The sequence below is a fragment of the Antechinus flavipes genome, chromosome 3, assembly GCF_016432865.1.
Source record: "Antechinus flavipes isolate AdamAnt ecotype Samford, QLD, Australia chromosome 3, AdamAnt_v2, whole genome shotgun sequence".
Classification (NCBI taxonomy): Eukaryota; Metazoa; Chordata; class Mammalia; order Dasyuromorphia; family Dasyuridae; genus Antechinus; species Antechinus flavipes.
Genome location: NC_067400.1, coordinates 281,635,864 through 281,694,122, shown reverse-complemented (window position 1 = coordinate 281,694,122; position 58,259 = coordinate 281,635,864). Strand labels below are relative to the sequence as shown.

At 35.1% G+C, this 58,259-nt stretch overlaps 1 protein-coding gene and 1 long non-coding RNA gene across 3 annotated transcripts; one reads left to right on the top strand and one right to left on the bottom strand.

Moving 5' to 3' along the window:
- Positions 1-7,547: 7,547 nt before the first annotated feature.
- On the bottom strand, positions 7,548-39,915 carry ACOT9 (acyl-CoA thioesterase 9). The gene is made up of 16 exons (XM_051985108.1): positions 39,792-39,915; positions 34,972-35,069; positions 33,149-33,172; positions 31,835-31,880; positions 27,979-28,149; positions 27,844-27,881; positions 24,609-24,692; positions 22,583-22,686; positions 19,828-19,901; positions 18,014-18,081; positions 16,636-16,747; positions 11,073-11,163; positions 10,824-10,909; positions 9,998-10,085; positions 9,616-9,766; positions 7,548-8,573 (listed from the first exon to the last, which is right to left on the bottom strand). Exons 1-16 carry the CDS (start codon positions 39,809-39,811, stop codon positions 8,491-8,493), a joined length of 1,338 nt encoding a protein of 445 aa, XP_051841068.1. The 5' UTR covers positions 39,812-39,915; the 3' UTR covers positions 7,548-8,490.
- A 127-nt stretch (positions 39,916-40,042) lies between these two features.
- On the top strand, positions 40,043-47,958 carry LOC127553966 (uncharacterized). 2 transcript variants are annotated; one of them, XR_007951857.1, is made up of 4 exons: positions 40,043-40,205; positions 42,425-42,553; positions 45,038-45,203; positions 46,958-47,958. It is a non-coding gene; the product is annotated as an uncharacterized LOC127553966 (long non-coding RNA). The 2 variants fall into 2 exon arrangements; XR_007951856.1 differs by having other exon boundaries at positions 45,038-47,958.
- The last annotated feature ends 10,301 nt before the right edge of the window (positions 47,959-58,259 follow it).

The window sequence follows — 58,259 nt, the reverse complement described above, 5'->3', positions numbered from 1 at the left end:
ATATACACCTCAAAAAGTTACTGATGTACATAATAGCCCTTAAATATCTACTCATCCATCATCATTTAATATATTTCATACCCATTAGTTCTTACAGTTCATATATCTACTCTCAGGGTCACAAATTTTTTAAATTGTGTCCTTTGAGTCCCCTTTCACTAGCCTGAAAACATTTCTTCATACTTTTAATATCATCAAACCAATAAATATTTATTAAAGCACTATATGTTAGCCACTGTGCCAAGTGGTAGGAATACAAAGATAAAACCATTAAGTTTCTGCCATCAAAGAGCTTACATTCTAATGAAAATATATATATTTGTATATAGAAATATGTTTTGGGAGATCAAATGTATTAATGGCTGAATCAGAGGAATGAGGAAAGACTTCATATGCAAATTGGCCTTTGAAGGGATTTCAGATGGCAGAGATGAAGAAGAAATTCATCCCAGGCTTGGGAGATAGTCATTACAAAATGAAGGAGATGGAATGGTGTGTGAGGAAGTCAGTAGGTCAGTGGAGTCAGATCCCGCAATATGTGAACTGTAGTAAGATTTGGAGAGATGGAGATGGAGTAAACATGGCAAAGAAAAGTCAGGAAATTGCACAACCTCTTCCTCAGTTTCTCTTGGAAATAATGTTAAATCAAACTTCTAAAGGGATTTTGGAGTGACAGATAGAATGAAAGTTTTTCACCTTAAGATAAAGGTCTGTATATAAAAGGGGAGCACAAACTAATGCAGACAGTGTCTGGGCAAGCCAGAAAATGCTCTTAAGCCATAGCACAGATCAGCTATTGTGGCTGCTTGGTCCTAGCTTAGGAGGCTAAAGGGCAGCAGGCCTGCTGTGAGGGCTTCAGAAAGCAAATTGCTAGTCCAGGAACCATAGCACATCAGGAGCAGTTGTGTGACAGGAATTCTTATATACTATTTAGCATATGCAAATGGACTATTCAGGTGAGAAGTATAATTCTCCATTGTGTCATATACACCTCAAAAAGTTACTGATGTACATAATAGCCCTTAAATATCTACTCATCATCATTTGATATATTTCATACCCATTAGTTCTTACAGTTCATATATCTACTCTCAGGGTCACAAATTTTTTAATTTGTGTCCTTTGAGTCCCCTTTCACTAGCCTGAAAACATTTCTTCATAGGAGCACCTAGGCTGGGTTATCCCAGCACAAGAAGCTTGGGATAGTTTCAATCCTATTTAAAATACTAGAAAGCATAGGAGTAAGTGGAATTTTCCATAAAATGATTATCTTAACTGAAACCTTCAGCAAGCATTATATATGATAGGGATGAACTAGAAATTTATCCAGTAAGAATGGGTAGGAGGCCTATTATCAAGTATTGTAGTAGAAATGTTAGCTTTAGTAGTAGTAAGAAAAAGAAGTTGAAGGAATTAGAATAGGGAATGAGAAAATAAAATTTACTTTTGCAGATATGGTATCCAGTAGGTAAAAACTTACTGGAAATAGCTAGCAAAGTTACAGAATATTTTTTTAAAAGGCCATATAAATTCATCAGTATGTCTTTGTATTACTAACAAAGTCCAGCAACAAGGGATAAGAGAAATTCCATCTAACATAACTATAGACAATATGAATGAATTTGGGAGTTTACATGCCAAGACAAACATAGGATGAATACAATTGCAAAACACTATTGAGCTAAACAATTGAAAAAATATCAATTGCTTAAAGGTAGGCCCAGCTAATAAAAAAAATGACAATACCTAAATTAATTTACTTACCAGTGCCATATCCAAACTACCAAAAAATTATTTGATAGAGCTAGAAAAAAATCTGGAAGAAAAAAAGGTCAAGATGATCAAGAAAATTTATGGAAAGAAAATGCCAAGAGAGGTGGCCTAGCCCTACCACATCTAAAACTATATTTATAAAGTGGCTGTCATCAAAACTATTTGGTACTGGCTAAGAAATAGAGTGGTGGATCAGTGGAATAGATTAGCTACAAAGGACACAATAGTCAATGACTATAGTAATCTGTTTGATAAACCCTAAGATTCCAGCTTCTGGGATAAGAATTTAATATTTGACAAAAACTGCTGGGAAAATTGGAAAACCAAACTATGGCAGAAACTAGTAAGTGACCATTTCACATCATATATAAAAACCAAGGGCAAAATGGGCATAATATTTAGACACAAAATATCAGCAAATTAGAAGAATAAGGAATAGCTTGCCTGTCAGATCTGTGGAGAAGATTTTATGTCCCAACAGCAGATAAAAAACATTATAAAATGCAAAATGGATAATTGACTAAAAGGTTTCGTACAAACAAAACTAATGGAAACTAAGCTTAGAAGGAAAGCGGAAAGCTCAAAAACAATTTTTATAGTCGTGTTTCTAATAAAGGCTCATTTCTAAAATAAAAGAACTAAGTCAAATTTATAAGAATCCAAATCATTCCCCAGTTGATAAATGGTCAAAGGATATGAACAGGTAATATTCAGGTGAAGAAATTAAAGCTATCTATAGTCATATAAAAATGTTTTGAATCATTTTTGATTAGATAAATGCTAATTAAGACAACTGAGGTATCACCTTACATCTCTCTGATTGGCCAAGATCACAGAAAAAGATAAATGTTGAAGGGAATGGGGAAAACTGGGACACTAATGCACCAATCCAACTATTATGGAGAGCAACTTGAAACTATGCCCAAAGGGCTATCAAACTGGGCATATACTTTGATCCAACAGTATCACTACTGGGTCTATAACTCAGAGATCATTAAAAAAATGAAAAGAACACACATGTGCAAAAATGTGTAGCAGCTCTTTTGTGGTGGCAAAGAATTGGAAAACAAGTGAATGCCCATCAACTAGAGAAAGGCCAAGTTGTGATATGTGAAAGTAATGGAATATTCTATATTCTAAGAACAATGAAATATTATTGTTCTATAAGAAATGATGAGTTGGCTGATTCCAGAAAAACCAAGAAAGACATGAACATGAAGCGAGAAGAACTAAGAAAACAGTGTACTCAGCAACCACAAGATTATGTGATCATCAGCTATGATACACTTAGCTCTTCTCAGCAATTCAGTGTGGAAAATGCCATCCACATCCAGAGAAAGAACTATGGAGACTGAATGTGGATTAAAGCATACGATTTTCACCTTTTTCCCCCTTTCTTGTGGTTTTTCCTTTTTTGATTTTTCTTTCCCAACATGACTCATATGGAAAACTAAAAAATGAATGTACATGTATAATCTAATAACATTTTTTTGTGTGTGGAGGGAGGGGATTCAATAGTATTTTATTTTTCCAGTTACATGTAAAGATACTTTTCAACATTCATTTTTGTAGGATTTTGAATTCCAAATTTTTTTCCCTTTCCTCCTCCCTTCCCAAGACACCAAGCAATTTGATATAGGTCTTACATGTACAATAATTTTAAACATATTTCCATATTAGTCATTAAAAAAAATTTTTTTTAAGACTTACATGAACTGATACAGATTGAAGTGAGCAGAACCAGGAGAACATTAGGTACAATAATAGCAACACTGTGTGATGATCAACTATGATAGACTTGGCTCTTTTAAGCAAAACACAGATCAAAAATAATTCCAAAAGACTCATGATGGAAAATGATATCCATACCTGGAGAAAAAAGCATGGAGTCTGAATGCAGATTAAAGTATTACTAATTTGACTTTTTTTTTTGGGGGGGGGGTGGAGGGGGGGGGTGTTTTTTTTGTTTTTTCTTTCTCATGGCCGAATATAGATCAGGACGACTGGAGAGGGCTCTGGATGCAGTGGGAAACCTTGGTCTTTTAAAGCTAAGATCTTCAACAGATCTCAGTTTGACTAAGGCCACACCCATTTAGGCTAGGTGGCAGTTGAGGCCAAAAAACTCTTTTAACAAGTCAAAATAAATAAATAAATAAATCAGGGAGAGGAATACTCTTAGGGTTTTTGGCCAAAGCAGAAATGATTACTTTTACATTCATTTGAGTCAATCAGGATCCAAAAGATGATCAAATGGGGCTTGGCCTGGGGCCTATTAGGAGGGTTCAGTGGTCCAAAAGAAAAAAACTTTTAAGAGCATGTGTAGGTAAAGGTAAGAGTCCCTATGTGGACAGAGAAAGGGAAAAGAAGGAAGGAAGAAAGGGAGGGAGGGAAGGAAGAGAAAGGAAAGAAAAGGAAAGGAAGGAAGGGAGGGGAAGGAAGAAGGGGAAAAGGAAAGAAAAGAAAAGGAAGGGAGGGGAAGGAGGGAAGGAAGGAAGGAACAACTATTATCCTCATTTGAAAGATGAGGAAATTACCTGAGGTTAAGTGACTTGCTTAGCATAACACTGCTGGTAAGAATCCAAGGTCCGATTTGAATTCAAGTATCCTTTTATCCTGCCTATCTAGAAGACAAATCATTTAAATTCCTTAAACCCCAATTTTTCTCATCTGTAAAATAAGTGGATTGGATTAGATGTAACCTTCAAATTTTAAACATGATCCTCTGATCTTAAGTACATTTATAATTATCTATAAAACTGTCTTGAACTCAAATTTGAAAAATAGGAGGCTTATGAATATATTTCATAAATTTCAACAAAAGTGCCTGACATTATGATAACCAATAGGGCTTGAAGATAATCGTGAAAGTCTGTCTTCACAAAGTTTACTTTCTAATGGGAAAGACAATATGTTCATTACAAAGGTATGTGCAGAATGTACAAAATATATACATATGAAAAATGTCTTTTCATGTCATGAATGGATACCTTATAACTAGGAATTGAAGGAGAAGGAATATTTTTCGATAGGCCCATTAATCCCCATTCGGTTATAGTAATAGATATGGCCATTCCTTGGATTACAGCAATCCCCAAAGCACACTTAGTATCACCCAAAGGCCACTTCATTTTTCAGCGACTAATAACATAGTTTGTAGATTTGCCAGATCTATTACTATTACATACACAGAAGTCAATTTACTGGCCTTTGTGTATTTTGTTCTACAAGAAAGTAGCAGGGGCAAGAAAAGAGAAGCAAAACTCAAACCACTCAATTTCAATCAGAGAACCTGAACTATTATCTGTTAAACATCCTTCCATCTTGTCTACAAGTATTTCATGAAAAACATCTTGCAATGTCTTACTAAAATTCATATGACATGCCCCAAGTCTTAAGGCTGCTTCAAGCTTCTTTTGGGACACTAGGACTTTCAAAAACCTGAGCTCCAATTTAGAGATGACAGCTGAGGATTCAGTGCAAAACAAAGGCCCAGAAAGGTCTTGTCACACAGCTAGAGAGAACAAAGACTAGAACTGTAATTTGTTGTGGCAACAGGGATTCTGTAGCTGACTAGGAATACCCCTGAGAACTACTACTGGTTGCCTGGCTTCATGGCCAGAGACCTGTAAGAATACAGGGAGTATTATTTGTATGCTCAATTGCTTTCATTCAGATGACATTTAGTTCCAAGAACCTTCAAATCAAGATCATCTCAATTTATCTTAGTGACTACTTTTTTCATCCACTTTATTTTCCACCTCTTCTTCCTTATCATTTCCCCTCCATCACCACTACCACCACTCCCCAACACATCTATCAAAGCTTTTTTGAAAGGAAAAGAACAGGTCTGAAGGGGTTGGGAAGAAAGAGGCACATTTGTGTTTTCTTCATAAAACTATAAATTGGTCCTGCCATTTGAAACTATGAGAATGGGCAAGGAATAAACATTAATATAGCATAGAGTATGTGTCAGGAACTAATGCTTTTTGCAAATAACTCTGTGTTTCAAAAGTTACTAAACTGACCCAGCTAGATTACTACTAAAAAAATCAAGGAAAGAGAAAGGCCCATATGTGTAAAAGATATTTATAGCAGTTCTTTAAGTGGTAGCCAAAAATTAGAAATTAAGCATTTGTATTATCAAAAAATAGCTAAACAAACTGTGATATGAATTCCATTATGATGCAGTTAATGGCAGTGCAGAGAATTGTGAGAATTGGGGTGGGAATTCCCTCAATACACAGGTCTAATATGAAAGAATTCACGAATCTAAAAAGTCTGAATGGCAAAAGAGAGGTTTATTGTTGGCTGAGAAGCCAGCATTGCTAGAAAGACAGACTTCTTAGTGGCAAGAGGGTATCTTCACAGTGGGCAAAAGTCCTGGCAGACAGCTGTTGCCAAGGAGAGAGGTTCCTTGGCAAGGCCTAATCCTGCTTCAGACTTCTGCAAAGATTTGGGGTTCAGAGTTGTCTTTTTATTGGCAGTCTAGAGGTAAGGCTTTCATTGAATGAGATTCCTTCAGTGTTGTCACTGTCCCCAATCCTCGATTTCCAGTTGAAAAGAAAATACTTGGGAGTTTCAAGCCACTCAATAACTGGGAGTTCAAGCTACTAGGAGTGGTCCTGGGCTAATCTTAATGAAGCCACTCAACTGCCTGAAGGATGAATTTCATGGGGATGTCAGGAGAGTTTCAGAGCTCACCCCCATGACTTCCCCCCAGTCAAGGGGGAAAGTTTCAGGGTTCACCCCTATCAATTATACTAAAAATTATGAAATTGGAAACCTCTATGAACTGTTACAGACTTATCAGATGGAGAACAATTTATACAAGAGCATAGAGACTTGGGAATTTTGATCAACCTAATTTAGGTTAGACCTGATTATGAATCTGAAGACAAGAAACTTGTGTAAGCCTCAAAATCTAAGCTACGACAGTAATAATTGAATGGCTAATATCCATAAGAAGACAAATAGTTATTTGACCAAAGCAAGTTATAGCTAGAGAGTGTGTGTACCCAGAACAGAGTCAGTAAGCAAAAAAGCAGTGCAATTACTCCTTTATCCCCAAAGGAGATAAAGAAAAGTATAGATTGATTTCTGAATTTCAGAAAAGTGGAAAGAGGGAGGAAAAGTCTGGGAAATTCATTGTGAATGATAAATTGTGAAGAAGAATATAGAGCAGATTGGAAGATTCAAGAGCCAAGAAAGGAAAGGTATTGGGGACTGAAGGAGGCAGAGCAAAGACTAGAAACAGCCTTAGATAGTATTCTGTGATTTGGTTTGGATGGATACCTTTCTTATTTCTCATTTACCACCCCCACACTCCCCTTAGAATCTATTATGATCAGACTACTATACATGTTAAAAAAAAAAAAAAAAAAGAAAGCTTTTTGCATTCATTAACTTAATCCAAGTTATGAAAATGTCCACTAGGTGCCTAGAAGGTTGGGTTGGGAGGGAGGAAATTCTTGGAAGCAAAGTGGTTTGCCCAAGGCTGAATATGTCCTTAGAATCAAAGGCAGGATTTGAATACATGTCCTCTGAATCCAAAGGATATACATATCCTACAAATTGTAGGATAGACAAGTCAGACTTAGCAGCAAGGCAGTAGAAATTGGTAGAAAGAACCCAGAGGCTGAATTGGGAGACACTTGATTCTAGTCCCAAATCTTCCACATTCCAGCTACATCTAAAATCTGTTCTTGCCCCAAAAATTAACAAATACTTATTAAGTCCCATGTACTAGGAATAAAAGAGGCAGAAGTGAGACGGTCTCTGTCCTCAAAGAGTTTATATCTTAATAAGAAAACAATATGACTTTTCAAAGTAAATACAAAATATATACAAAATAAATACAGTGTTTGATATGAGCATGGAAATAATAATTGGGAAAATCCAGAAACTTCTTGAAGATGACAACTGAACAGAGTCTTGTAGGGAGATAAGAGTTACAAAAAGGTGGAAATTGGGAGAGAGAGTCTTTCAATTTCCTACAATATTCAAGAATACTAACAAGAAGCTACCACTTAGAACATTCCCTAATTCCAATCTTATCCATTCATCTTATATGTTAGAAAGCTAAGGGGAAGATAATAATAAAAATTAACATTTACATAGCACTTTAAAGATTTGCAAAGTCCTTTAAATATATTATTTGATTCTAACAACAACCCAGAGTCTTAACCCCCATGTTACAGAGAAGGAAACTGAGCCACAGAGAGATTAAGTGACTAGTCCAGAATCATACAGTTGCTAAATGTCAGAGCTAGGACTTGAACTCAAGGTATTCCAGTATTGCCAAGCTGCCTGGGATGGGAAGAACAAAAAAAGAAAAAAAACACCAACAGAATTCTAGATAAAAAACAGGGACAATGCAACAAAGGTTTAACAAATGGTAAAATGATTAGACTGAATTTTTAATGTTGATATGTAATACATGTGCAACAAAATAATGTGTCACAAATATTTAGAAAAAATCATCTTGTTCTGCTTCTTTGGCAGAGAAGAAAACAGAAGCAATATAGTACTGAATTAGGTTATGAACATAATTTAGATTAAGAAGGGGTTTTTTAAATCAAAAACCTCTTTTCTGGCAGTTCTTACAGATGATCCTTCTCCAGGAAGACAAGAATGCTTTTTTAGTCACATAACTCTTTTCCTACCCTCCTTAAATGCTCTCTCATCCTTAATTTCCAAAAGGTTGCATTTTTTAGGGTGTCATTGGATAATACTTTTTCCCACAGTTTTTTGATGCATTGTAGACATGAAATGTCGCTGACCATCTAAATATAACATGGAATCTGAAACAAAAGAAAGATTGTTACTTGAGAAATTTACCACATCTCAGCAAATCAGGACACGAGCAGATAATGGAAAACAAGTAAGCAAATGACAGTGATACCACCAAAATCTTCTAAGAGGCTTCTCTGACAATCACTTGTTAGATGGAAGACTACTCAGAATATCCCTTAGCTCCAATCTGTCATCCATCTCATAAGTTAGAAAATGAAGGGGAAGATAAACTTGTTCTATTCCCCTGTTCCAATGTAAGCTCTTTGATCATTTACTAGATAGAAGATTAGGAGATTCTAAAAAGTGGTATGAGAAGATTCCCATTCTTCAATTCTCAGGCTAGAGGTATTGACTGTGGAGCAGTCCCTGGTTGCTACCACCAATAAACTAATAGTAAGAATAAGTATCTCCCATGGGTCCTCACAGACTGCAAAGACTATTCAAAAGCTGTAAGCAATATTTCTCCCTCCTTTTGGTTGCAGAACTGAGAAACTATACATTTAAAAAGTGAAAAACTACATCTAACATTAGATTTACTTATTCATTTATTTCAGATAACTACTTTTATTTTACTGTCTTCTGTGTTAGAAAAAAATGACTCACCTGGGAAATGTGGAAAGAAAGGAAAACAAAGATGACATAAAAACAAAAATGAAAAACAATAACAGAAAAGGACACATGCTAATGCAAATGGTTTACATTTTGGGAGCTGACAAGCAGGAATCCTAAGAATTTATTATCCAAATAATATGTCCAGAAATCAGAATGGAGAGAGCTATGTGAGTGAGTGAGTGAAGGACTCTGTGTGTATGGTGGTGGTGTGTGTTGTGTATGTGTTTAAACATAATAAGACTTAACCTATATCAGATTGTTTGCTGCCTTGGTAGGGAGAAAGAAAAACCTGAAACACAATGTCTTGCAAAAATGGATGTTGAAAATTATCTTAACATGTATTTGGAAAATAAAATATTATTGAAAATAAATATAACAAGGACATAAAATTCTAACAATGTTTTCCCCATCCTTAAAAACATCACCATTGTTGCTTACCTCCATAAGTTTTGGGAATCACCAATGGCACATCTTTTTCCACAAAAAATGTGAAATGGAAAATATTAGTAGTCTTGTGTTCTTTAGTACCAGGTAAAGATACTTCACTATGTACTCTAACTTGAATGTGGTTCTTTTCCGTAAAACAAACCTAAGGGAGTATTTTTAAAAAGAAAGAATAACTTAGTCAACCACATTACTAAGAATGGGGGGGAAAAAAAAGGCAGTTATAAAAGGGGAAAAAACCCTAAGATAAAGAAATTTTTTTTGTCCTTCCTTTCCTATTCCATTAGCAATTTCTCCTTCCTCAAATTATTTTTACTATTTCTAAATATATAGGTATAGATAGAAAATATTATTTAATTTCTCATTTCACACCTACCTGGGAAGAAAGGAATAGCAGTGATCCAATTTCAACAGGGCTCTGAAACATAATATCATCTACAGCAACTAGAAAAGGTCTGGTACCACTATTGATGGAAAAAAGAATTGTGTTTCAAAGATCTACACAGAATAAAGATGAGTACAATTTCTCTTTGACCCTAATATCCCAATGTCTTGATTGTGATGACCTTTCCTGGCCCATTATTTTAGGAAAATTCTAGTAAATGCTTCATTCCTTTCCTTACGGTCTGATCATCTTCCTGATAATCTCACCAACTAATCTGCTTCCTAAATGTACTCCTTCCAAGTTAAACTCCCTTACTCTCCAAATCTGCAATTATGATCAAAATCAACTCTTCCTTTGCTCCATTCCCACTCACCATCCTCATAGCTTTGAGGACCAAAGTGCCCCACTTAGAGCCACAATTTTCCCATGTGTGCTGATTTCCCTATTAGAATATAAGTTTTATTAAAATAAAGGCTATCTTTGTTTTTGTATTTCTATTTCCAGAGCTTAGCTTTAAGTACTTTAATAAGTACTTTTCCCATACATTCTTCTTTATACCAAGTAGACTCAATATTAAAAAAGAATTAATTTTAAGAAGAAGAATTATCATCATGTTGGAAAGGCAAGGAGAGTCACTTGACTCCAGATCCATCTCAAAAATCAACTTCTTTTCTACAGGTCTAAAAAATGAGAACAGAGATACTTTTCTTAAATAAAACTCAATTCAAGCATGTAACCTTTCTTTATTTAGGGGAAAAACACATTTAGACCTCACCCAATATTTAGAAGTACTATCAATATATACATCACAACTTACGCAAAATTACAAGCAGTAGCCCAACCAAGTTCAAATGCTTTTCTCATAAGGAAACCTCCAAAGATTCTATTGAAAATGTTCCGTTCCTGTGTTAAAAAAACACAAATTTATATGTAACAACACAAATCAAAGAAAGAAGGAAGACTCTCAGAATTCACAGATACATGTGAATCACTCATCAGCAGGCATTCTATTGATTGACTATTTTTCTTCCTAATATACAAGCATAGATCAAAACAATTACAATACCTCAGGATGGCATATATGTAGGCTCTTCAATTTTGTATCTTCCATCCATACTGAATCAGGAGGTAAAATTCGACTTTGAAAACTTATACTCCTGTGCAAATTAAGATTTGTTCAATTATTTCAATATAAGAATTTTATTTTTTCTGTTTTTTTATTAAAGCTTTTTATTTTTCAAAACATATGCATAGATAATTTTTCAACATTAATCCTTGCAAAACTTTTTGTTCCAATTCCTACCCCCCTTCTTCCACCTCTTCCCCTAAATGGCAAGTAGTCCAATACTTATTAAACATGGTGGCAGAATGTTTAAATATGTATGCATATATTGGATTTAATAATCATCTTGCTACACAAGAAAAATCAAACTAGAAAAAAATGAGAAAGAAAATAAGATGCAAACAAACAACAATAAAAAGAGTGAAAATGCTATGTTGTGAACCACACTCAGTTCACACAGTCCTCTCGCTGGGTGTAGATGGCTCTCTTCATCACAAGACCATTGAACTTGTCTACATCATCTTATTGTTGAAGAGAGCCATGTCCATCATCATATAATTTTGTTATTGCCATATAGAATGATCTCCTGGTCATGCTCATTTCACTTAGCATCAGTTCATGTAAGTCTCTCCAGATACCATTGAAATTATCCTGCTGATCATTTCTTATAGAACAATAATATTCCATAACATTCACATATCATAAATTATTCAGCCATTCTCCAATTGATGGACATCCATTCAGTTTCCAGTTTCTTGCCACTACAAAAAGGGCTGCCACAAACATTTTTGCACACGTGGGTCCCTTTCCCTCCTTTAAGATCTCTATGGGATATAATCCCAACAGAAACACTGCTGGATCAAAGGGTATACACATTTGATAACTCTTTGGGCATAGTTCCAAATTGCTCTTCAGAATGGCTGGATCCATTCACAGTTCCATCAACAATGTATTAGTATCCCAGTTTTCTCACAGACCCTCCAACATTCATCATTATCTTTTCCTGATATCTAAGCCAATCTGACAGGCATGTAGTGGTATCTCAGAGTTGTCTTAATTTGCATTTTTCTGATCAATAGTGATTTAGAACACTTTTCATATGCTAGAAATGATTTCAATTTCTTCATCTGAAAATTGTCTGTTCAAATCTTTTGACCATTTATCAATTGAAAAATGGTTTTAATTCCAAAAATTACAGTCAATTCTCTATATATTTTAGAAATGAGGCCTTTATTAGAATCCTTGAATGCAAAAATGTTTTCCCAGTTTATTGCTTTCCTTCTAATCTTGTCTGCATTAGTTTTGTTTGTACAAAACCTTTTTAACTTAATATAATCAAAATGATCTATTTTGTGATCAATAATGATCTCCAGTTCTTCTTCAGCCACAAATTCTTTTCTCTTCCACAGATTTGAGAGGTAACTATCCTATGTTCTTCCAATTTGTTTATAATGACATTTTTTATGTCTAGATCATGAACCCATTATGACCTTATCTTGGTATATGGTGTTAGGTGTGGATCAATGCCTAGTTTTTGCCATACTAATTTCCAGTTTTCCCAGCAATTTTTGTCAAATAGTGAGTTCTTATTCCAAAAGCTGGGGCCTTTGCGTTTGTCAAACAATAGATTACCATATTCATTGACTATTTTGTCCTGTGAACCTAACCTAGTCCATTGACTGACTATTCTATTTCTTAGCCAATACCAAATGGTTTTGATGGCTGCTGCTTTATAATATAGTTTTAGATCTGGTACAGCTAGGCCACCTTTATTAGCATTTTTTTCATTAATTCCCTTGAAATTCTTGAGCTTTTGTTCTTTCAGATGAATTTCCTTATTGTTTTTCCTAGATATATAAAATAATTTCTTGGGAGTTTGATTGGTATAGCACTAAATAAGTAGATTGATTTAGGTAGTATTGTCCTTTTTATTATATTTGTTCAGCCTATCCAAGAGCACATGATATTTTTCCAATTGTTTAGATCTGACTTTATTTGTATCAAAAGTGTTTTATAGTTGTGTTCATATATTTTCTGACTTTGTCTTGGCAGATAGACTCCCAAATATTTTATATTATCAACAGTTATTTTAAATGGAATTTCTCTTTGTACCTCTTGTGGCTGGATTTTGTTGATGATATATAAAAATGCTGATGATTTATGTGGATTTATTTTGTATCCTGCAACTTTGCTAAAGTTTTGAAATGTTTCTAGTAGGTTTTTAATTGATTCTTTAGGGTTCTCTATGTATATCATCATATTATCTGCAAAGAGTGATAATTTGGTTTTCCTCATTACCTACTCTAATTCCTTTAATCTCTTTTTCTTCTCTTATTGCCAAAGTTAACATTCCTAATACACTCTTGAACAGTAATGGTCATAGTGGACAACTTTGTTTTACCCCTGATCTCATTGGGAATAGTTCTAATTTGTCCCTATTACATATGATGCTTGCCGATGGTTTCAAATAGAGGCTACTGATCATTTTAAGGAAAAGTGCATTTATTCCTATACTCTCAAGTGTTTTTAATAGGAATGGATGTTATCAAATTGGATTTTATCAAATACTTTTTCTGCATTTATTGAGATAATCATATGGTTTTTGTTACTTTGGCTATTGATATAGTTAACTATGCTAATAATTTTCCTAATATTGAACCATACCTGCATTCCTGGTATAAATGCTACTTGATCATGGTGTATTATCCTGGGAAGGAGTTTTTTTAAATCTCTTTGCTAATATTTTATTGAAGATTTTTGCATCAATATTCATTAGGGAAACTGGTCAATAATTTTCTTTTTCTGTTTTCATCCTACCTGGTTTAGGTATCAGTACCATGACTGTGTCATAAAAGAATTTAGTAGAAGTCCTTCTTTCCCTATTTTTTCAAATAGTTTGTACAGTATTGAAGTTAATTGTTCTTTAAATGTCTGGTAGAATTCACATGTAAATCCATCTGGCCCTGGAGATTTTTTCTTAGGGAGTTGATTAAAGCTTGTTCTATTTCTTTTTCTAAAATGGGACTATTTAAGTAATTTATTTCCTCTTCTGTTAATCTGGGCAATCTATATTTTTGCAGGTATTCCTACATTTCACTTAGGTTATCAAATATATTAACATAAAGTTGGGCAAAATAATTCCTAATTACTGCTCTAATTTCCTCTTCATTGGTGGAAAGTTTTCCCTTTCATTTTTGAGATTAACAATTTGGTTTTCCTCTTTCCTTTTTCTAATCAAATTAAACTAAAAATTTATCTTTTTTTTTTCATAAAACCAACTCTTAGTTTTATTTATTAATTCAATAGTTTTTGTACAATCTTTTATTAATCTCCCTTTTATTTTTAGAATTTCAAGGATTGGGGTTTTTTAATTTGTTCTTTTTCTAGCTTTTTAAGTTGCAAGCCCAATTCATTGATCTTGTCTTTCTCTATTTTAATTTTATTTTAATTTCTCTATTTTATGCAAGTAGGCATCTAGAGATATAAAATTTCCTTTTATTCCCACTTTGGTTACATCCCACAAATTTTAGTATGTTGTCACTCTCTTGGATGAAATTATTGTGTCTATAATTTGCTATTTCACTCATTCATTCTTTAGGATAAGATTATTTAGTTTCCAATGAATTTTTGATCTATTTTCCCTTGGCCTTTTATTGAATGCGATTTTTATTGCATCGTGATTTGAAAAAATGCATTTATTATTTCTGCTTTTCTGCATTTGATTTTGAGGTCTTTATGGTCTAATATATGGTCAATTTTTGTATAGGTTCCATGAATTGCCAAGAAAAAAGTATACTCCTTTCTGTCTCCATTCAATTTTCTCCAAAGACTTATAATACCTAACTTTTCTAATATTCTTTTTATCTCTTTAACTTCTTTCTTATTTATTATGTGGTGTGATTTATCTGGTTCTGAGAGAGCAAGGTTGAGGTCTTCCACTATTATAGTTTTGCTATTTCTTGTTTAGCAAGATATAGTTTCCTTCTTTATCTCTTTTAATTAGATCTATTTTTGCTTTTGCTTGATCTGAGATCAGGATGACTACCCCTTCTTTTTTTTTTTTTTTTAACTTCACCTGAAGCATAACAGATTCTGTTCCATTCTTTTAGCTTTACTCTGTATCACTCTGCTTTAAATGTGTTTCTTGTAAACAATATACTGTTATATTCTGGCTTTTAATCCACTCTGCTATATGCTTCTACTTTATGAGAGAGTTCACCCCATTCACATTCACAGTTAAAACAACTAATTCTGTATTTCCTGCCACTTTATCTACCCCAGATTATGCTTTTCTCTTTCCTTTCCCTCTTTCCTTCCTACCCAAAATTTTGCTTCTGACAACTATTTGCCTCAAGCAGCCTTCCCTCTTATAGTCCTTCCCCCTTTCTTATTCCTTTTCCCTAATATTGTTGTTTTCCCTTCTATTAGCCTCTCTCTTTCCTTTTTCTTTAACCCTCCCATTTCCAGTTTTTCTGTGAAACCAAATATGTCTAATATTCTCTCTTTGAATCAAATCTGATGAAAGTAAGAGTCACACAATGTTCATCCCTTTCCCTTCTTTCTCTCAATTATAATAGGGTTTCTTTGCCTCTTCATGAGATGTAATTTCCCTCATTTTATCTCCATTTTCCTCTTTTTTCCTAGTACAATCCCCTTTCATCGCTAGTTTCTTTTTTGTATTATAACAGTAAAATCAAATTATACCTGTACTCTCTATGTATATCCATATTAGAGATATAGTTCTCAAGAGTTCTTTTTTTTAATCTTTTTATGCTTTTATTGAGTTCTATATTTGGAGGTCAAATTTTTTGTTCAGCTCTGGTCTTTTCATCATAAATAAATGAAATTCACCTGTTTCATTAAATGTTCATCTTCTTTCCTGAAATATAATGCTCATTTTATCAAGGTAGTTTATTTTTGGCTGCATTCCAAGTTCTTTTGCCTTTCAGAATCTGGGTCTAAAACTTTTCTATTCTTGAGATGACAGTGAGAGATAAGGAAACATTATCTTACTGGTGACCCTAAAATCAGTGTATTCTTGAATCAAGTATGGTCTGGGGTATGCCAAGAGCTACACACAAGATGCAAATACACTTCTCATCATATAGTTGTATTTTCACTACACAAAGTGGAATAATATGTAGCTTCAGAGATACTTCAATTCTTCAAGGGCCTGAGACTTCATTAGTGAAGATGCTGCATTCATCAATGCCTATCCATCTAAAAAGTTTCATGAATAGCTATGGATGAAAAAATTCATCCCCTGGTGGTCAATCTTCTGGTGATGGGATTCTTCCCCATCAGGACAGTGATTCCTGAACCACATATATGTTGACATTCCAGTTCCTAGAAAGAAACTCTGTTTCCCCCAATGTTTGTGTGCCATTAATCTAGTTTTTAAGATTTCATGGTCACCTCCATGATACCATAAGGCACTGCAGAACAACTCAATGCTGTGAGTCATTTTAAAATGTATATGCCATTTTGAAATGCATTAAACTTAGGTCATCCCAAAAAATCCCATATTCAAAAGCTACTCTCCCTCTTATAGTTTGCTACAACTTGCCTCGGATCCAGTGTGTTAAGGAACATGTCATGAACTGCATTTCTTTCTTCTGTAGTGGGAGCCATCTTCAACAAGGATGCAGTGCTGGAGGCAATCCTCTTCCCTTTATTCACTAGAAAATAGGAAATTCAAAAACCTCACAATATACCACAATTAAAATAGTAAGCAGTACTCAAAAAGTCTATACTATACTCTTTCAATTACTTGCAACTAATATAATTTTGTCTTTCTAAATAGGAAATTCAAAAAGTTCATAATGCACCACAGTTAAAGTAGCAAGCAATATGCAAGAATTCTATGCTATACTTTCAATCATTTGCAGCTAAAATGATCTTATTTCCCTAAATGTCTACATCCTTACAGCATTATGAAGTATCAAGAGTAAAAGCTGAATCTAAATAAATGCAGGTTCAACAGCATTGACATTTGTGCTATATTCTAGATTCTAGATAGTTTAAGGAAGTATAGAAAATAAAGTTTATTTTTTAAATGAATTTATTATTTCTTTTTTTAAGGAAGCAATTGGAGTTAAGTAACTTATCCAGGGTCACACATCTAGTAAATGTCTGAAGTCACATTTAAACTTAGGTCCTCCTAACTCCAGGCCCAGTGCTCTATCCATTTTGCTACCCTTGATTTATTAATTCTTTATAGTAAAAGAAACAGAATTATCTTCTCCCCACTAAAGTATACTTTCACATGAAGTACAGTAATGCTTCATTTACCTAAAAGCATTACATGGGTAATTTCATGCAAAAAGGGCCTGGATCAATTACCATCTCTTCTAAGTAACCTTCTCAGCTTCTCTTAGCCAAAGCAATCTCCCTTGCCTCTGATCGCCCACAGACCTTAGTATCTCTCATTCATTGTCATATTCTGTTTTGTACTGTTTGTATCCTTGTTTTTTTCCACCTCCCAATCTCCTCTCTCTCTACCCACTTGACTTCAGTATCCTAGAAAGCAGAGTGATGTACTATATTCATATTTTTATTGCCTCAGAAGAGATTCAATAACTTTGATAAATTCATTAGACTACATTAAATAGTCCGGGGGCGGGGGAGGACACTTTGGCTTAGTTTATAAATCAGTAAAAATTTAGTAGCATTTGAATTTGGAATTCTACAAATTAACACTGTTCATTCTGGTTTGGTATATACAATTCAATCCAAATCTCTGGTCCAAGTCAGTGAGACTTTGAGAGACTCAAAGAGATTCAAAGCCTCTTCAGAGACTCTTAAAAAGCAAACCCTGAAAAATTAACAGCATTCCACATGAAGAGAACATTTGATTTGTACAAAGTTTCAGTAAACAATCTTAAAAGCTTCCCAGGATTCTATTTAGTATGTTTTCTTTGGTCATTATATACAAAGTGACATACATTCTCCTTGCTTGAAGAGTTCTTCTTCCTCTGGACCTTCAAGTACTAGTGGATTTATAAAAGCTGGCCTGAAGAGGAGAGAAAAATAAATAAACTTCTGATCCAGTACTATGATTTCAACAATATGCAGATCTGTTCTGCCATGGACATTTTTTCCACTGATTGAGACTTGCAACTTGTCTCTTTCTTGTAGTCTTAGAGAACTGCCAGGAGATGTGACTTTCTTATGACTAGTCAGAGTCAGAGTTTGAATCTAGATTTCCCTCTGCCAAAATGGAAATGGGGACTGACAAAAAGAGGAGCTTGGTCTAACAGGAGTCATTTGGAGGCAATCAAGTATGGACAGGGACAGGCCATTAAGAGGGTTCTCAGGGTCAAAAACATTTTTAGCAGTACTAAAATATTATTTTCCTATTAAGATACTCTTGCCTTTTAAAATTACACATGTAGGTAACAAGATTAAATTGGATACAGAAGTATAGAGGAGTGTGGAGCTGTGTTTTATTAAGCCAGGCAATTGCTTTTAAAGCAATTGCAAAAATATGTAAAACAATGCCGCTCTTCTTACTAATTTTTATATGATGAAGAAGTTGCCTAGAGTCCTGAGAAGTTAAAAGTGATTTGACTGTTTACTACACAGGTCAAGGCCAGGGTCAAACTCCATGTTTCCATGACTGAAACCCTCTCTTTCACTTCTTAATGTGTAATCTTCAGATCTTACTAATTTTCGTTTTGGAAAATAATTTATTTTTCACAAAAATGTGTCATGAATGTTAACATGTAATAGGTTTGTTATCATTGTTGATGACAATAAATATTTTAATTATGTTTTGATTTCTAATATGACAAATACAAATATGTATTTATATATATGTACATACATATATAGATAATATACTTATACATAAACCATTTTTTTGGAGTTTTCAGGGACAGCTAAGTGGCTCATTGGCAAGAGCACCAAGCTAGAAATCAGGAAGGCCTGAGTTCAAATTTGGCATCAGACACTTACTAGCTATGTGATCCTAGGCAAGTCACTTCACTGTGTCTGCCTCAGTTTTCCTCATCTATAAAAAGGATTAGAGAAGAAAATGACAAATCACTTCAGTATCTTTGCCAAGAAACCTCAAATGGGGTCATGAAGAGTCAGACATGACTAAAAAATGCCTGAACAACAACTTTTGGATCTTCAACAATTTTCAAGTCTTGGGAAAGAGTCCTTAGACCAAAAAAGTTTGAGAATAGCTATATTAGACCACACTATCTTTCAAACAAATATGACATGCTTTAAAAGTCTGGTACAGGTAGCATATATATATATATGCTATATATATATATATATATAAATTATCCCACACTATGTACATTAATTGGATAAAATGAAGGTTCTGTTTTAACTTAGGCACATAATATTTGATATTTTTTTGTTCATTTAACAATAATTTATTTTAAGAATTTGACTGATTTTGTTCAAAGCTAATACACAGCTAAAGGATGTCAAGATAAAACTCAAATTTGATTTGTGGTTAACCCTATTGCGGTGAACAAAAATTGGTAATAAATATCTTCATATGTAAATCTGAGACTAGCCAAAATATGTTTAAGGTTAATTTAAGGGAAAAGTAGCAAGAGGAGTATATAAGTAAGGAGAATATGGAATGTAGCTTCTTCTTAAGTAAATAAATTAACTTAGTTAATTTCACTAGAAATAACTAAGCCAATTAATTTAGAAATTCAATTTAGTTCCTGTGGAATAAAAATAATAAAAAAATGCTAGAGACATATTGTAACTTCAATTCTAGATCAATAATTACCCTTTGTTTTCAGAATCACGAGCCACCATTACAAATGTTGCATCCAAGACAGGATGGTAAACTGTATCATGTAACTAAAATAAAAAAGGATAGAGTTCAGATAGAACAGATATTAGTTATAAATAATGCTGCAATTCTAAACATGCCCTATAGCTTTAAGAAATAATCATTGAAAACAACTTTGAACATCTAAATCATTATTATTTAGTTACCTGACTCTGACATGTTGACAGGCAACATGGGATATTGGGGGGTGAGCCCTAGATACAGAAAGACCTAAATTCAAGTTATGCTTCTAGCATATACTGGTTAAGGGACCCTAATAAGCTCTTTAACTTTTCAGTGTATAGGCAACTCTCAGAGATTATAAATTACACACCGGGTGTTAATCTGCATCAGTGGAAAGAATTTCATCACCAGTAATTCTCAATACTAACAAAATCACAAATTCCATCCCCCCACCAAAAAAATCCTCTCACATACAATGTTCCAAATTTTTTCACAAACACATTAATCTTATCAATAAACTCTGATAGAGCATAGGCCATAAGGCCAAATAAATCTTATGAAGCTGAATCTTTTACTGTCTTTATTGAGACATCTATCTATATTGAGAGTATCTAAACGAGCAGGTGATACTAAAAAATGTAAAGATAAAAGAACAGATATTGACATAGACTACCACCAGCTAGGTATTACAAGGGCTAGCATACCAGACTTAAAAGTAAATAAGATCCAGCTTCAAAATTTGCCCCAGATACTTGTTAATTACATGACCCCAGACAACTCACTTAACCTTTCTAGGCTTAAATTTCTTCATCTGTAAAATAAGAGATTTGGACCCAATGGTTTCAGAAGAAATTTATCCAACCCTAAATTTATGTTTCTTTACCAGCTCTTAAGGAAGTTTAACTTGTGCAAATAAATAGATTGAAACACATAACATATTCAGTGCTTTTTACAAAGGCATTTTATAAAAAGTGCTCAACTGACAAAATGTAAGAATCCACATTAATCATCAAATGCTTGAGCACTTTGCCAAGTAGAGAGATACAATGGGTTAGAGATACACCAATTTTAAGAACGTAGTTTTTTTGTTTTTACATATTAAAAAGGAAGATAGTGGGCAATCATGTGTCTGTCATACTGCCTACAAAACAAGCTTTCAGAAGGCTTGTTCAGAGACCCAAGTGAATTTAAGGAAACAGAGCACTTAAGGAAGAAACTGGAAGGAATATGACAAATAATTAAAATGGGGGAAAGAACTATAAAAGTTTTTAAAACAAATTGTCTATTCCATCACTGATAATGGAACATCCATGTACGGGAACAGTTTTAACACCAGCTCTCTCTTAGATCGGGTTCAAGACTGATATATAATGAGATATTTGAAAATCAATGACCATTTACCACAAAATGGATTTTGTCTTAATATGATGAGAATATACCACAGGAATATAGGGGAACTTAGCTCCTTTAGACACAGTCTTTGTCCCCACACACATACTCATCTATGGTCAGCAGGGCAGAGAAAGACAGGATTACTCAAATGGACTTCAGAAATCCATCAAATCTAAGGGATCTAGATTCCATATGACTGATACATTTTATGTCCTTACATTACCAGGAAGGAGGGAACAAGCATTTATTAAGTGCCTAAACACTTTACAAATATCTCATTTCATCAGAGAATCCAGGGCCAACTACGTAGGACAATCAGGGCAGTTTTATTTTCTTTTAAGTAAAGCTTCCTCATATTGTGGGTAGGAAGAAAGAAGAAGGAAAATGCTAATCTTATCATAATTCACATCAGTGAGATTCCAGATCCACTGAAATATTTATGTTAGTTTGCAGAAAATAGATTTTGCAGATTCTCTTAAGTTTTGCAATAAAAACACAAAAGCTATGCCTAGAGGGTATTTCTTACCATCAAATCTCTTCCTCTTTTTCCAATAATTACTCAGAAAAATACCAGTGGTTCCCAATTACTATAATAAAACAACTATTACTCAACTTTGTTTATACTCTGTGAAGGAGGCACTACAATGACTAGTTACTACACAATCCACATTTAACAGATGAATCTAAAGCTAAAAGAAATTAACTAATGTTCCTACAGGTCAATAAGAGTCTGAACTGTGATTCAAACATTTATATCCTGACTTTAATATTCTTTCCACTATACCATACTTGTACTGACATTTAGAATCAAATGAAGTGGGGAGAAGAGACTGGTGGCTATGTCAGGATCAAATGAGGAGGCACATGTAAAGCTCTTTGTCAACTTTAACATTACAGTATATGACTATTTTTATTTATTCTTAATATATTTCAGTTTTGTGTAATTCTTCAAGCAGAACTAGAAAAAAATTACTTAATTAGAAGTTGCCGTCCATGATTTCAAAAGAATAAAAAGACACTAAACAATGTGAGTTCTCACATATGTAAATTGCTGCACCATTAGTATATTTTTTATTGTTTTACTAGTAAGGGTGAGAATAGTTTTTATTCTTACTTATTCCTTCCCATCACCAACTAGCAAACTGTTAGCAAGATAGCAGCTGTAATGAAGGGTATGGTTTATTCCTTCAAGAGGAACTATCTGGCCTCTCATAAAGAGAGAAGAGCAAGTATAGGCTCATAGGTTCACAGATCTGAAGCTGGAAGCAATCTTGGAGGTAATATAGTCCATCCATTCCCCTCTTTTTACAAAATTCAAATAAAATAGGAATTCAGAAACAAAGTTGCTGCTCACCTGACACATGTGCATCTTGACTTCCATAGATGTCTTTCCAACCCAGCTCACATGTCCAGTGAACTTAATATCACATTCTGGACTTATGACCTTCTTACATAAATCTGAAAAAAATACAATGAAAAAATTCACTGAATAGATCTCAGCCCCCCTTTCCCTAATCTGAATTACTAGACAGAATGTTTAGAAAATAAGATGAAGAAGGCAATAAAGCCAGATTAAATTTAGATTTAGTGCTTAATAAATACTCGTTAACAAAATGAACTAAACAGAGGTTACAAAGGTCTCCTATCTGGCTTCTCCTTTGAGGAGATGGAAGTCTGGACAATGTCTCCAGAGACAGTATGTTACACATTCAGTATAGGAACTAGAAAAGGCAAATCTTTGTAGCTATAAGGTTTCTTCTACTCTTTTATCCTTGTAACTCTCTAGAACAGAGAGTTCTTAACCTCATGTTTCAGGGGAGCCTTCAGAAGTTTGATGAAACCCCTTTAAGGACTTCTTTTCATACAGATGTTTTTAAAAGCACAAAATTAAAATACTTGGGATTATGAAACCAAAGGTTAATGAAAATAAAAAATATCCCATTTTCCCCTCCCAATTCATGGATTTTCTTAAACCCATCCTAGCTTAAAGACTCCTGCACTAATAGGCAGAAAACTACAGAGGCATATGTGTACTAAAAGAGTACATTTTACTTCTCCTACTTTGTACTTGGCTTCAATTTAATTTAATTGCCCTCATTTATATGAGAATACTATTTCTTTAAGAGCTCTAAATATTTTATAGGAAATATTATATACCAGTAAAAGGTAGCATTTGACTCAGTATAATAATATACTATATTATGACATAAAAGAGAGTTATCTAAAATGAGAAGGATGGGGTGGGTTTTACAACCTAGATCAAATCTGTAACAACTCATATGTATGTATTGCTTTAAGTTTTACAGAATGCTTTCATCTTAACAACTCTGTGAGGAGGGTAGAGGGAGTATTATTATGGAAGGGGAGATGGAGGTTAAGGGGAAGGATGTGATTTGCTTGAAGTCACCCAGCTAATAATATATATAATATAATAATAATATATATAATATAATATCAGGGCCATGATTTGAATCTGGATTCCAAGTCCAGAATTCTTTCTCTACCCTAAGGAAAAAACATTTTTTAAACAAATAATAATATGAATATTATAAGTTAGCATTTATATCAGGCCTGTTTGCAAAGCTTACAAATACCTCATTTTATCCTCTCAACAACTCTGGAAGATGGGTACTATTATTATTATCCCCATTTTACTGATGAGGAAACTGAGGCAGAGTGAGGTTAAGTGACTAGCTCAGGATTACATATCTGGTAAATGCTGGCAGGATTTAAATGCAAATATTCCTGAATTCAGGTCCAGGATTCTACCCAATGTGCCACCTAGCTACCTGCTATGTACAAGTGAAATGGCTTGCCCTGTTAGGTAGAAGTTTGCCTTCATTCAGTATGTGCAAGAACAAACATCCATCAGACACTATAGCAGAGATTCCTGTGTTGAGCAAGAGATTGGATTTCTGAAGTCTTCAGAACCTAAAATTATGATTTTTTAAAAATGCTCAGATCTCTCATAAAAAGTTTCATTTTTAAAAAATATATATATTACTTGGGAGAGTTTTTATATAACTCGAGCAATTAATTGATGAAGTCCCCTAGAGAAGTTTTGCTTTGCTGGTCTTACTTTGGTTCCAGAACTAGGCCAAGTAACTCTGGAGAGACAGATGGAGGGAGGAAAGACTAACTTCTAGAAAAATGGCACAATCAAATTTGAAGTCAATTCCAAACAGTCATATATGAAGAACTAATCCTAGCTTTAGAAAAGGGTACTAATAGGTTGGGAAGAAATAAACTGAAGCATAATAAAATTTCATATGAAAGCAAATTGTTTTTGTTTAAATTAACCAACACATTGAATATTTTGATATCCAATTGGTTATTGACATTGAATTGAATTCAATTGAATGTCTGATGACATGACTTACCAATTTTGTCAACCAAGGCTGTCACGATAGAGAATGGGGACATCTTGACAGAATCTATTTTGGTGTGAGTATAGCAAATAAGAACTAAAGAGAAATGAAAGAGTTGTTAGTGACAGGGAAGAGTAAAAGTATTTTCCAATACTTAGCTCCCTGACTCACAACACATAAACAGATAACACCCTGTAAAGTTCTGGGCCTTCATCTGACATGGAAGGTGCTGATCTCATCTTAGAATCATAAGATGTTTTGACTAAAAGGCTCCTCAGTCGGTTCAGCTATCTTATTTTAGCAATAAGGAAAGAACATGTCAAAGAAGAGAAGAGATGTGTGCAAAGTCACATAACTGGGTAGTGGCAAAGTCCTTGAATTATAGACTCATGGTTTCTAGTCCAAACTTCTTTCCAACCTATTATATTGCTATAAAGTTTTGAAAATTAAGGGAGTAGAAAATTTCAAGCTGAGACATCAATTGGGGGTGGGGGATGAAACAATTGGGGTTAAATAATTTGCCCATTAAGTATCTGATGACAGATTTGAATTCAGATTCTCCTGACTTCAGGGCTGGTTCTCTATCCACTGTACCACCTAGCTACCCAGATCTTTTATGCTCCTGGTTCTCAGGTACTGAATTATGAAGCAATTTTCTGATCGAAATCTGTCTCTTATTCTCTAGTACACACATTCTCAGGCCCTCTCTAGGCCCTCTCACTCATCCTGGAACAACAATACTTTAACCCACTCATTTGTGCAATCCCCTATTACTACAATTCATAGTTTGAATAGTCTAACTTTCACATTCCTTTAAGCAGGAATAGACTTTCCACTTTCTAAAAGAACAAACAAAAAACTGGGCTTTTTAAGCAACTATTTTCTTTCTGACCATCCACAACTAAAATCAATATATAATACATGTTTTCTATGACAATTGTCTCCACACCTTTCATTTGCCCCCTCCGATCTGGTTTCCACTTTTGTTTGTTGAATATAGCACTTAAGAATTATGACATTCTAGACAAGAAAAAAGAGACCTTTGGAATAGGGGAAATCTTTGCATCAGTGCTGACAAAAGAACATAAGGCTTTTAGAAGAGAAAGGAAGATATGGCAAGAAAGCACAGTGAACTCTTCTATCAACTCAGATTTTTTAAAGACACATACAAAAATTCACACCAGGAGAAAATTGAGGATGAATACAACAGAATGAAAACATTCCCTTTGAATGTCAGAGACATCAAAACACAAAATGAGCTGAAGTTTTTAAGGAAGTTCCCAAAAAATGGGATTTTTTTGAAACTCTATTGCTGAGGTAAAAGAAAAATACTGAAGAAAAATAAGTCAATAAATTCAAGTTCACAATCTCATCATCATCTTTGACTCTTCCCTCTCCCTTAACTTCAACATTCAATTTGCTGCCAAGACTTGTCAATTCTACTTTCATAACATCTTTTTCCTCTGTCCTCTCCTCTCTATTCACAGCCATCAACTTTGCTCAGACTCTTATCATCTCTCACCCAGATTATCCCAATAATTTCTTATTGGATTTCCTTATTTTCAGTCCTCCTCATCTCCAATCTACCTTCCACATAGTTGCCAAAAGTATCTCCCCAAAGCATAAGTCAACCATTTCACTTCTCTGGTCAAATATGTTCAATGATTCCCTGTCACTTGTAGGATAAAACACAAGCTACTTAGACTGTCATACTTTCTACGATGTCTCTAAACTTTGATTCATGATTTTATGAAAAATTATCTCAAAATCTGCATCTTTTCCCAACTTTTCTTTAGCATTTCATATGAATGATGCAAATACTTTAATTTTATAGTTCTGTCATATTTTAGCTCCTCTACTACCCCTTTGCTATGTAAGCATTTCATTCTTAGTGCATTCAATAAACGTTTATCAAACATCCACTTTATGCAAAATATTAAATAGAGTTGGTCAGTTCCCATCCAAGTCTTCAATATGCAGATAATCATAACTGTGGATGAGCCACTTGGTAGATTGTGTTAATATTCTATTTCATCTTTAACTGGTTGATTTACCCAATTGCTAATATCTTCCTAAGAAGTTTTTACCAATATCTAGTGGTACTACAGTGTAAATGTATTTCAACGAGCTTTGGCAACAAAAGGATAGACATAAGCCCAAAGTATTACTTTGTAAGGCTCAAATGTGCTGTTTTTGCACACTCAGAGCCCTTATCAAAGACAAACAGATATCAGTTCAAGAAATTCTTGGTTTAAAAATAGAAGCATCAATAAAGGCAAAGTCTACTAATTTGCAGAAAGCTGATAAGCCTTGTTAGTCCAGCATGTTTATCTTACAGACATTTTTCCAAGCACAACACATGGTATTTTTAAAACAAAAATTATTGATTTCAAAGAATTCAATTAACTTAAATAAAACTGTCAAGATACTAAATTCTAGCCCAGGACCCAGGGGTCCTCAAACTTTTTAAATAGGGGGCCAATTCACTATCCCTCAGACTGTTGGAGGGCTGGACTATAGTAAAAACAAAAACTTTGTTGTGTGGGTCTTTAAATAAAGAAACTTCATAGCCCTGGGTGAGGAGGATAAACATCCTCAGCTGCCACATCTGGCCTCCGGCCATAGTTTGAGGACCCCTGTGACCTATGTATCAACTGTAATGCCTATGAAGAAAAACTAAACAGAAAATAGCTTGTTAGATTTAAGGAAAGGAAACCTGGAGTTATGCCAAAAATGGCTTTCAAATTCTCAAAAGGATATCCCCCCAAATCTTAATGAAGTTTTAAGCCTTAATAGCTTAAAATAACAATTTATTTTTATTATTGTTATTACTATTACCAATAATAGCAGTTTTTAGAACATCCTGTATATTAGGACAAGTCCCTAAGTTTCTTAAAGCTAAGGATTATATCTTTTTTATTCTGTTCCTCTCTCAAGATTTAGAACAATGCCTGTATACAGATTTCATAAATATTTGAAGAATTAAAGGGTCTTCAGTGGAAGTCTAAAGTAGGGAGTAAGGTTTAAGAACAAACTTTTTAATACATAGGGCTGTAAAGTCATTGATAGTATCTTTGTCTCAAGTCTCTCCCTATTCTGTAGAGTCATCCACACAAAGTGAATCATATGAAGGAAGGGGAAAAGATTAAATAACTTCTGATGAATCCTTGCAACCACAGGGTTCCCTGATACTATGTAAACAGCAATAATTACAACTATACACAAAAATGTTGGCATGCTTTAGTACCTCCTAAGCTGTCAAGATCCTCAAGAATCCTGCCAAATCTGTGAAACAAAGAAAAGTGGGATTTAACAAGTAGAAACCACAGTGCATTCATTTTCTTTTAAAATTCAAACCACAGATAAAAACTAACCCTGTTACCTTACACTATTGAATACTGTCAAATATTTCTCCCGTAACAAAGGTTGAGTTCCTAGAGGCAAAATGACTTCAAGATAACTGTCCTTCATCCTCTTTGGAGGCAGGTCTTTCTGGTTCTTAGGCAAAAGACTATGAAGTAACTTTCTCTCCTCCATTGTTTTCACATGGTCACTGAAAAGAAAGGAAGCAAGATACATACATATATATAACATACAATCAAGACTATTGTCAACATCCCCAGCAAACCAGGTTCCCCATTCTCTTATCTGTACTAAGCTCCCCTGTTTCTTGAGTCCCCTCCTTTCCCAGTCTTCCCTCTGCCACCCCACCTTATGAGGAAAAAAAAAATAGAGCCTCTTTTTTTAGGACTACTGGTTAAAAGTAAAGTAAAAATATAAAGTTAATACTTAAAGTACTCTAAAATATCTTAAAAGCATTTTTTAAAAGGGGGGAAGGAATAAGAGAAAGATTTTCTTACAAACAGGATAACTAGACAGACACTAGAGCCATGAATAATTTCTGACATGTATACAACACTTTAAAGTTTACAAAGTGTTTTACTAATGTGTAGTTCAGAAATGGTGAGGGGTCACCATTTAATAAAAAAAAAAAAAAAAGTTGGAGAGATCTCTAGAAGCAAAGCAAACTTTATTATACATTTTCGGAGAAGGGCATCCCACCCATCAAGCACACAATGGAAGGGAGGAAGCACCTTCTGGGGTAGGGTTAACACTTTTAATTCTTAACACAAATACCCCCTCCCACCACTGACCCTCATCCTCATTGGCTGAGGATCTTACATTCTAAACACAAGAACTACTCAATGAATTGAACTTGACCAATAAGTACATAGTTGCCCATATTTAACTGAAATAGGGAGAAAATGATGTCATGGGAGGATAGCAGAAAGGGGACTTAAGTATGCCCTTGACTCAATCTTCAAAGTCCTTCAGGCCTACTCAAACTCTGTAGTAGATGAAGCCTTACTCGATTTTCACGCCTATCTTGAAAGATCTCACCTCATCTCCTTCACAAACAATTTCTCATTTCTCATCCAAAAAGAAAGGAAAAGAATTATTATTTTTATTTTATAGGTGACAGCACTGAGACTCAGAAAGTAAATGACTTGCGTCATGTTCATGTATCCTACTATATCATAACAATAAGAATAATAGCATTTAGCATTTATTCAGAAATGTATAGTTTGGAAAGGGCTTTACATGTTAATTCATTTGGTCCTCACAATCACCCTGTAAGACAGATGATATTCGTTCCATTTTATAGATGAGGAAATCCAGAGTATTTTCTCAGGTTAGCTTCAAAATCAGGAAGGGCAACTATAATGACACTCATTTTACAGGTAAGAAAACAGATTAGTGGGAGAGCAAGGGTCACAGAAGGGTTAAGTAGCAACGAATAAATGTGTGTAAGTAAGGAATCAGTTTCCTAGTAAGAACACAGCATTTATAAAGCATTTTAAGATTTACACAAAATCATAAAATTGGAGTTGGAAAGAACCTCGGAGGTCATCTGGCTTAACCCCTTTATCTGACAAGTGATCATACTGCAGGCACAATCAATTTGTCCATGATCAAAGAGGGCAAGTCCTTCACATGGTCTTACATTGTGAGGAAGGTAGTAGCAATGGTGTATACTTATGTTATATTTAATTTATACTTTAACATATTTAACATGTATTGGTTAACCTGCTATCTGGAGGAGGGGGTGGGAGGAAGGAGGGGAAAAATTGGAACAAAAGGTTTGGCAATTGTCAATGCTGTAAAATTACCCATGCATATAACTTGTAAATAAAAAGCTATAATAAAAAAAAATAGACAGTGAGAGAACAAAAAAAAAAAAATGCCAATGCAATATCAAATACAAGGGAAGTCTTGATATGGAAAATTTCATAATTTTATCTGGGGAACTGAAAAGGGAAGTCACTTTCTAATTTGTGTCAGAGACAGGACTTAAATCTGATTCCACTGTCAGCCTTCTAGCCACTAGGCCATGTTAATTCTCTAATAATAATACTATAGGTATTATTGTTTTCCTTTTACACAGATGTTAAATGATACCAATGATGTTGGTCTCTCTGCCTCAAGTCTCTCCTTGCTCCAGACCATTCTCTATTCATCTACTAAAAGGTTTCCCCAATCCTTCTTAATATCAGGATCTGCCCTCTGTTAATTAGTTCCTATTTATCTTGAATATTATCTTGCTTTGTAAATATTTGTTTGCATGTTGACTTGTAAGCCCCTTAAGGACAGGAACAGTCTTTTGCTTTTCTTTATATCTCCTGCATTCACAGTACCTAGAACATGTTGCTGTTCAGTCATATCTGACTCCTCATGATCCCATGGACCACAGCACACCAATGCTATCCTTGAAGTTTTCTTGGCAAAAATCCTAGAGTGGTTTATTGTTAAGGACCATGTCTGTGTGAAACCCAGAAAGCCTGTAAAGGATTAAAGGGGACTATAGCCTTAAGGGGCAGGTTGGTTCTCCAAGAGCCTCCACAGCTATGAATCATAACACACTTGAAGGAATTGCAAAACAGCTTTTACTGAAAGAAGTCAGAGAATGCAACTGCCTCTCAGTCTTCTTGTATCATTATCATTCACTCACATGAAGAGATCTATTTTGCTGGACAGAATTAAATCCCCAGCAGCCGCTAGCAGGTTGCTCCCATAACAGTTTATCATTTCCTTTTCCAGTAGACTATGGCAAATAGAGTAAATAAGTGATTTGTCCAGGGTCACCCAGCTGTTAAGTGTCTTGAGGCCACATTTGAAATCAGGTCTTTCTTCCTGATTCCAGGTCTAAGGCTCTATTCACTGAGCTACTCAAAAGCCTGCACATAGTAGATGCTTAATAAATGTTTAATTGATTCCACCCCAATCAATAAATTCCAGTGACTCACTATCTCATCTAAGATCAAATATAAAATATTGTATTGTAGTTTTAAGGCCCTTTACAACATTGTGGCTTCCTACATTTCCCATCATTTTACACTTTACTCCTATTATAATCCAGTGACATGGCCTTCTTACTGTTCTTCAAACACAACACTGGACTTCCTTTTTCCCCTCCACCTCCAAGTTTCTCTGGCTACCTTCAAGAATCAGTTCAAAATCTCTGTTCTGCAGAAAGTCCTTCCCTTCCTAAGACATTCCCTCAAAGATTTCATTTCATTTAACATAATATATAATTTACACATATGTGGTTATTTGCATGCTGTCTTCCCTATTAGAATGTGAATTCCCTGTGCTATGTTTTGCCTTTCCTTGTATCTTCAGTGCTCAGCACTGTGCCTGGCATATTGTAAATACTTAATGAATGCTTGATGACTGACAAATACAATAAGAATATATCAGATTTTTCTTGTGCAGCATGATAATTGTGGAAATGTGTAGAGAAGAATTGCACATGTTTAATATATATTGGATTACTTGACATCTAGGAAAGGGGATGGAGGGGAAGGGAAGGAGAAAAAAATTTGAAACACAAGGTTTTGCAAGGGTGAATGTTGAAAACTATCTATGTCATGTACTTTGAAAATAAAAAGTTTTATATTAAAAAATAAAAAGAAAAAAGAATATATCAGAGATGGGATTCCAATGGAAATTTTTCCTGACTCTAAGCACACTATACTTTTCACAACACTACATGCTATCTCTCCTGATCCCATTATCTCTTTCTAGTACAACAAAAAGTTCACAAATGCCCTCTTTCTCATCTTCTCTACTCCTCCCCCTTTATCTCTTCCCTCCCCCTCCTCCCCTCACCTCCTTTTCTTCATACGAGGGTCATTGATACTATCAACCAAGCAATGCATCAATAATCATCAACATACCTCCAGTGTGTGGATATTCCTACTATCTCCCGAAGTCTATCCCGAACTGAAAAAAAAAAAAAAAAAGATCAGTTGGTAAAACTTATAAAAGTAAATTAGGAGAATATGAAAGAATTAAGCCATTAAACTCAAGCTCTATGAAAAAAGATTCATGCACTTAGAAGATATTAAAGATAGAAATCCAAATTAATAAGAATTAAGATTAACTTTAAGGCTATCATTAAGTCAAATAATAGCTCTAGAATCCTTAGACTCTTCAAGAACTGAAATACCCAAAAGAATATTTGTTAATCATTAGACCTTATATAAATAAATAAAATAGAGCAGAACAGGGAAGGGAAATAAGCATTTATGCAGCACCTACGATATACTAAGCATTTTACAAATATTATCTCATCTGATCTTCACAACCTCCCTACAAGTCAGGTGTTATTATGATCCACATTTTATAGATAAGAAAACTTAGGCAAAAAAAAGTTAAAGTTACTTGTTCAAGGTCCTATAGTATGAGGCTAAATCTGACTCCCTGACTCCAGGCCCAGTGCTCCATCTATTGTATAATCTAGCTGCTTTTATTAACAGTACAATTATAATAGTTTGATTTAAATTATTCATCTAGTATATCTGGGAACCTTTTCAATGGGACTACTGTGAATAGCACTAAAAGACCTACAGCAAAGGCAAAATTGTAAACAAAACTTTATTTTTCCAACTTTAAAGTTCACCTCCAGGGTCCTTCTGTGACATAAAGGATTCTTGAAGGCTGTCATACCTTTTCTAAGAGGTTCTACCAATCTAGAAAGGCTTCAAATGCATCCCCAATAGCAGTTCAATTCTGTTTTTTTTTTTCCTTTGTTTTTTTTTTTTTTAATCTAAGTTCCAGTCTAACAAAATTCAGAAAGGTCTCATTACCAGGATCTCTAAAGGTTAATGGATTCTTCAGTTTTCTGTTCATGAAGGCTGTCCCTGAAGCTACTAAAGGGCTATAACCTATGTTGGTGAAGGTAATATCCATCCCAGGGAAATCATGGATCCTTTAAGTATTAGATCAAAAGTTTTAGAGAATATTACTGGATCCATAAAAATATCCAAATCTGCATAATTACAAGCTGATTTATAACAAGGCTCTAATGTACTTCCCCTCAGTTGTTGACCAAATTTAAGCAAGAAAAACAGAATTCAAGCAAGGCAAGGTAATTTTTTAAAAACAAATCTTATTTCAGTATCTCCCCCCACCTCTACCATAAAAAAGTAAGGGAATATTAATGCTAAAAACTGAAAATTGAAAAAAAATTCATACAGATTACCACATACCATCAGTCATAGGAATAGGCGAGCCTGTTATAAGAATGGAGAGAAAGTAGATAATCAGATAATCAATACCAGTAGAAGCAGAAAACAATAAACTGCATAATTTCAAATAATAGATTGATTTGCCATATATCTTTTAAATAAGATTTCACACTTTATATATCAGTACTGTGAACCAGAATGAAAGCAAAATCCTTGTTCCGTCAGTTTAATTTGGTTAGATAGTTGTGTCTGGATTAACATCAATTTTCATTTTTATGCAAAATATAGGCGATTATTTTAGCCAATGACTGACTTCATGGACATTTCATGGGGTACTACCAATTAATGTAAAAGAAATTTCAAACAATAATATCTAAAAATTAGTCTAGTTAATCCTAATGACTAAGAGAAAACTGTGAAGAGACAATAGCCCAGAAAACTAGGCTACAAATAACAATTACAATGTGAGCATGAAATAATAATAATGAGATAATAATAAGCATTCATATTGCATTTCATAGTTTACAAAGCATCATGCCAATGGATAGATTATTAAAGTGAGTCACAGGGAAATAAAGTGAGCTGCTTCAGACCATAGGTGATATAGCCAGAACTTGAACCAAAGTCCAAAGCTATTTCTACATTGTGCCATACGTGGCCCATTTTGATCTATTTTACCACAAACCCACAAGTTAGGAAGCAAACAGCCAACAAATGTTTGTTACTAATTACTCAGTGAACAAAGTTGGTTTAAAAAACACTGAGTTCTGTGTATACACAGTATATACATACATTTGTAGTTTTTCGACTGTCTCAGTCATGTCCGACTCTTCATGAACCCATTTGGGGTTTTCTTGGGAAAGATACTGGAGTAGTTTGCCATTTCCTTCTCCAGTGTATTTTACAGATGAGGGAATTGAGATAAGAAGGATTAATTGGCTTGTCCAGGGTCACACAACTAGTAAGTGTCTAAGGTCAGACTTAAACTCAGGAAGAGTCCTCTGGACTCCAAGCTTGGCACTTTATCCATTGTGTCACCTAACTGCTCATATACATACACACAGATGTACATGTAATGCATATAAACACACACAGATAATATACTATAATCTCAATATATGAGGTATCCCAAAAAGTCTTAGTGCAGTTTTCAGTTTTGTTTTGTTTTGTTCTTTTTTTAATAGCTTAAATGGCTTTAGAATAGCTTTCTTTTCAACAGCTAAAATTGCACTAAGACATTTGGAGGACCTTTTACGTATTTACATCTTAAAATCTGCCAATTTAGTCCATTTCAGAGATCATACTTTAAACTATAATGACCAAACCTGTGCAGTTAAAGTTAATCCATAGTTTGAGGATGCTTTGAAATTATTAATTTAAGCTTGACCAATTTCATATTACTTCTACTACTGCTTAGCATTCTACTAGTGCCATTTAGTTGCAATAGTTCAAGGATCAGTCTCTTTGCCACAAGTCTGTATCTTTTCTCTATGGCTTCTCCTTCATTTCCCACATATATCTAACAGGAAAACATGGAAGGTGGATATCACTTAAATAAAGTGCTCCAAGGAGCCCAGAAGGAACCTCACACCCCAAATGCAGCTTTCCCCCAGGGTATCTACATCTCTATTCAGGTCAAGCCACTAGCACTATGCCTGGCACATAGTAGGCACTTAGTAAATTCTCATTGACTGAAAAAAAAATCTGTCTTTAACATGCTCCTACAAATGTTTGATCAGCCAAGTGACATATAGCAGAATTCTAACTCACATAATTGAGGCATATCAGAGTAGAAGTGACAATATAGATACATCATCAACAAAAGTTCATCCAGTACCACTTACCTTCTTTTGTAGGGAAGGTTCCATTGGTTCTGTTATTAAATGTCTCTTGGCCAGGTATTTTGCCAAGATTCGCCCGTCCCTTATTTAACGCACAAAATCTGAAAGTGAAAATAAAATCAATTTAGAATTAAGCTTAAAATGCTGGAAAGCCCCTTTCCCCCCCACTACTGAACAAGAATCTTTTCTTTCTATCCAGATACAGGTTAGTATCATGCTAATCAGATACCAGCTTTGTTTTGTTCTGTGGTTGTATCACCTCCCTAGCTAGAACATCAAGTCCCAGAGTCTGAATGTCACAGACCCTTTTGGCAATTTGGTGAAACTGGTAGATCCTTTATCAAAATGATGTTTGTAAATGTATAAAATAAAATGTGTAGGATTACAAGTTGTTGTTCAGTCATGTCTGACTCTTTGAAACTCCATTTGGCATTTTCTTCCAAATACTGGGGTAGTTTGCCATTTCCTTCTCCAGCATGTTTCACAGATGAGGAAACTGAGGCTGGGTTACATCACGACACTTTACTACAGCCTTGGTTCTGAACACACAACACTTTGTCCTGCACATGCTCTCATGCCATACAATGCCAACAAATACTGCCAGAAACACCTCTGCTCAAGCAAAAAAGGGATTGAAAGTGGGAAAAGTTTAAGAAGTCCTGATTTATACAACATTATATGGTCTTAGTAGGTAGGCTAATTTTTCTTTATTATTGTAACATATCAGATTCTTAGTGTTTAAACTAATGCCTGGAAAGGCACATCTGAAAATTGTAGTAAATAGCAGTTGTTTCTGTTTTGTCCAAAAACCCTGAAGGTCTTCCCCTCTCAGACTGTTTTTTTTTTTTAAAAACTAGGTAAAAGAGCCATTTTTTGCCTCATTTCTTCCCTACCCTTAATCACTGAATGGTGAATGACTCAGGGAAATTAAGACTTGGGAAAGACCTTACCTTTAAAAGGCCAAAGTCTCCCACAGCATCTGGGGCCATCTCCAGTCCCTCTCAGTATTATCTAGCCACTGTACTCAGATGTTCTCAGAAGAGAAAGTGAGACTGATGATTCTACACAGCTCTCCCTCACGTAAATCTAATTTAAGATGCAAGTCATAATATCACCTTCCTTAAGTCATGGTCCTCTTTGAGAAGGAAGGACAAACAACAACAATAAGTCAAAGATCATTGATTATGAGGTCTGGAAAGTAAGAATGCAGAGTCCCAGTGAGGGTACTTGAGTGACTTGCTGAGGGTCATACATAGATAATACAGAATAGCTTGGATTTGGAGTCAGGTTCTCTGAGGGTTACATTACACTGCCTCTTTCAGGCCAAAAGAATTAAGAAAAGCAATCATTTACTGAATGGTGTCACGCTTGCCCCAACCCCCAAAAAGAAAAAGTCAATACAGCTTCAGAAAGATTCCTAGCACTCTTAACAAATAATTAACTTTTAGTCTAAGTAAACTGGGCTTACTGTTACTTATTATTGTAAAGACCTGTGATTTTTATCAACAGGAGTACCATATCATTACCAACATAAATCATACAACTCTACTATGTCTTAACAGATGGGCTGCAGAAATTGATATGGCCAAAGAAATTTACCACCTGGTGGCCAGCATTCTGGTGATTCTCTTAATTTTCCTGGCTTGATCTACAGCTAAGAGAGGCAGAATGTCACAGCCTTTCCAGGTTGGTTTGAGATCCTTAAAGCTCAGGAAGTATAAAACTACCTAGATGACCTTGAGAGGGGGAAAAACATCATGGAACCTTCACTTTCCTCATGTGCAAAATACTGGAGTTGTTCTTCTACCTCTAAATCCTATGAAAATCCAGCATCCTTTCTGACAATATGAATCATCAGAGTAGCATGTTATGGGAGGAACTATCTATTAATAGCAGTTAAGAAAGAATATTATGTTACTTTCCACAATATATTATTATCATAGCATATGGGGGAAAAGAGTGGATTCTATTTCAAAGATCTGGGTGTCTCTGACACTAATTAGTTTTATGAACTTAAGCAAATCACTTGGCCCTTAATTTCCTCTTCTGTAAAACAAAGGAATTAGACTAGACAACTTCCAAAGACATTTCTTATTCCTAAAAATCTGCTGTACTGTCTTTAGTAAAAACAAATCAAATACTATAGTAGACATTGAAATAGGCATCTTGGTACAACATAAAAAATGATGAATTTGGAGTATGGTTATGGGTTCTAATCCCAAATTGAGATTACTTAATAGCTCTCTAAACATGGACAACTCATTTAAATTTATCTGAGTTATTTCCTGATTTTGTAAAATAGGGATGAAAATAACACCAGAGCTGTTGCAAAGAAAAATGCTTTGTAAACCTTAAAGTACTATATACATGTGTGTTATATTTCTGCAATAAAATAACTTTTGCCTGAAATATTTAGAAAATGGTAGAAATACATGTCAAAATCTCATGTGATCAAACTCTAGAGCTAAAAAAGTCCTATGAGGCCAGCTAATCCAACCTCTTTGGTTTTACAGATGAGGGAACTAAGGCCCAGGAAGTTTAAGTAATCTGTCTAAAACAGGGATTAAGTGTTAGAGTTGATTCCAGGTTAATGTATTCCAGAACTAGGAATCTTTCCATTGCAGCACACTGGCTCACAAATTTAGCCTCCTGAAAATCTAAAAGAAATTGGTATAGAGTCAATGAAGGGTAATTCAAACTATGTGATACCTTTAAAAGATTTGCATGAACTAAATATCTTATTTAAATTGAGTACTCTGTTCACAGATGAAAGACTCTATCAGCCCAAATTAACTTTTTATTACAACATAGTAACCTACAGAATGTCAGTCAACAGGCATTTATTAAGTACTTACTGAGTGCCAGACATTGTGTCTAATAAAACTGAGGATACAAAAGCAAAAAAACAAAACAGTCCTTGCTCTAGTCTAGAGAAATTTAATTCTAAGGATGAGAAAACAAAAGTAACTAATTACATACAAGATATACACACACACAAAGCAGTAATCTGAAAGAGGAAGGTGACAGGGAGACAGGAAAGGAGACAGGGAAAAGTCCCTTGCAAAAGGTAGAATTTAAGTTGTCTTGAAAAAAAGAAGACAAATGAGATGATAGAAAAATAAGAGGACAGAGTTCCAGGATAATCCTGATCTGGAGAGACATGGCAGAGGATGTCTCCAGGTCAGTGTAAACAGATCACATTTTTCTATGTGGGTATTTGAAAGTATGAAAGGTAACAATATTTAAGAAGACTAGAAAGGTAGGAAGCTTTTCCAGTCTCCTCACAGATTCACAGAGCTGAAAAGAATCCTATATCTCATCTTAGTCCAATGCTTTCATTCATAGATGAGTAAAATGAGGCCCAGAAAAGGAAAGTGAACTGTCCAAATCAGAAGTATTGAGCTAAACAGAGAGTACAGAGATAGTGAGTGATTGGTAAAACACTCTATAAGAACCCTGGTCTTTAGTCTTTTCATAGAGTTGTAACTCAGGAGGCAAAACCCTCTTTCAAATAATTCGATCACATACACTTGCACCCAAGTACATACAACAAAGCCACAGCTGTCAAATATTAGTCATCAAAGAGTCATTTCTCCATAAAAAGTTTTCTAATTATGATAAATGGTACTTGCCAGGCAAAACAGTTCTTCCTGTCAGGACAGTGGGCAAACTGCTCCTGGCACCGTAGAGCCATTCACTAGATTACAATGCCAGAATGAGGCTGAGCCCAAATTAGTCTGACACCCCGCCAGTTCTCAAAAACCTAACAAAGGCCCTTTATAAGTGAAACTTATACCTAAATCCTTAGTTTCTGGAAAAGGTTTATTACAGTTTCCAATCACATTCTATACTTCCGGTTAAAACCATTCCAAGAAATGCCCACCTCCCTCCCTGCAAAGGGTTCCCCGGTTTTTTATCATCAAATTCCGAGACCACGCATCGCGGTTTTATTACACGGGAGGAGGAGAGAGAGAGAAGGAAGGGGCAGAAACTACACAATCAGACCACACCCATAATCTGCAGGAGACCAGCTGACCCCCGTTCTCTAACAAAAATACCGGCGAGAAGAGAGGGGCGTTGCACAAATACCCACAGCATTAGTCACCGGTGGCATGCCTCCCAGAGACAGGGCGGAGTCACACTACCCAGGGGCCCATAGAAGGGAGTTCAAAGATGGCCAGGAAGCCTTTTTGACTTCGCCCAGCTTCAATCCGGGCTCCAGCTAAATAAAAGCAGCAGAAAACAGACACAAACAGCTGGCTGCCCATCGGCCATAATGCCCCGTGGAATCCCGTCACCTCTGCATCCCTATTCTCACTTTTACAAACTTAAAGGGACATACGTGGGACACTGGCAAGGAGAGGTTTGGGCGGGGGCTGGATATAAAGCATCACTCCAAAGAGAAGAGAGAAGGATGGGGGAGAAGAGAGAGAACAGGATGGGGAGCAGAAAGAGAATGGGGAAAATGAAAAAAGAGGACGTGGAGGATGAGAGGAGAGGACGGGAAGACTGAAAGAGGGGATGGGGAGAATGAGAGAAGAGGGAAGTAGGGGAGGAGAAAACGAGGAGGGATTGTTGAGAGAGGATGGGGGAGAGAAACAAGAGGACTATGGTGAAGGAGGAAAGTTGAGGAGAAGAAAGGAAGAGGGGGAGAGGGAGGGAGGACGGAGAAAAAGGGAGAGAAAAAGGAATGAGGAGGGGAGGAGAGAGACAGAGGAGGAGCAGGAGCGCCTCCCGGCCCCCTACCCTCACTTGGAGCTGGGAGAATAGGCAGGAGCCCCATGACAGCCCAGCTCCCCCCAGGGCTCCGGAGGGCGCCTTACCGCGTCGCTACCCGCCACATCGTGCAGCTAGTTGCAGTCTCCCAGCAACTGCAGCCCAAGAAACGCGCCGACGCGGACCTGACGGCCCAGCCCAATCCTGCCTAGGGGAGGGAAAGCGATGCAAAGCTCCCAAAGCCAAATTTCTCTTCCAGGTAGCGACCTCTCCCGGTGGCCCTCGCGGAGTCCCTGGCACGGGGTGGGGAAGGGGAGGGCCCGGGGGAGGGACCTAGGAGGCGAGGCTTCAGCTCGGGGTGTCCGTCAGGCTGCTGCAGCTGTCACCGATGCCCCAGAAGCCATTGCCCCCTGCCCTGCCTTGGTGTAAATTTAGATGCACACACTCTGCTTTCCTTCCGCGTCTGCTGAGGCTGAGCGCTCTTAATCCGAGTTCGGTGACGTTGTTCCTGGAATATTTTGGTAACTTTTTAGTATTACAATTTCCATTGCAATCCAGTACATTTCATTTTATGCTTTAAAAATGTCAGCTTTCGGAAGGGGTCCATAGGCTCCATTAGGGTGGCAAAGAGGTCCTTTGTAAAGGTTAAGAATCCTTGAAACATAGGATGCATTGCTGCGGACCCAATGATCTTTACATACTTCTTTTCAGTAGGTCAAGGAGTAAGGCAAAGTTTTTATCATCCTTTTTCACCACTCCTTCAAATCCTACCTCATCCTTTAAAGCTCAAATAAATTCTTCAAAACCTTAGCTGAGATCACCTTCCATTTACACTGCATATACCTTGTGTATACATAGTTCTTTGCCCATTATCTCCCCCCTTTTTAATATAAGTTCCAATGGGGGAGTTTTTGCCTTTTTTTGTTTTATCATTAAAAGCACAGTCCTGGCACATAATAAACATTTAATAAATGTTTAATAAATGCTTGTCAGCTGACTGGCAGACTAAAATCTTCCCAGATCATCCACTTTTACCCAGAGATCTCTCCAAAGCTCATTTGATGATGATTAATTGTGTATCGATTTTTGACACACTTGTATCTTTGTATTTCCCATGTCATTAAAACAGTACCTTGCCTTCAATAAGCGCTCAAATGTCTTGTGACTGATTTTGGTTTTCCCTGTGGCTTAAAATTTTTATTGAACCTAAGGAGGTTCTGGGGAGAATGCATTTGAAAAAAAAAATGATAATGTATAATGGAGTGAGCCTTGGACTTGAAGTCAAAAGTCTGGCTTAGACAGGATTAATAGTACAAACAATAATAATAATTATTCCCATTAACATAGCTCTTTGAAGTTTGCAAAGAATTTGTTATGTCTCATTGGAGTATCACAACAAACCTGTATTATCCCCATCTTATAAATGAGGAAACTGAATCTCAGAGCCACAAAATGACAGCTTATCAATACCAGATTTGTTTCTCAATATAGTCATAGAAAACAAATAAATAAATAAACAAACAAACAAATAAATAAATAAAATCAATATAGTCATAGAACCTCTCTGAACCTGTTTCCTTATCTGTAACAATAGTGTAATACTTGTATCAAACTGTTATTGTGAAGATAGGATGTTATAAACTTTATAAACCATAAAGTTCTATTTACATTTGAGCTGTCATTAATTACATGATAATAGTGGGTTGAAACAGTTTGCAATTTTGTGTAACAAGTAAACATAGTCAACTATGTTTGGGAAGAGTATACTAACATATATTAGCAGAGTATTTTTGTGTCCTGCTTTCTAGAGCCCCCAAGTTGGGGTGACAAAATATATCGTGCTTTCTAGAGCCCCCATGCCGGGGTGGTTAAAACATACTGTCTTAGTAGAGGAGTGATGAGGCAGGACTTCTAAGGATGGTGAAAATATGGAGTCCATTTAGTCCCAGTCCTTTCATCCTTATATACCTTTATATAACCAAAACAACACTGGGCATGTGCTAAGTATATACTGTGCAAGTGGGACCACATAAACAACTTGCTATTGTATGTAGTTTGCCACCTGATATCACTCTGCCATCTGATATCACTCTGCTTCAATTACAAAATAGGTTGTCACCACTCCATGACTTCTCAGGAAAGCTGAGAGGCCTTAGGGAAGATAGAGAGCTGAACCAGACATTGTTAGCAGGTTCCCTCTGGGCTTTAGGGTCTTATACCTCACCCAGAGTTTCCCTACTGTCTGTGGCCCTCTACAAGTATATAATTGGATATCAATGCCAGTCAAAAATTTTTGTAAGCATAACTGCTAGAAAATTGATTCCACATTATCCCATGGTAGAGATGGGATCTTCCCAGAATTCAGTGATCCAGACACATAATATCAGGTGAGAAAATTGCAGTTTTGGTTTTATCTTAAGAAAGAATCAGCAAAGCATTTCACTAGAAAGCAGTCCTTTTCCAGAGTACACTTTAGAGTCATCTTAGCAATTCCACAAATGGGCTGCCTAAGAGATCTTTATTCTCATGATAAGGAGAGTATTTATGTGTTTATTAACTAGTTAATTGAACTAGGTATTGTGTATTTAATCAGAAAGCTCTAAAAAAGCTTCTTGGATCTTGTTTGAGCTTTCTTTAAATCTAACCTATTCAGATGGAAAGTACTGCCTGTTAATGTCAACTTTGGATTATCTGATTATATAGATGAAGGTTCATGTTTCTCTTTTAATTTCAACACTAGATTTGGAGTCAGAAGACTTAAATTCAGCTTTTGCTATTACCAATTGAGTAATCAGTACAATCCTATATAACAACCAGTTAAAGCTGCCTGCTTAATTGTTCATCTAGTGGCACTGGTAGAAAAAAGGAGGTGAGTGATTTCTTCCCCTAACCTTACATATATGCCTTTCTTTGTATTGGGAGGATAAACACATTTCCTGGCACACAAATGTCTATTGACTGACACTACCAAACAATTGTTATTTACCAGCAAATTTGTTAAGAATCCCACATTTGCCAAAGCATTCATCATATGCTTCAATCCTGAAGCTGACAGTTATTTATTAATTGTCTGCTATGTGCCAGGTTCTTTGCTAATCCAGAAAAGCAATGAAACTGAAATATCTCAACAAGGTCAGACACATCTCATATTTTTCTCCTTCTTTTTGGGATCCCAGTGGTAGTCATGTCTACCAAAATTAATTTGTAATGAATGGTCATGACCAAATTCTTCAGAAATTGATTTGCCAGAGCAAGAAAAATTACTTTGTGCTAAATTTTGACTTGAGGATCCAGATCTTCAAGTTGACATATTCCTCCATGATCTATTGACTCTGCTCTAGTTGATAAATTTGATCATTAGCAATCTCATCCCGAAAATGGGTTCCAGAAACCTCCTTGAATTCTCAAAAGAGGAATAATCCAATAGAGGCTTATATTCAGTGAAGAAGGGAGAACACCACCTTGGTCAAGTCTGTGGGCAATCTGTGCAGCTGAAAATCCAGCAACAACTGGAATTGGTCCAGAAACCCTGGGAAATCCTATACCGAGCTGGCAAAAGAATCTGGCAGAATTCCAGGTACTGTCTGGAGCCAAGGCTACCGACTCTAATGTCTAAGCCAAGAGTTTACTTCCTTCAGAGACATGAAATTTGTCAATAAATTCCCAGAGGTCTTAGACAACTGTCACTGCAGCTCCAAGGTCTCTGAAGCCCTCTGCTGGATGATATGCCAAATAACTAGCAATTAGCAACCCATGTGGGCCATCTAGTGTTTCGTCTGCTTCAGAAAAATCAGTAATACTGTTTGTTACACATCACTGTAGAAAAACCAACAGATGCTAGAGATAGATGTCCACCAAAGTAAAAGAAGAGGATTCTGCTCACAGAATGAGCAGAAATGGTTAGATTTTGATGTGCAACTCAAATCTCATTATATTATCTTTCCCAAAACCCACCCTTTTTTCTGTAAGTCCCTAATTCTGTTGAGACCCCCACCATCCTCAAGTCACCTAGATTCATAACCTTGATTTGATCCTCTGTTTCTAACCCTTTCTCACCCTATATATCCAGTTAGATGCTAAATCTTGTCTTTTCAACTTCCATGACATCTCTCCCATCTGACTTTTCTCTACTCATTTAGTTACCACCCTAGTTCAGAGCTTTATCACCTCTCATCTGTATTACTGTACTAATATCTTCATAATTGGTCTCATTGCATGGAGTCTCTCCTTTCTCCAATCCATCTTTCATATAACTGTCCAAGTGATTTTCCTAAAGTACGTTTGAAATTGTCTCTTCTACACAATAATATTCTAAGATAAAATATTTCAACTTTGTCATTCTTTCTTAATTTCTACTTTTCAAAGTTTTATAATGCAAATAACTATTAGTAGTACTATATCATATTTATCATATGCTATGGAGGAAGTATGGCATCATGGCCTCAGAACCAGAAAGACCTGCATTCAAATCCCAAATCTGACACATACTGACTGACTAGATAACTTTAATAAAATCACTAAAATATTTCTCTCTGTGTGCTCTAGGCAACACTAACATTATAAGTTGCTATACAGGCACCAACATAAATTAATAAGGAGAATTTATTTCTTCTGAGAGTACCCTATATCATATACATATATAGTCCCCCTCTCTTGTATACTATAATTTATAAATAAATTAATATCCATATATTGAAGATATATATTCAAAAACTTTTTACTGATGAAAGTATGTGATAAAAAAAGTTTGGAGATCACTGGACTAAATGACTCTTTTAGATCCTTCCAACTGAGATCATATGTTTGTAATCATTTGTCCCAATCTCCTCATTTTATAAGAAGGGGAGGAATCAAAGGCCTAAAGAAGTTATTTGATTTACCCGTAACCCAAGTTACCTGATTCCTTGACCAGTGCTCTGTCTAATATACTGCTACCCTCAAGAATTAAATTTATTTTCTCTTGACTTTTATTTTACCTACTATATACATACAAAGTTAAAATTAGTTGTCAGATAGATTTGTAGAATTACAGAGCTGGATGAAATCTTTAACATCTTCTGGGTCACCTATTCTTTTTAATAGATGGGGAAATTCAGCACAATGACTTGCCTGAGGTCATTCAGGGAGTAGCAATAAATCTGAGACTAGCTCCCAGGCTTCTTCATTTCCAATACAGTGAGGTTTTTCCCCCCAACACTGTTTACCTATTCTGAAATCCTTAATTTACTTTATCGTTAAAATGCATGTTATAGAACATAAAATTATATGTCATATGACATATATGTGTGTGTGTGTGTGTGTGTGTATATATATATATCTGCATGTTATACAGGTTGTTGTTTATCCTTTCCAGAAAAGGACCATGACATCAAGTAGTTGATACCATGACACACAAGTGAATTGGATTTAAGTGAGGGAGGGCTGTGCAAGGTCATCTGCCTCACTTTCTCCTCCAGAGCCATCTGGGTCCAGTGGTAAGATGCATTTCAAGACGACTGGAGATGACCCTGGTTGACATGGTAGGCACTTAATAACTATTTATTGATGCATAATCACAGAACATAAGTCCAGATAGCACAGGATTTATTAAACCTCTTTTGTCCCATAAACTTCATCCCTGTTATCCCAGGTCCTTCTGAGGGTAACTGTGGGTGAGGAGGAGAGAAAAATGATAGTTTTTTTTTTTTTTCAGTTTGGACCCATTTGTTCAGTTCTATAAAACTCTTTTTTGATATTGCTAGAAGACTGTCAGTTGAAAACAAATCTCAAAACCTAAAATAATTTTATTAGATCATTTTGGCGAAAAAAAAAAAAAAGGCCCGGGAAAAGTGTGGCTACTAAAAATTAAAAGAAAATCCTTAAAAGGATTTTAAAGGCCATCCAAACTCTTCCCAGTTTATTCGTTTTGGAGAGAGGTTCAGTTTTGTACAACCTAAGACTGGTTGCTCTTAACACAAAGATTGTCTCTTCTATATTTCCTATATTCTATGGTCTTGAATAAGCTCTCTGAGTTTAACAAAATAAGGGATATCGATAAAAAAGAACTAAGGAGCCTGATTTTAAATTGTTCCCTTAAAACAAGTTACGCTTTTTTTTTTTTTTTTTGATAGCATAGTAATTGGTGACCTGAAAAGGATATTCAATCAGTCAACCAAAAAGCATTTATTAAAGATCTGTTATGTGTCAGGCACTGTGTATATCCTGAGGATACAGAGAAAGGCAAAAAGACAACCACCACTCTCCAAGAGCTCACGCATGGAAAACAATATGCAAACATCTATGTACAAACAAGATAGACAAATGCAGTACACACTGAAGATAATAAACAGAGGGAAGGCATTAGAATTGAGAAGAAATGCAAAACGTTTTTGGTAGCAGTTGGAATTTAGCCAGCACTTGAGGGAACCCAGGAGGTAGAAATAAAGAGATAGAGCATTCTAGGCAAGGGAATACAGTGTTTCAAGAGTACAAATTAGAAATAATAATAATTCTAATATGATGATGATGATGATTAGCATTAATATAGCGCCTACTATTTCCCAAGCACTGTAGCTTAAGCATTTGACTTGGAGAGGCTTTTTTGTGCAAACTCTTCATATCTCAAACTATCTTGATTTCTTTTTTTTAATTAAAGTTTTTATTTTTCAAAACATGCATGGACAATTTTTCATCATTAGCCCTTTGTTCCAATTTTCCTCCACTTCCCCCATGCCCTCTCCTAGATGGCAAATATATCTTGATTTCTTACCAGGTGTTCATAAAGAGTGATTATTGCTAGTATTAAAATAACAGTCACTCTAGGTAATTATTTTGTAGCTGAATAGTATAAAATTAATCGCAATGTGATATAAAAGAAAACTAGAAATGTGTTTCCTTCAAGCTAAAGCATAAAAACAAATTCATTACTTATGTTTTGTGATCTTTTTCTTTGTCTGGAAGGGAAGAAATTATTTATATGCTGTAATGTGTGTTTATTAAATGTCTTTATACATTAAATTAGATATATGTTAAACCAAAAGCTAGAAAACAACGTGGGTACTTATTGACTAAGAAATGGTGAAACAAGTTAGGGTGTATTAATTTAACTTACTGTAATACCTTAAGGAATAAGAGGAATTTTGAGAAACCTAAAAAAGATTTCATAAACTGATGCAGATTGAAGTAGAACCAGAAAAAAAATTGATATATGCAATGACTACAGTAACAAAATGAAAATATCAATGAAAGATACTTCAACTCAGATTTATTAAAATGAATTGTCTTGCTTCCACAGAACTGAGGATGGAAGGGATTTTTCTCCTTTCTATATAAAGGTGAGAAACTATGATTATGAAATGCTATGCACAATGAAAGAGTCATTTTTTTTTTTTTACAAATTAAGACAACTCTCCCATACCACTACACACCTCTCAGATTAGCTAAAATGACAGGAAAAGATAATAACAAATGTTGGAAGAGATGTGGGAAAACTGGGACACTGATACATTGTTGATAGAACTGTGAACGGATCCAACCATTCTGGAGAGCAATTTGGAACTATGCTCAAAAATGTATCAAACTGTGCATACCCTTTGATCCAACAATGTTTCTACTGGGTTTATCTCCCAAAGTGATCTTAAAGAGGGGAAAGGGAACTGTATGTGCAAAAATGTTTGTGGCAGGTTTTTTTTGTAGTGACTAGAAACTGGATACTGAATAGATGCCCATCAATTGAAGAATGGCTGAATAAATTATGGTATATGGATGTTATGGAATATTATTAAATGACCAACAGGATGATTTCAGAGATGCCTAGAGAGACATGAATTGATGCTAAGTGAAATGAGCAGAACCAGATCATTATACTTGGCAATAACAAGACTATACAATGATCAATTCTGATGGACATTGCTCTCTTCAACAATGAGATGATTCAAACCAGTTTCAATTGTTCATTAATGAAGAGAACCATCTACACCCAGAGAGAGAAATATAGGAACTGAGTGTGGACTACAACATAGCATTTTCACTCTTTCTGTTACTATTTGCTTGCATTTTTGTTTTCCTTCTAAAGTTTTTTTTTCCTTTCTAGATCAGATTTTTCTTGTACAGCAAGATTATATAAATATGTATACATATATTGGATTTAACATATTTAACATGTATTGGACTATTTGCCATTTAGGGGAGGGAAGGGGGGAAGGAGGGGAAAATTTGGAACAGAAGGTTTTGCAAGGGTCAATGTTGAAAAAATTATCCATGCACATGTTTTGTAAATAAAAAGCTATAATTAAAAAAAGAGTATTTTTGCTTAACTTTTCTTTGTATTCAACAATAGATATATACATATAAATATAAATATGTAATAGAAGCAAAATATAACTTTAAATATATATATACTAAGCAACACTTTGGGGAAGGGAGACAAAGATGGCCAGGAACGGAAGCAAATTAGATATTATGTAACAATTCTAATATGTTAGGAAGTATTGCTCTAAGGAGTCAATTCTGTACCACACCTTTCTGGTTTTTGTTCAAGCCCATTAACTGTTTTCTTGTGGTACCATGGTAACAGAGATGGTATCCAATATATAATTAAAATAAATATGTCCAATCATGAACTACTCAATGCTTATGCAAAGATACATAAGAAATTATCAAAGTGTCATTATAATAAGTAGAATGATAACATTAAACAGCATAAGCAAACAATGAGCCAGTATTTAGTAACTGCCTTTCCTTGTGCTGTTGGATTAGATGTAGTGGTCCAGTAAGAGAATATTTCTACCCAAATACCCAATTTGTGTGGCAAATGTACTTGAAAAACCATATCAGTTTAAGAACAAATAGCTATATGCTTTATTTTCAGTAGAAAAAAGAAGTCTTTTTTTTTTAATTCATCTCTTTCCTGGATTATAGTTATTATGTAATAAGATAAGAAAGATGAAGGGTCAATTGCAGCAGTTACTTCAGATGGAAACAAATTCTAAAGTTCCCATGTATCTACGATAGTTTACTTTTCAAAACAATAAATTCCTGAAATTTGGACATTTCCATGACTAAGTAGTGAATAAGCCAATGAACATTCGAGAAAATGTTCTGTAACTCAAAAATCTAGAAAGAATATATACATGTATATATGCCACAATATATGTACATATGTATATATAAATATGTATGTGAATATGATAGAATAAGAGATAATATAATTATTTTTCACTAGGTAACTGTTAGAGTTAATTTATGAGAAGCTTTGAATTTTATCACTTCCTCTATCTTTCCTCATCTCTACTTCATGGCTCTAGAGAGAAGCCAATTGTTGAATAATTCTTGGCTTTTTCCTACCACTTTGCTCTTTAAAATACAATCATTTTAAATTCGTTATTATTAGTGATATAGAAACAGACTAATTCCTAAGCATAGGTATTCAAAATGTTAAGATGCCAAGCCACAAAGTAGGGGTTCAGAAGAACCACATCAAAACAAAATGGAGCTTTAGATAGGGGTTTCAAGAGACAAAATGTGCTTCTCTGGTAGACAATCTTCACTTCTCAAATCTATTTGGTTATTGTTATCGAGTCATTTCAGTAGCATTAAATTATTCATGAGCCCATTTGGAATTTTCTTGGCAAAGACACTAAAGTGCTTTTCCATTTTCTTCTCCAGCTCATTTTACAGAGGAGGAACTGAAGCAAACAGGGTTAAATAACTTGCTTAGGATCATCTAACTAGTAAATGCCTGAGGTCAGATTTGAATTCAGGAAGATGAGTCCTCCTGATTCCAGGCTTAGCATTCAAACCACAGTATCATTTATCCATTTTAAATCAATTCTATTTTTGGTCAGGCTCAGGCTTTCACATATCAATCTATTTTTTCTTACAGTCTTACAGACACTCTGTCTACCACAAATCTTTGTTATCTGCCCAGTCCATAGGTTATACTTTCACACGATAGCTATCCAACTCTCCCTGTTGCCAAAACTGTGCTGATTCAGCTTTCCCAGTAGGTCAGCAATAAATTGTTTCCGACTTCACTATTGCACACCTATGAGACCTGGAATATCTATCATTGCCTTGAAAACTGAACTGATTCCACTTGAATTGTCTTAGAAAGATTCTGAAGATTATCTAGCAAGATAAAGTACTGCATATTGAGGTCCTTTCTTGAATTAAATTGCCAAATATTCAAACTCTGCTGCAGGTGTAAGTCTGTATATATACCTAAATGACTGTTTTGCAAAGAGCTCACATAAGGCAAGTGTTCATATGGTGGTCAGGAGAAGCAGTACAAGGGCACTCTCAAGGTCTCTCTGAAAAGCTTTAGTACTGATTGTGAGACATGGGAGACAGATATAGGACCTCCCAGAATAATGTTCCCACATCAAAGAAAATTGTACTCTGTGGGCAAAGCAAGGAAATGTGAGGTGTTTGAATCCAGAACCATCACCATCCCAAATGTTCAAAAGGACTATTTGTGCCTGACTTGTGATTAACACCTTCCAAATTCATAGCCATAGCCAAACACATTGTACTATGAACCCAACATTGTGACATCATTGGTCCTCTTCAAAAACAAAGGATGAACAACCAACCAAAGCCAACTACCAGTGCTAGTGATTACTACAATTCTCCTACTGCCACTCCTTCAGATATTGATATAACTAGCTCAGCCAACACTTAACAACATGGCTTAAAGAAAAAATCAAAATCTCAGGGGTTTCCATGAAACTCCTGAAATTGAAAAGTTAAGACTTTGCCACAACTTATAAATTTAAAAATTCTTAAAATACTTTCAGGATCCCTGATTTAATTTATATAGTTGCCCTCCAATAACCCCACTATATCTTAATACATTATCTTCATAAATTACTGTGCAGCTGATGATCAACTTTCTTTAAAGAAACTTTCTCACCTTAAACGTGATGGTATACATAATGCCTAATCTATGATGGAACCCATATTTGAAGTTTTTCCAACTTTGATACTGAAGAAATTAAAATTATTCTATTTTGTAATTGATTTTATTCTGTATCACAGTTGATGGAATGCCTAAGTCATTTTTTGTTTCTGTTTTTGGATTAAGTTCAGAAATTTGTAAATTCAAAAATCACCTATAAGTCATTTTAATCAACAGAAATCTATTATTTCTATACTACTAATTGTCCTTGTACAATAGGAGGAAATATGTAACATAGATACTATTAGTTATCCTTGTGAATGGACTAAATCAAACAGAATCCATAGCAAGATGGGAAAAGGGGATGTCATTAGTCCTGCATTCCCGATTTCTGGCCAATCATATTCTTTTCCATATCTATCATGCTTCTGATTTTTTAACCAATCTTATTGTTTTTCCCATCTGTGATGCTGCCTTCTGTTTTTTGGATCCTTCTCCTTTTGTCTATAAAATTGATCCATTAGTTTTCTTTCAGCATCTTAGCTTTTTGAGGAGGCTGAGAAGCTGTTTATTAGCCAATCTGAACATACCTATTAAATTGATCATGTTCAGAGTTTGTGCATTAATTTCAGTCACAACATTATAATCATAATTTATGTTCCAGTGACATTGCCTTTAAGAATTCAGCATCACCTTCGGGCCACAATAGAAAATCGGAGTAAAATTTTAATGGACAAACCATAAATGGGTTTTGAGAAGCATAAATTTTGAGCTTGAAGAAACTTAAAGGTCATTTAGTCCACACTTTCCTATGCCCAGAAAAAATTATAACTTCAAAAGACACTGATATTTTTCATTGCTTGGATTTATAGTTTATAAAATTGTCTTGGTTGTTTAATTTGCATAATATATGTGCTTAGGTATAAATTCATCTTTTTTATTCTTTGGACATAGGGATTATGAAAATACAGAATAATATCATTATTACTGTCATTACTTCATATTTATAAGTACAGAGATATTTTCATCATTCTTTTCCACTTATCTTTATGTATAGTTTTATGGGACTGCCAAACCTGTTTAGCACTGTTTATCTAGGTAAATCATTTGTTTCTGCAGGCTATACTCCATCATTAATGTCTTTTGCTTAGCTAGATGTGTGGGAGTGAGGATCCTAAGCCTTAAAGGGTAGGAAGAACTATGTTTTGCTAAGGTAAGGTCTCTTTAATCCTGTCTTCCCATTCCCTGAGTGCCTATTTCCCTTCTCACCTCTACTTCTCAATTCTTTTCTCTCAGTTCTTTTAGAATTTTGCAGATTTTTAGAGTAGAAACAAGTCTCAAGGATTATTGTAATAATAGCATCTATATGCACATACATAGATACAAATATACATAAAACACATATGTGCATATATATATACAGACACACACACACACATACACACACTCATATGTGTTTTTATAAAATACCTTTTAAAGCTTTACAAAATGTTCCATACAGCAACAAACCTGTGAGATAGGTAAATAGGTATATTTATATATGTATGTGTGTGTGTATATATATATTTATAAATGTGTGTGCATGTGTGTGTGTGTTGAGGGTAGCTAGAAGACACAATGGATAGTGTGCCAGACCTGGAGAGGCAGGAAGACTCATCTTCCTGTATTTAAATCCTGTCTCAGGATTTACTAGCTTACTACTTATTAGCTATGTGAGCCTGGGCAAGTCACTTCATCAGTTTTTCTCATCTGTAAAATGATCTGGAGAAGGAATGGGCAAATCACTTCAATATCTTTGTCAGGAATACCCCTGATAAGATCACAAAGCATCAGACACAACTGAAAGGATTCAGCAACAAATATGTGTGTCTGTATTATTTGGGGGTGGGTGTAGGTGGGTAATAGCAGAGCTAGAAGTAAAAAGAGGTCTTTAATTAGAACAATAAAGCCTCCCCCACCTTCCATCTTGGTATGGTAACCACCATAGACCTAGCTAAGAAGAAGATATTGGTGAGTACAATAGTTATATACCCTGCAGAATCAAATTATCCCCCCCACCCCCTCCAGAGGAGACTTGATGATCCCATTAAATCATAAAAACAGGAAAGATGGAAGTGAATGATAAAAATATCTCTATGATTGATGGGATGATAATGATATCTACTGGATTTATAAAGTTCCCATCACCAGAGAATACAAAATATGAATAGAGACATTACACAAAGTAAACAATATATCATCTTTCTTACAGTAACCCTATGAGGTAGATAATGCAAACATTATTGTCCCCATTTCATGTATGGGAAAACTGAACCTTAATGAGGTTAAATAACTTTCTGAATCCCACAGCTAGTTGATGTCTAAGACAAGATTCAAACTCAGGTTTTCTGACTTCAAATCCAATACTCTATCCACTCTGCCACACTTCTTCTGGATTCTTTAGATGAACCCTTACCCAAAACACAACACCCCCTCCATAGTTTCATAGATTTAAGTTAGAAAAGACCCTGGAAGCTATCTAGACCAATTCTCTCATTTTACAGATGAGGAAACTGAAACTTAGAGGTGAGTTTACTTGCCTATGGTGGCAAGAGACAGAAGTCCTATGATTTCTATTCTTTCTTCTTGAACCATGCAACTTCTTTGCACTCATAGAGATCTAGCTTTCCCCTGAGGACTCCCTATCTCTAAAAACTCTTTTTAAAGCTGGCTATTGTCCTAATTCAGAAAGTCCGGCATTAGAATTAGTATATTCCTTGCTCCTACTTTCATTGACCTGCATGCTTTTCCATTTTGAAATTCATGAGATTCTTCCAATCCTTATCACTGTCATCTATAAATCTCCTAAAACTCTAATACTTTTCTCCATGATATTGCAAACAAGTTTCCTGTTTTCTCCATTTTTTTCCTGCTGTCAGTTTCACAAACTTCAATATCTATATTGATAAGCCCATTCTTATATCTATAACCCCTTATCCTTATAGTTCTTGCCATTGACTAGTAAAATGCATGCACCATCACTTAAGACTAGCTTTCCTCCAATAATAATAGCCAATGTTTATATAATGCTTTAAGATTTACAAAGGCCTTCACTAGTACTATCTTATTTGACGGATAATAACCCTATTATCCTCAAGTTACCCCAAGCATTATTATCCTTAATTTACAAATGAGGTTAATTGAGGCTCAGAAAAGGTTAGTAACTTTGTTTATAGAATCTGTACTGGAGGAAATTATTGAACTCAACTCTCTCCTAATACCAAATTCAGAACTTTCTTCCACAACAATATCTTGCTTCCAAAACTCTAAACCCTAAAATTCCCCTCCCCTTTCTTTCTTTTTTTTTTCCTACCCTCTTAATTCTCCCATACAAGTGGTTTTCTGTCTTCTTGCATACTCTCAAGTGATAGAATACTCAATAATTCCTGAGACAATCCATTCTATTTTCAGTATCTGTGTTAAGGTCTTTCCTATATTGAGCTAAAATGTCCCATTCTACCCATGATACCAGTTCTGTCTCCTCTAGCCATATAACATTTTAGCCATGGTTACAGAACAGTGACGAAATACTCTTATATGAATAAAAAAACATAACATAAAGTCTCATTCCTCTCCTATATCACATCTTCAAATATGAAGTTGAAGATAATTAACATGTCTCCTTCAACTGAATTTACAATCTCCTTAGGGAGAAGAAATATAACTTGAGCCTCCATCCAGAGCCTATTTTACCAAAAGATCAAGCAAGTTGTTGTCCAGTCATGGAGAGAAGATAGGTAGGGAAGAGAACAAATCCCTTGAAAATGCCCAATCCAAGGTAAAGAAAGGCTTTAGTGACATCTCCCTTGTATCACAACTGGGAAACCTCTTCATGCTTGAGTTTTCTTACTGCTTCTGTCAGTTACACTCCTGGCAGTTCCTTGGCATGATGCTAAACTCTTTTATCACATTCTTATTCCACTTTGGTTCCATAGCTTTCATTCAATGAATTCTACTCATTGCTACTGATCTCTAACTCTAATACCATGGCTCCCTCATATTGCTATTCATTGAAGTTTTACTTCTGCTGCTTCAGCAATGTGTCATTATTCTTTTAGAGTGATATCTCCCTCCCTACCGTGATGAATCCAACATGTCTCGGAAATGGTTAATATTTTTTCTTTATTGTTTGTAGTTCATAGATCAGTGTTGGCTCTTCCACAAAAGGGCTGTTCAGGCAGTGAAAGTCTTTTTTTTTTCCTTGAATCTTCTCAAAAGAAGGTTTTTAGTCCTAACTGAGAGTGAGTTAATTCCTTTCACTTCTCCTTTGCCTCAGGATGCAGGCAGGGTACCCTTGGTACTTAGTACTTCCTGTTGAGTCTTTTGGAGACCAGATTTAATTACACACACTGCTTCATTTACCCTATTAATTCTCATTATCCTCACTACCACTAACTAGCACCTTGTCATTCAAATTATCTCAAAGTTTTGAAAAACATCAAATAGATACTAGAAGCCACAAGTTGACAGCCTCTGTTAACAAAGTTCTAATTCCCCCTTACGTTTGCATAAATCTTTGTTTCTTCAGGCTAAATATCTTCTACTTCCTTTTTTTTTTTTTTTTTTAAATTGTTCTTTATTTACAAGTTATATGCATGGGTAACTTTATAGCATTGACAATTGCCAAACCTTTTGTTCCAATTTTTCCCCTCCTTCCTCCCCACCCCCTCCCCTAGATGGCAGGATGATCAGTAGATGTTAAATATATTAAAGTATAAATTAGATACACAATAAGTATACATGACCAAACCGTTATTTTGCTGTACAAAAAGAATCGGACTCTGAAATATTGTACATTTAGCCTGTGAAGGAAATCCAAAATGCAGGAAGGCAAAAATATAGGGATTGGGAATTCAATGTAATGGTTCTTAGTCATCTCCCAGAGTTCTTTCGCTGGGCATAGTTGGTTCAGTTCATTACTGCTTCATTGGAACTAATTTGGTTCATCTCATTGCTGAAGATGTCCAGGTCCATCAGAATTGATCATCATATAGTATTGTTGAAATATATAATAAATATCTTATACTTTCTTCAATAATTTTTTATACCAAAGTTTTAAGCTAAAAAAAAAAAAAAAAAAAAAAAAAAAAAAAAAAAAAAAAACCTTGGCCCAGATAGGAGCCAATTTGCTTATATTTTTAAATAAAATACCCAGGTCTCAACACATAACTCAAAATTAGGTCTGATGAGGGTAAAAGGACAAGAACTTTCTTACTCTGAATGAGATACAATCTAAGGACACATCAGCAAGCGTGCCTAGAGAAGTAAGAGGAACCGGAGACTTAATGAGAAAAAAGACAAAATAAGGGAGAAAATTGAAGAACGCTAAATTTTTTTAGTCTTAAAAAGGATCTTAGAAATCATGATGTTGGAAGTAATAGCCAACCCAATTAATTAAACTGATTCAGATACATCTATAAGGTGCTGCTAATCAATGAGATATAAAGTAAGATCAGAGTTAGAATGGGGACTACAATAATGAAACAAAGGGATTTCACAAGATTGGAAATTAAAGAAGTCTGGTCAAATAAAGAAGCTGCTAAGAGACAATAAGACAAACTCATAAGAAGTAAAAACATCAGAACAGAACACTCAAATATGCAGAGTCAAATAAAGACAATATCATGTGAGGAGTATTCTATGTTCACATCCTCTCTTTGATGAAATACTAAGAGACTCTTCCTTTTACAATAAGAAATCCCTAGATCAAAGAAATTGAGTGTCTTGCTTAAATTTACATAGTGTGAATGCAGTAAAAAGGAAGAATGATTCATGAATACTTTCTCCTTTTGTTTATTTGTGATTCTCCAATGCTAAATATATGTGTTTCTTGAAGCCATAGGTCTGGGAAAGCTGTCTAAAACCTTAGAATATACACAACAAAATTCTGATCAAACAAATCCACATATCATCACCAAAGATAAATCCCACTATTAAAACTTCGAGACATGTACTGGTTAAATTTAAAAATGTAAATAATATAATGTCTGGGCTAGCTCCCTGGAGGGCCTCAGGATCAATCAGAGTCAGGATCAATCAAAGTCCTTGATCTTTAGGGAGAGAAGTGAAGGAGGCAGGTAAACTGCCACAAGGCTTGCCAAAGATGTATCTGGGACTCTGGAGTCCAGAATCTTCAGCCTCTTTCCTCCTCGTCCTACAGTCAAGTGACCCTTGATCTCTCTCCCTCAGCCCTCCAATCTTTGCCTAAAATTACCTCACCAAGCCACATTTAGCAAGGGCCAATCCATAATGTGAGGAGAGCCACCACTTTACCATAGAGCCATTATCTCACATCCAATAGGTAATTAGTCTTAAGCACTCTGCTGTCTGATTCAGGTACACCTTTTCAGAGTTTCATTGCTCTATAAAATAAGAAATCACAAAACTTGCAAACAATCTGAAGGAAGACCTTCAGTTATTATGGAAATCAAAGTGTGTTAAACTAGAATTCCTCTGAAGTCACAATAAATTAAGGGAAAAAATGGGCTGATAAAAAAAAAAAAAAAGTTGCTCAAGCTATGACAGAAATGTGATTGATGTGAAAGTGTAACTCCAGTCCCAGCCCATTTTGGGCAAATGCTTTATAATATCTGTCCTTACTATGCCTTTGCAGCAAATATCCCTCTGTAAAAGCTAATGATTTTAATTGGTTAAATTATTCAGAAGTACTAATCACTAGTAATTAACATTGAAGAGAACATACCAGAATAGGGTTTCAAGTCAATAAGATTAAAGAAAGATGCTCCCCAATCCCTCAGGATTACTCCTGGAATCTTGAAGGAGAAAAAATGTTAATTAGCTTACCTCTGGGAATCTAATCTACTGGCAAGCAGGATGGAAGAGTAAGTAAATACAATTATCAAGAAAAAAATGAGCAATTAAATAAATTCCTTTATATTTATAGGTTAATGTTTCAGAAAAAAAGAGCAAAGAAATTGAAATAAGGAATACAAAAATGAACAAAGATACATATTCAATTGATGAAAAGGATCTAAGAAGGTGAAGTCAAATGTTAGAAATCTAATTAGAGCTACGAGAATGTATGAAGTAAATTTATTTATGGTTTTTGCAAAAAGTGAGAGATTAACTTATTAAGTATGCACACTCAGTGTAATTCCTTTCACTCACTTCTTATTTTGGTTAGTTTTATCAGTTCACTGGCTTTTGTTATGTTATTTTTTACAACTAAGTAGGTCAGTTAACTTGGCCTTTCTCTAAGTCTTTGTCCCTATATGGAAATATAATTTTATAGGTTGCTCATAGCAAAGCTAAAGATAGAAGAAGAATTTGAGCAAATAAAAGCAGAGGTAGAAAATACATAGTGCAGAGCAAGCTACAAAAAAGAGCCTCCTCACCTGAGGTATATGAGAATAAAAAATGATTTAGGTTGAAGAATCAGGGGAAAGGAAGACAGAAGAACTGAATTTATAGTCCATAGACCAAAATCCTCTACAGATTGCTATATTTTATTTTTTGTTTGTTTTTTGTTGTTGTTTTTTGGGGAGGTTTTTTTGCTATATTTTATAAAAGGAATAACACCTTTGAGAAGCTGTACCCCAACTGAAGGCTTGAAACATATGAAAGATTCTTGTGTTTTTATCTTTTCTTTTAAAAAAAATCTATTTATTTGTTTTTAATACACATTGTTTTATGAATCATG

What these genes read in the sequence shown, in the direction of transcription:
- ACOT9 (XM_051985108.1), bottom strand. Translation starts at nt 39,811, where the DNA reads ATGTGGCGGGTAGCGACGCG. An exon ending in AGCCTTGGTTGACAAAATTG is followed by an intron (nt 22,687 to 24,608) that starts GTAAGTCATGTC and finishes TATTTTTTTCAG; the next exon opens with ATTTATGTAAGAAGGTCATA. An exon ending in GATTCCCAAAACTTATGGAG is followed by an intron (nt 8,574 to 9,615) that starts GTAAGCAACAAT and finishes CTTTTGTTTCAG; the next exon opens with ATTCCATGTTATATTTAGAT.